Source organism: Protomyctophum bolini (assembly GCF_963924005.1).
Source record: "Protomyctophum bolini genome assembly, chromosome: 2".
NCBI lineage: Eukaryota > Metazoa > Chordata > Actinopteri > Myctophiformes > Myctophidae > Protomyctophum > Protomyctophum bolini.
Genome location: NC_137863.1, coordinates 16,503,289 through 16,554,228, shown reverse-complemented (window position 1 = coordinate 16,554,228; position 50,940 = coordinate 16,503,289). Strand labels below are relative to the sequence as shown.

The following is a 50,940-nucleotide window of genomic DNA, read 5'->3' as shown; positions in this document are numbered from 1 at the left end:
GCAGATCTAGGGTTGTTTTTAGCTAGATCTGCTACCTTTGCTATTTTGAATCCTGAGAAGTCACTATTTTGGACATACTGTATGAGGTCTACACAACAGATGTTGTGTAGACATGATTACAATGCATAATTGTTATTAAGATTTTCTACAAAATATAAAGAAAACCCATGATTTGATAAAGCTTCATCCTGGCGACAACAACCACCATTATTACACAGCAATACAACGTGTGTATGTGTGATCATATATTCAAACATTTCCCTAAAAACGCTGTACGCTGTTTGATGGAAACCGTGTGTGCAGCGTTTTCTATAGGCAGACATGAGGGGGGGGGGGGGAGTTGGGCACACGTCCCATTCTGTGAGATAATACAGATGTACAGCTCCACTGAGAATTAAGATGGAAAGGGTGACTGCGAGAGAGCACCATTAGGAATTCACTGCCTGTGTATGAGCACATTGTTGATGCAGAACTTTTGGACCTTCAGTCTAATGCAGGGGTCTTCAACAGGGGGTCCGGGACCCCTAGGGGGTCCTCAGAGTTACTACAGGAGGGACATCAAATATGTGTGTGATAGATTACATGCATTGACTTCATGAACCCTAGAATCTCTATTCTGAGAGGAACTATTAGCCCAAAAATAGCAGATCTACAAGCTCACAGTGCCTCACGCTGCAGCTATTAGGCTTAATCTTGTTTGGGTTTATACAGTTTCAGGCAATACAGTTAGAGATTCAATTGTTCAAGAGATTTTATTCGTTTTACATCTCATACAAGTACAGAAGAATTAGATTATTTGGTGTTGGTTCTTCAACAATGGAGCAACAGTAACAAAAGAAAGAATGAAAGAATACAACGAGAAAGTAAGCTGATTAGGTGAAGATATAGCCGGGCATGTGTACAGTAATCATAATCATAGCACACTTATTGCCACAGCTGTGGGAGATAGTCAAGGCTCAAGGCAAAATGTCAAAACATGCCTGTTCCCAAAAAGAAAAGTACTAAAGGCAATACCTGAGAATGATGTTCACATAAGCACAGCATACCTTTCCATAACTCGGTGTAAACAAAATTAAACTGCATGAACTATAAGAACCAAAGTCTGATCTGAAATATAGAACACCATTTGTGAGGATTACTGTTCAGAATACCGTATAAAGAACTGCCGTGTGACAACGATGGCTGATTCGTTTTTTTTAAGAAGCTATAAACGACCCTTCAGATGTATATATGGTGCAGCACTCGGAGGCAGAAGACCCATTCAGGGGGCAGCTGGTGGTAGGACATCTTGTTTCCATCTAGTCGGAGGATCCTCATCCGGGAGTAGGAGAGAGGACCCACCTCTCTGCAAAAACTGGTCACGTGGAACTCTATGGGGAAGACAGAGAGACACAACTTTCCATTATTACAAAACGTATTATTTACTAAAGTGAATTTCCTTCTTTTATAGACAGAATAACACAGACGGGATCGTGTTCCACATGGAACGTGGATCAAATGGATAATAAACTGTGATGCGTCTAACATAATAGAATGTCCGAGATATCATAGATTATTATTGTTTTTTGTAATATGATCAATTATTACATCATCATCATTCCAGCATTTATTGTAGACTAGCGGCTTGTGCCTAGCCAAAGCTGTAAATACTGAAACGGTGAACAGATCTGTTTTTGTGTCCACGTCTTTGCCGTAGCTGAAAGTTCTCGTGGGGATCTGTGTTTATTGCGACTGACGTCTCACATCACAAAGAGAATAGCTCACTTGTTCTCTGTAAAATCTGCATTTACTATTAGATGGCGTGCAGGTGCTGTGGTTAGAACATATACTGTAGGAAACGGCTCCCTCACTTCAATCCACCCGCCATGGTCTCAGCCAGCACTTTAGGGTTTTGGCAGCAACAGGAACCACAGTAGCTGTGTCAGGCTGATAGCTAGACGGTGAGGTGTGTGTTTATGAGGAAGTTTCCCGCAAACAGAACAGTCGGTCAGCACCAGTCCTCTCTGCTGGACCGCTGAGACTAATTGAAAAGCAAAAACACATTCTCTTGTGTTGTCCAGACAATCATGCTTAATGCAGTTCTGGATGTGCTTGGTTGGATATGCTCCACAGGCTGGCGCTAAAGCTTCATCTTAAGCAGTCTGAATCTTTGCTGTGCCTGATGATATGAATCCAAAGAAAGAGAGTGACGAAGAGCAGATTTACCGCTATACTTCGACGTACTCCCGTACAGAAAGAAGAAAGGCAGATTTTTGTCTGTAGCTGATTTCTAATTATTACTTTAGCTGACTTTATGTTTTTTAAATCAGACTTTTTTTAGCCAATGACATAGCTTAGGGAGGAGAAAGGCTGTAAGTATGTATGAAGTATACACTGGACTTGAAAGAGGAGAATCTGAAGAGGGAACAGAGTGTGCTTTGGCAACCTTGCAGATGTTTTTAGACTTCACTCTTCTTCACTAACCTACTTTCCCTCTCAGCATCCACCCATCATTTCCTCTACTCTCCTCTCCTCTGCTCTCCCCTTCTCTTTTTTCCACATCTCCCTCTTTCTCTTCTCTTCTCTGCATACTTGCCCCCCCCCCCCCTCCCCTCTCTCTCTCTCTCTCTCCCGTGACTTGCAGCCTATCCCAGCCCTGGGCTCCTCCTCTCAGCGTCCCAGGCTTGTAATGTCCACTTGTCCAGGAGGCAGCTGGTTGAGTTGCTAGCCTGGTGCTCCAGTCACATTTTCCACATTTCCTTGCCCCTCCTCCCTCTCATTGTAGGGTTTCAGGAGGTTTTGGCTCTCCCCTGATAGTCTGCCACATAACTCTGACTGATGTTGTGCATTGTCGCTCTAAGGCATCTGCTCCGCTTAATTGTAAAGCCTGTGTGTGTGCGTCCAATCCGTCCATGCACAGCACCCTCAACTGGGTTTTGTCTTTGGGGATTCTCAACTCACAAGTCGTCATGATGTCAGTGACGTGTGATTAGAGTAAAGTATGTGCAATTTGAGTGCATCCATGTGTGCGTGAGCGCGTGCAACCACTGGGATGCAAACGCAGGCGTGGTCTGGTGAAATTGTCCCGCAGGCGACGAGCAGGATTGTGGTCAGTGTTTTTTTCTGCACATGAGACCGCCACGGCGGGCGGTCCCCGTTGATCCAAGCGAAAACCCACCCACGTCACTCGCTTTTAAACTTTATATCTTTATATTTTCACTATTAGACGCATACAACGAAGTACATAAAGGGCTTAAGAGGTTCACCTCGTATTTCATTGGCCTCCAGGTAGAGATACTGCAGCGTGGTGGGCACCACAGGGACCGTGGAGAGCTTGTTATAGGAGAGGTCTAGCTCCACCAGGCTGGTGAGGTTGAAGAAGACCTGTGGCTTGACGCTGGGGCTCCGCAGGCCACAGCGACTCAGGCGCAGGTACTTGAGGCCCAGGAACCCGGCGAAGCTGTCCTCCCTCAGCTCGGTCAGGGAGTTGTTGGACAGATAGAGCTGCTGGACAGAGGGGGATAAGTGCCGAGGTACAGAGGAGAACCGGTTCCCACTGAGGTCCAATAGGTTCAAGCTGACCAGACCTGAGAGATGTTGAGAGGACAGAAGAGGTCAAAACAGAATGATGTTGAATACAAGATGTGAATCTTCCTGCATAGAAAGAGTCTATTTATTTTGACCCTATCGAAGTTTAGACTACCCACAAGAGGAAATTCCATTCCGCAGCATTGTCAGACAACATTATTCATACAACAGCACACAGTAAGAGTAATACAACCGCAATAACACTAGACGATGGCAGACGGCAGTAGACACTCAGGCCTCTTTGGGGGCGCCTGTTGTTTAAAGCAGCTATGACTGCTTTCCCAACGTGAGCCTTTTTTACCTCCTGTTATATACTAACGTTCACAGCAGTGGGGCATTGGCGTAAGGTTGTGATTGAGTGGTTGTGTGATTCTCTCTGTTACTATACGTTCCAACACACACTCGCATCCAAAATGGCCTGTGGGGACTTTTTGGGACAAAAACGTGCCCCTGTGTGGGTACACGCGGGATCATCTGATGATGTCCCGGTCACTTCCGCACTCCAGGAATGCGGAAGAGCTGTCCGTACTCATACCCAATACGTAAAAGGGTCAAATCCGTCCCAAGCTGTCACCCGTTTGATGGACGTTACCTGTGAAGTCTTCCTGTGTGATGGTCTGCAGACGGTTGCCCTGTAGCAGCAGCAGAGTGAGGTTGCGGAGGTTCCGGAAGGTTCCGGGGCCGATGGTGGAGATGTGGTTGTGTGCCAGTCTCAGCTGCCTGAGCCCCGCCGGCAGGCCACTCGGCACCGAGGTCAGGCGGTTGTGGTTGGCAAACAGGTAACGCAGCCTCGTCATGTTCTGCAAGACTGTCTGGTCCAGCTTGTTGCTCTGCAGCTGGTTGTGGTCCAGAATGAGCCAGCGTAGAGCCGTGATGTTGGCCAGGACGGACGAGGACAGAGACGAGATGTTGTTGCCCTGAAAACAAGATGAGCATAATAGAGTACCGAAGTCATGATGTAATTAGGGACTTAAAGCAACGACTGTTTTCAGGACGTTCCAAAAAATAAACAAATCACCCGCCGATTTTGTCAGGTACGGTCGGGTACTCTGTGCAATTTAGCATATTAATTTGATAAGGTCTGTGTTTAGACAAAAAAAATATATATTTTCTTACTCTTTGGATAAATTAGTAGGCAAATTTTTCACCATCCGTTGATGCTTCATATGATCCATAATGAATAAAATCGCTGGGGTGATTTGTTTATTTTTCGTAAACAGTTATTATATGACGCGATCTAAGATGTGCCTTATAACTGGGGGGCAGCTCCCTCTAGAGGCAGTGATGTCAGTTATTTGATTTTAGATATGATGATAGCAGAAAGACAAGTTGGATTAAAACCAGGACTGTTACGAGTATATAGCTGATACTCTGGTCAGTACCAGCATGCCCCTAATCGCTCAAGAACAGATTCTGTGCTGGTTCTTTTGCCGATGGGTTCCCTGCAGATTGGCATGCCCCAGACAGTGCAGTGTGTACTTTTCATACAGTAGGTATCGTTACCATAAGTATTGAGTTCTAGCGGGCCAGTAGTTTTCGTACGAACAGGTACTGAGTTCTTGCGGGCAGGTCGTGTTCGTACGAACAGGTACTGAGTTCTTGCGGGCAGGTCGTGTTCGTACGAACAGGTACTGAGTTCTAGCGGGCAGGTCGTGTTCGTACGAACAGGTACTGAGTTCTAGCGGGCCAGTAGTTTTCGTAAGAACAGGTACTGAGTTCTAGCGGGCCAGTAGTTTTCGTATGAACAGGTACTGAGTTCTAGCGGGCAGGTCGTGTTCGTACGAACAGGTACTGAGTTCTAGCGGGCCAGTAGTTTTCGTACCTGTAGGAATAAGTATTGCGTTCTAGCAGGCAGGTCGTCGGGTATCTCCCCCAGCGCTCTGTGGTCGCAGTAGACCGCCGTGGGCCACTGGATGGGACAGTCACACAGCAGGGGGCAGGCCAGGGGGTTGTTGGCTCGGTACCAGGCCGAGTCGATGGCGCGGCCCTGCAGGGTCAACACGCTGGGCTCACCCAGTATCCGGTTGATCCAGAGAGGAACTCCTCCGTAGTCCAGGTCTTCTATGGTGGTGGTGGCGGCCCAGGCGGGTGCCGACGCTGCGCACACACACAGGAACAACGCCAGCACAGCACGGCCAGCCAAGTCAGCCATGGAGACGGATGATGTAGTAGAGAGCTGTTGCCAACGTATACACACAGGAAATCAGAAGTTGGAGAAGATTTAAAACTCTCTCTAGTCGTCGCAGAACATTACAGACACAGTTCTTGTTCTGTTCCTGGCTTTTTACATGTGCTGCACAGAGTACAGACAAATATTTCCCATTCAAACCAAAGCCTCAAACAAAAACAGTGTGAGATGAGATGATACTGGTGGACGGGTAACTAGAGTAACCTTTCTGTGTATCATGCAGTCAGTTACATGGTATATGGTGAATGGGACCGAAAAACTGAAAGATATAAAGTATTGTGCACTGCTCCATTTTGTAAGCATCTGGGTATGAGGCAGAGGAATGCATTTTTCCTGCGTGCAACAGCTGCAGATGGTTACAATATCATCAACGAGAGGCATGTGAGCATGAGTGCACATGCTTCACACGCACACACACAGTCACAGTCACACACACACACACACACACACACACACACACACACACATCCAGTTATTGTATACAAGCCAGTGACAAAAGACTGCTTCATCAAGAACATTTACTTTGTCAGCAACATGCTAATAAAAAACATTTCAATTAATGCGCTACTTCTGTTATTAATGTGCTTCATGCTTAGACCTGTATGCTGACTAGATGATGATAGCTCAGAATAGAAACTTGCAATGACATTGTGACGTTTCAAGTGCTATAGAGACCATCAAGGAACACCAACACATCATCACACATTCTTTGCTTGCAACAGAGGATGCTCTGGCAATCAATATGCAATCAATCAAAACTCCTAAAACCCCCCCAGAGTTACATGAACACTCAGGATGTTGACGGGGTACAGTACTAACTACTATTTTGCCCAGATGCACACACTGTAATGTTTTCCATAAGCGTCACAGAGCTGTGTTGATGCAGGAGTTAAATGAAGGTGACGAGATGAGAATGAAGGAAACGTACCTGTTGATCTGGTGCTATTATATAGAGAGAACGGGTTCCTCGATGCTTTTCAAACTGTTCCGTGTGCTTCTGTCATGGAGGTGTAGCGGAGGTGAGTGTGTGTGCGTGTGTGTGTGCGTGCATTCGTGCGTGCGTGTGTATGTGTGTTTAACCACTGTCTGTTACATTCCTTCACTTTAACCCATTAAAATCCGGAAAGCATCTATGTCATTTTTGGAAATCTTTTAATATATATATTTTTAAAGTGAACATTTTTAACTTAAATCTTTGCTTCTGGGGGTCCGTGGAACAAAAATATTTTTAGATGAGCGTCCGCGGCCAAATGTATATCATTTTGGGGGTCCTTGACATGACAAAGTTTGAGAACCACTGACATAGCAACATACATTTTCTTCAGAAAACTGTTTTAGAAGACATTTGTTGAATCGGCCTCAGGTTTTAATTGGTTAAACGTTGCCACCCCAGACATACACTCCCTAATCGTCCTTCATTCACTCCTTCCATTATGGTCACAGCCTAAAGGTAACTCTTAAACTCACAACATTTGGTGGAAATGTGTTGCTATGGAAAAATAAAACGGAGGGGAGGGATGCTAAAGCCAGGCAGACAGGGAGAAGACACAGATACATACTCTACTGTTAGCCTTTGAATTAGGATGCAGTCAAGCTTTCAAGCTTTCAACATAAGTTTGTATAGAGTACAGTATGCTTTCATACATGCATGCTATCCACACATGTGTCTGTATGTGTGTGTGTGTGTGTCTGTCTGTCTGTGTGTGTCTGTATGTGTGTGTGTGTGTGTGTGTGTGTCTGTATGTGTGTGTCTGTATGTGTGTGCACATGTGAGCCACTTTCTATTTCAGTCTGTGAGTTCTGGCTACAGCAGACACAGACGCCAGAGAGTACCTGGGGAGCCAAAGAGACCACGATGTGTGTGTGTGGGGGGGAGGGGGGTGTACGTGCGTGTGTGTGTGTGTGTGTGTGTGTGTGTGTGTGTGTGTGTGTGTTAGCAAGTAAAAGTAATATCCCTTTTACAACAAAGCAATGACACAGGAAATACTGCGTGGGTGTGGAGGGGTCAAACATGGGTTATTCCCTAGCTTGTTCAATATGACCCTGCTTCGGGGTCAAAGGGCTTTCTCTATGCGGGTTTTGATCTAGGAACCTGATTGGTTCCAATCAGAGGTGCATGCCTAGCTGGTGAACACACACGGTTCAGTTCTGTCGAGCTGTACAGTAAGTGAGTTTATAAATTGAAATTATAAAGGAGAACTGGCAAGATTCTGCTGGGAGAACAGAGCCCCGTCCAGCATATTGAATCTCCAGTGTAAACAACTCTGAAAAGTCCATTTTCAGCAGCAGTGACGTATAGTTCTGGACATGGATACAAAATTGTTTTTTTTTTTACATAGATCAGGTGTTTACAATGATGGATGGTTGCAGTCAACGGTTGTGCGTGTGTATGTGCGTGTGTGTGCGTGTGTGTGTGTGTGTGTGTGTGTGTGTGTGTGTGTGTGTGTGTGTGTGTGTTTGTTTCAGTGTGTGCACACTCCATCCAACGTGGAAGGAGCGCCCTCTAGTACAACTGTGATGAATAACAATGTGTGTGAAATCCAGTCTTGTTTATAGTCACGTTCAGGAATGTCAGATGGGATTATAGGTTCCCTCTGACAACGAACCAGATCGACTTCCAGATTACAACTTGTGCTTGTCGAATAGGTCATTCATTCCTTGGGCTGTTTTCCAACCACACAAGACTATTTTAGTCACAGCTAAGACACTAGTAATTACTGATGAGGAAATCATAACAGCTGACCACGAATCGAACCTCAAACCTTTATTAATATACTTTTGATCGATTCACCAGAGGAAATAAAGTAAGTCATCATCATAGGTCTGTGTGTGTGTGTGTGTGTGTGTGTGTGTGTGTGTGTGTGTGTGTGTGTGTGTGTGTGTGTGTGCGCGCATAGAAGTGGCAATAGTGGTAATGCTGCATAAACACCCTGGTCCTTGGAGGGGATATTTGGGGAGCACAAGCCGCAGGAGTGTCTGTGTGCTCTGGTGAATGCCTGACAGCGATACCAACCAGCTGACCGCACATTGTCTCCACACAGCAGGGGGAACATTGTGTCTGAAAATATGACCTCTTGATATGGTGCTATAGTGGAATGACAACAAACGTCAACCATATCCACGATTGATGGTTGGTCGGGAAGACAATTAAGGACAAAATTATATCCCTATGTTTTTTTATTACGACCGTAGTTTGCAGTTTACTATCCTGCATCTCACGTCCGTCATCATGCCTCGTGACACGCTCCATATATGGCCAATACAGAATTAATTCCATAATATGTTGATCTGACCTCATCGAACCCTGTACACTCAAGACACACTGGCCAATACAGAAATAATTCCATTGGTTTTTTATTTTGACTCGAACGGGGGGTGGCTCCCGATCATAGACTGTAACGGTAGCCACGCCCCTCAGAACATACGCAACTTTATGGTAATCTTTTTTATAAATGGGACCATAATTTTCCAAAAAGAATATTATGACATGAGAAATGAGACTTTAAACTAGTGACTGGAAGCAGAAAGTATTGACCATGTTTATTAAGGTAATACAGTCTAGGTGAAGTTGGGCCCAAATACATGGACCTCTATGGAGATATGGGTTTTTTGGGCCCAATGACAGCGCCACAACAGGCCATTATATGAACTTTCAGGAACTTTTCAGGAAGCCCCCCTGATCACAACCAAAATGTATGTCATGTTACATTAATTTTCTTCAACTGCCTATTTCACAATAGTAGGATCATGACTTCTTGTTATTGTGGATAACTCATTTACCCAGTAATGACGTGGTGACACTCACTGTGCTCCATCCTGTGTGAGTGCCACCGCAAGCCTGATGATGGACTGCGAATCATAAACACAAGGAAATGGAAAACATTAACCTCCCATCCTCTGTTGGCTGTGATCCCTCCGATCCAGAATAACACCTTTCACTGCAAGGTTACATTAGCCAGGCACATGAATGAATAATACTTTCACTCATTCCACATGAAGTCAACATTGAATAATGCTTCCTAGTGTATACGCTGTATATGCTGTGAGCATTTATTTTGAAACGGTTCTGTTGTCGAACTTTGGAACTGTGGTCGCTGGTTTGATTGATTGATTAAATACTTTATTAGACAGAAATGTAAACGCATCAGGTAGGCTACAGTCAGACATTAAGGCTAAACATAGCATAAACATGCATAATACATGTCAACAAATACAAAACATGTACAAAGCAGAAAAGGGGGATAGCCAGCGGCAGGGAATGACACCTCCTTTCAATGGGAATTTACATTTACCTCCCCTTGTGGTGTTTTTTTCTCCCTCAGGCCGAGTATAGAAGGAAACCAGTGATACCGTTACACATCTTAAGTGTCAGGGCATTCCACATTTTGGTGGCAGAGTAGTGGAATGATAATTTTCACATGTTTGTTCTACATTTGGGTGGTACCAGATCGTGCTCTCTCTAGTGTTGTGGCTGTGGGTGTCACTCACTACGGGAGACGGGTACTGTATGAGGGTATTGAGGGCACATAATATGAGGTTTCCACCCGACAGCGACGCTATGCGTCCTGTTACCACGCAAGCTTGTGTACTTTCTACTATAGGTAGGCCTACTTTAAGTACATTTTGATAGCAATACTCGAGTGAAATTTGAATTCTGGACTTTCACTTGTAATTTCTATTGTCGTATTGATACGTTTACTTACGTAAAACATGTAGTACTTTTTCCACCCCTGCACTGGTTCCTGGTAAACCGATCATTTATTGATTGATTGATCACAATCACAATCAACTTTATTGTCACATCACAGGTTTACAAAACAATACAGTAGCTAGCTGCACACTGGAAGTGTAAGTGTTAATGTAGGCCTGTAAGGTATTCATCTGGCCCACCTACATCCTTAGTGAGCCATTACATCACACAGCTTTCTGCCATGCCAGCACTCTGACGTGAACTTCTTTGTGGTCTGACTTTATACTTACACATCTGCACAGTCATCTGAGAGATGCCCGATGAGAGAGAGGGATTAATAATGTTCTACATACACTATTTATTATTTTATTACTCTTTTATTAGGACTGTCCTTCTGTAATGTTAAGAGCATGCTGCATCAGTGAGGGGGGACATATTTAGATGTCAACAGATAAGATTCAGTAGTGTTCTGCAGTGGGCCAGCCATTTTCAATATTCTATTCTTTATGCGTGTGCCTTTAATTTAGACCTGCATCTTTACAAGTTTGTAGAAAAGCAGTCACCCTTTATACAGTTTATGGTGGCATTTAACTTCCTCAGTTCTGCTCGGTGCAAACTGCAAAGATGCATTTAATGGCTTCGGTGCTATTACTGTTTACTGCTTACAGTTTGTAACCATGTAGTCAAATAATCATATCCACATGTTTCCTGTGTAGTGTAGGCTATAATTCCCTGCACTGCCTATACATATCAGATGACTTTACCAGTATGGTCGTTGCTATTCCTGGTCAGACAGGCTAGAGGGCTCCATTTCACCATCTGCTGACGGCACACAGTAATTTGATACGTTTATCGGTGAGAGTGGCTCTCATAGTCTCATTTTCCAAACCTTTATGCAGAGCAACAAACGTACGGCAGAATACAAATACAACAATGATTGGTCATTAGTTGTTGTGAAACAAATGAACGATGTATGGTATACTTAAAGTACAGCCTGTGACTCAAAAGACAAAACATGCTAAACCTTTTTTCTAATCAGGGCCATACTCCGGACAGACCTGATCTTTCCCCATATACTAATAGTCCGGCAGCCGAGGTGGACGGGTGGGAAATTTGGTATATAGTCTTTTTTATTGGCCTAAAATATTGTCTATATACATACATTCATGAATCCATTTGCTGACCGGCTGAAAGTATTGGGCAATTTCTTTAAAGGGGTTTCTTGTGACCCTACCATTAACATCCTATGGCAAAAATGTCAAACTTTGTGACTAGGGTTTTCATGCTTCTGAATCCATTCCAAGCATTAGTTTTGCACAAAATACACTCCTTGGGTTAAAAACAACCATAGACATCATGACAAATGTGATGAGGTCAGCACATTTTGGGCACATTTGGGCAAGTGGCTATGGCTACTTTTAGCCCAAGGAGTGTATTTTGTGCAAAACTAATGTTTGGAGTTGGAATGGATTCAGAAAAATGAAAACCCTCTAGTTTGACATGTCACATGCTATACTTAAAAATTTGACATTTTTGACAGCCATAGTATGTTAATGGTAGGGTCACCAGAAACCCCTATAAAAACGATTGCCCAATACTAACAGCCGGTCAGCAAGTGGATTCATGAATGTATGTACAGTATATAGACAATATTTTAGGCCAATAAAAAAGACTATACCAAATTTCCCACTTTAAACAAAAGAAGCCTGTCGGCTGCCGGACTATAAGCTTAAAGGGGGAATGTCACGCCCCTCGGGAGATAATAACTAGATAAAGTGCCCCTCGGGGCACAGGTCTTCACCTGCCACCAGGAGGCCCACTTTTGTAAAACAATGTTTTTGATATTAGATTCTGTCCAAAAATCCCGCAAATCGTTACACAGTTTCTCTATAGTCATGTCTTTCTTTGTAATTTTCCACAGTATCTCTGTTCCTCAGCCAGATGCGCACATCTGCCATAAAGCCTGATTTTGTTGAGATTACATTTGTGATCACAAACATAAAAAATATGTAGTCACACGGTAAACATGCTCCCACTGCTTTCATCTGAATGAGAAGAAGATGAGACTCAGTCTGGCTTAATCACGAACACGTGTGTGCAACTGCGCATGTGTCGAATCCCTGTGTGGTGCTTGTTTACATGCACAACCTGGGACTGACCCTGAATTTGTGTGTTTATTTGTATGCTTTTCTGCATGCGTGTTATTATGCTCCATGAAGCAGCGCTGGTAGTGTACATGTCTTCAACTCACTTATAGTAGCATGCACCCACCTCCAGCTTAACGGTGTGTGTGTGTGTGTGTGTGTGTGTGTGTGTGTGTGTGTGTGTGTGTGTGCGTGCGTGCGTGCAGAACATCTGCTTTGTATTGCATGGATTCTACAGTCATTCTGTCCCTGGGTGCTCTGGGTCAGGTTACCTAGAGGAGGCTCTGTGTCCAGTGATATCTACAGCAAACTGGACTATACTAGAGCACCAACACGGACTATAGGAAAGTTGGGCAGTACTTTTCTTTCTCCAGAATCTTCGATCTTGTATTGGCTGTAACAAAGGTCTTTTATTGTCCTTTTATGATTTGTTTTTATGTGTTGCTGCAGGATGGGGGGGGGGCAATATCAGTGTTAGGAATGCTTGTAAAATGGACAAGCTGGTCAACAAAGCTAGCTGGACCCCCTGGACACCATGGTGGAGAGCTGCACATGCGGGCCAAACTCTCCATGAGTTCAACAGGCGGCCGGGACCCTTAGTTACTCCAGGGGGGCCGCCAATTATTTGTGTGACTCAGGATCCTTTTTTGTTTAACATTAAATACTTCAACCGTAGCATCCCTATTCTGAGGAGAACTTTAGGCCAAAAATAGACAATGTACAAGCTCACAATGCTCACTATTTTCAGCAAAGAGGTTTGGTGCAGAGGGAAACTAGAGCAGACCAAGTAAGACTACAATTCACTTCAATTCAATCTTTATTTCAGACTCAGGGGAATCCATATCACAGTAAAAAACACAACAATATAATAAATAAATAAATAATATAGAAAGAAATATACAATAAAAAGAGTTTCACCATGTTCAGTTTCAAACATACAGACAACTTCACCAATGGTTCCACAGACCACAGTCTGGAGGAGAACCTGACAGAACTACTTATCGGGTTAGTTATGACATCAACCAGTAAGACGCGCAAACGCGGGAAGCGAACGCAGCTGAGACCCTGCAGATCATGTCTGTCTGTGTGTCTGTCCCGCTGTTACTGTATATGTGGACCTGGCCCCTTTTGTGCCCATATATGGAGCTGAGTGATTTGTTTGTGATTGATGCAAGCTCCATATTTGGACGTATAGCAGGACAGACAGACACACACACACAGACAGACAGACAGACATGATCTGCTAGGTCTCATAGTAAGTGCTCAGTGCGTTCGCAATCACTGCGTTCGCAATGATGTAATTTACTGACTCAGATACTCTACACATAAATCTATACATAAGATTGCGTAGCACAGCAGACACTGACGAACAACTGGCTTGCACTGGAGCTTCTTGGAGCTCTCAGTAGCAGCCTCATACAGTCATTATAGGCCACTGTGAATCGTCTAATACTGGCTTGTTTGTAGCGACACCACAGGTGGGCGGTATACAGGGGTGTACAGAAGGATTTAAAAAGTGAAATCTTCGCCGGTACTGAGCACACATTACATTTTCGAAACAGCATGTTTCCTTGTGCATACAGCTTCCGACCTTAGAGTATATATTAATAGAGACGGCACCGGATTCCTCCTCCCATCCACTCGCTGCTCAAAAGCGCATGAGGCGATTTCACTCCTCCTTCCGGGTAGGAACAGAGTGCATTCTGGGATGGATTTCCCCAATAACATGAATGCGCTGGTCGTTGACCATCATTGCGCCGTTTGCGCGCGTTCACGTATGAAACATTCGTTCAGGTCATGTCATGGGCCCAATAACATGAACATGCGCAATGATAGTCAACGGACTCGAGCTGCAATGACCAATATGTCCACTATGTCCACTTCGCCTCAGGGTTTCCTCCGGGTGCCGTCTCTATTAATATATACTCTAGGCTTCCGACGCTGTCTATATATATCCTTGTCATCAGAGAGGTCATTTGAGATGAAGTGGCCCAAATATTTAATCTTACTGACTGCAGACACTAAGGACAGAGCCAGAGAGACAAAAGTCAAGAAAGGTTAATTGTCTGTCTTCCCTGCTTCAGACAATCATTATCTTGCTCTTTTTTGCATTATATTTAATATCAAAGTCAGCACCGTACTGGACAGAGACAGTGAGCACCCACTCTGGGAATGCTCCTTTTGGACCATTAATAATAAACTATTGCGACCATATGTCGCAGATTACTATGAACACCTGCAAAACCTGTCAGTCCGTCCATCACGCCACCATATATGGTCGTCAGTCCATCACACCTCGTGACACGTCACGCGACCTTATATGGCCGTCAGTTTGTCACGCCTCATGACACGTTGCGCGACCATATATGGCCGTCAGTCCGTCACACCTCGTGACATGCTCCATATATGGCCGTCTCCATATATGAAGATCATGACACTGACCTCATCAAACCCTAGATAGCCATACATGGAGAAAACTGGATCGTCACCTATAGATCTGCATATATGGAGCCGGCCAGCAACTCTACATCTGACCTCAAACCCTTAGATCTCTATGGAGCTGACCTGTTCTCACATTCCATATATTGATCCTTCCTCACCCACCCTTCCTGTTCGATGTCTCCCTTTTGACTGATACCTGTCCATTCAAACTCTAGACAGGCCCCAAAGTTATTAGTGCACTGCGCCCCGGCAGCCGGCGAAAACTAGAGTTCTCAACCGGCCCGAAAATTAAGGCCCAGCCCTACCTGACCCGTCTTCAAACCCTGTACACTCAAGACACGCTCCATATATGGCCAGACCTCATCAAACCCTGTACATTCAAGACACCCACTGCCACCCACTGCCACCCTTAGATCTCCATATGGAGCTGACCTGTTCTGACATTCCATATGTTGATCTGACCTCGTCAAACCCTGTACACTCAAGACACGCGTATGGCCAGTAGAAAATTCATTCCATATGTTGATTTGACCCCACTATGTATGTATGTATGTATGTATGTGAGCTTTAAACCAGTGCATGGACGTTTGAAAAATGTCATACAACTCGGCTGTAATGTGAAGTATACACCAAATATAACGTGGGTGGTACTGTACATACAGTATACCATGAATCAGTGTCAATGGGCTACACATGTCAGACCGGCAGTATGGTGATTTAAGTGTGTGTGTGTGTGTGTGTGTGTGTGTGTGTGTGTGAGAGAGAGTGTGTGTGAGAGCGTGCGCGCGTGAAGAAAAAAGAAGAAAGAGACCACTTTAACGTTAACGGCTTTCATGTTGTAGAAACAACATGAAAGCCTATATGAAACCCTATAATAAAATCTAATGTAAGCCTCCACAAATTGCTACTTAAACTGGTAATGTGTTAGTTAACCAACGTGTCCACAGCACCGTGTTCTAATTAAGCTCAAAAGGATAGGGATTTTTTTATTTTGATGTGTTTATAATACAGTATACGGTATATTTGTGTCCTGTCCATCAATGTAATATGAAAGGGAAACACTTATTTTGGAACGAGAAAAAAGAAACAGCTGGCAGCAGTTTCTTCGTGTCCCTCCCTCCCACTCTGTCAAGGCCATATGGATCTGAACAGGATCTTTCTTTCTCCAGTGACAGAACATCTGACTGCCATACATAGCAGAGAGGACCAACAGAGTCCTTCCTCCCTGCAAGCATAAGAGAACCTCGTCCAAATTAAGATTCCCTATCGGAAACGAACATGTTTAGAGAGGCTCACAGAAAGAGAGAGAGAGAGAGAGAGCCTTTGTGTGTAATTATATCTGTATACTGAACAAGCTTCTTGAGAATGAATCTCGGTTCTGTGAAAATGAACTGCTGGTCATTCCTGAGAGGATAGTTTGTGGCCTGAAGCAAAAGGTTTGAGAGGTAGGCCTGCCCTAGCTGAGCCTATATGATCTTCATGATCTCCTGCTTCAGCTCTGCTCTTGGCCCAGACTCCAGGGACACAGGGGAGGGGGGCATGTTACCCACAGTCCACTTGGGCCTCATGCTTTGAAGTGTTGCACAGCAGTGTTGCTGTGCAGCCCTAAATTAAAACTGCTGCATTTCTATCTCGAATGTCTCTCTCTCTCTGTCTCTTTCTCAATCTACCTAGATTTAAGCCTCTCTGACTCTGTCCCATCTCTCAGAAACAGGCCTTTGATGTTATCACTGAGAAGGAGGTCAAAGTCCTCGTTAAACCCATAAGGCTCCTGTGTCGGGTTAACTCCACAGAGAGCTCAGGCTGCAAACGTCATGGATGACAACAGCTTATGCAGCTGTGTTGGACATAGTCCAGTAAAAACAACAAAACCCAAACTAAAATGAAACAAACAAAACACAGAAAATGTGACTTGTGAATTTGTTCCCCTGGATCTGTAGAATATAGAGACCAAAAAAGACCACCAGGCTCCTATAGAAACACAGAGGAATGAAATGTATTTCCTGCCAGTGTGACAAACTGCTCAACCCCAGTATGAAATGTTTTTCTTTGTTTATCTGCCAGTGTGTCTTGCCTGGGATTCATGAGAGTGTCCAGTCCACCTTATTTCAATTAGACTCCTCACCGAAGCAAAAACAACACTCCTATTGTTCCTGTTTTCCAGATAAAGGATCAAGAAAACAAGTTTCTTGGCCAGAGCTTGAGGAGAGTTTGATACATCCTATTGAATTGAGAGATCTTATCTATTCAAACATAACTACTAGTCAATGCAAAGTTCGCTTTGGGCAAAATCCTTTCTCATTAGTGTGGAGAGCAGCTGAAGAAATGTGCAAGATTGATTTAAAATGAAAAAAAAACAGCTGGGGGCAAATCAATAGGATGTGAATTGTGGCCTGAAAATATGAATGTGCAGGCGGTCTAGTAATACAACACCTTAAAGACGTACCTTAAAGCAAAACATTGTTGACAAAATACAACATAGTTCAAGTCTCTGTGCACAATATAAATACGTGTTCCACTGCGCAATTCTACCTAGGTGTGGTCATCTGGTCTAGCGTCTCTTCCTTCCTATACTGTGGCTTTACGTATGATGGAAATCTCTTTTACCTTTTTATAGTCTGACAAAATTGGGCAGGCAAGCAAACCGCTGGTGATATTTACAGTAACAACCCCAGGGAAGTCCAGAGTCAGCCCACTGCTGCACCCAGCTGAAGCCTATAGATGTCGATAGCATCAGCCTCACTGTGTTCTGGGCACATTCAATGGATAACTCTGTGGTGCGGAGGGGAGATTAAATCTGTCCTGTATGCTAGCACAGTACTGTGGGCCAGGGTAGCTAACTGGGCCCCACATTAAATGATCTCTTTCCTTCGCTAGCCTTTATGGCGTACCGTCTGTAGGGCAGTGGTTCATATGTGTTTGCCTTTGGTGTGCTATTTCCAGCATCCAACATGTATGCTCAGCCCATTTCCTCTATGTTATTATGTGTGCGAGAGTGGCACATACATGTACAGTATGTGTTTTTCGCTAAAACCCACTGACGGCAGAACATACATAGTAAATGCTATGTGTGCATATTATATATAGATCCAGCTCCAAATGACAGCGTTTCTATGGCAATAGCACAAACTTTGGCATGCTACTAGTCCTATACATACTTACACCTAGCAACCCCATTCTAGCCTACTTAGGTCCATCTTACGGTGGACATGTTTGCCTGAAAATGTATCTTTGAAATGTTTCATAGTTTTAGAAATATAGTGCTTTCAAATTTGAGAAATTTACAATGGGGCTCAATGGCAGACAATGTCTGCCATTGAGCCCCATTGTAAATACAAAAAAAGCACTTTCAACTCCATTCACACTTTTTATTATTCAGCTGTGCAGACACATGCTGGAACTTTTTACTTTGAAATGTTTTGTAGTTTCTGAGTTATTTAACTTAAAAGCCCAATGCATTCTCCGTACGCGGTGCTATAAAAGAATATGCACATAAATTGTTCATCAATCAATGCAAAAGTTTGAACATATTATACATTATCACATACAAGTACTGTATCTTCAGCTAGATAACATTTACAATTGCTTCCCATTAACAAATAGAGCACAGATGTCTGATGTAATTTACGCATCCTACCAGGGTCACCCCCGCAAAAACCAAATGTTTTTGGACCACAACTCTTATATGATACGATTCTAAGCTGACCAAATGTTATTCTCCATAGAGAAATGACCCTGCAGGGGATGAGCGTGTGACGCCAGGATGCCGGTACTCGATGGGCTGGATGAGACAACATTCATAAATTGTGGTGCAGAGGCTGATCGATTGACTGTGGAAGCTAAATCAAAGACACAAGTTTGGGTTTAAAGATGATATGCAGAAAGAGGAGCTGCATGTTCCCTGGACTAAACAGACGTTATGAGAGGAGAGAGAGCAGCGACACATGGTTCCATTTAACCCTTTAAAACATCACAGGACACCAGAGGTGGAATGGATAGAACAGGATCCATTCCTCTATAACTCATGTCTGCCACAGACATTCTTAGTAAACTTGACCTTTGGCTCTGTACTTGATCTGCTCTTTTCCCCTCTACACCAAACGTATTTACCGAAAATATAGCCAATCTACAGCTTAATGCAAAGAAAAGATTCCTATCACACAAAAATGTGCCCAAAGGCATCCCGGTTGCCCTGTTGAAGACCCTTGAGAACATCTCAAGGCAGAGGGATCAATCTTGAATAGGGCATGAATCACTCTGAATACAGTGGGATGGCTTAATTATCTGTGTAATAAAATGTGTAGACAATGACATATCAAACCACAGTTAGTAACATTGTTCTTGCTTATTACACCATGGTTTCTCATACACACACAGCCATGTTCCCTGGAGTGAGTACACTTCTGTGATGTGATTGTGAACAGAAGACCATGTTCACTGTGAACTATCTTGTGTAATCTATGCACAAGTTCTTGCTCAGTACTGTTTGGTGTTTTAACCAGATGGCCCATAACTGGCCCATGATGGATTCTCCCAATCAAAAGTATACTCCATCCTCAACATGGTGTCTGGAAAACCACAGGAGTCTTTGAGAGTATTCCAGGAGACTGATAAGTCTCTCAAGACAGATGTGTAGTGTTGGCTCTCAGAAGGTCTGAAAATGAGTGCAAGGTCAATCGGATGTCCTGCCTCCTTAACACTTCCAATTCACATTTTCAGTTGCGTAATTAACTCCTTTACTCTGTAAACCAAAGTAGGTGAAGCCTAGCTACTAGCTTGTTGTATATTTTAAAGATGTTCTAACACGTCAACACTGTGTTTGTGAATATTTTTGCGGAATTACAGACTGTAGCATTCAAATGTTGTGGAAGAGATAGTCCGGCTTGAGAGACTAGGTGAGTGATAAACTTCACACACTATCTACATTCAAGTTATATAATACACTAATAGCTATTTTGATCCGAGTTTCATTGTTATCATCGATGATAATCAACACCATTCAACACCATTATGAGATTCTGGACCAAGTCATAAACAGTACAACAATAAAATGTGATTCTCGGGGTCCCAGACACGCAATCGTGTCTATAGGGTCACTTGTCTAGGACAGTGGAGTCGATTGTGGAAGTCTATTTGTGAATACAGGAATGCTTGAAAGCATCATATACATGCTGTTGCAAACCGTTTTATTCTGCTGTATCCTAATCCTCCATTCACAATGTCATGGAGTCCATACATACAATATTCACTTGTGCCCATTGTTGTGCCTCAGTTATTATCTGTTGATTTGTTATAACTTCCAGTTTTTTTTCTATAACTCATATACTGTACCGATCGATTCATTGATTGATATTGATTGATTGAATACTTTATTAACAAATTGCAAACAGTACAGCAGTTACAATTACACAAGACCACATTGTGGTCATGTAATGTGACCAATGCAGTTACCGCATACAGCATCTCTCTGTGTTAATAAACTGCAGAACTTGTCGAGTGATACTTTCCTTGGTGTCTCAGAGCTCGCTGCTTAATGCTTTACAGAGGAGAATACTTCACACTGAATCATCACTGAATCAAGACCAGCCTTAGGATTCAGCACACAGAGGGTCTGCTAAAACCACCACAGCACACAGAGGGTCTGCTAAAACCACCACAGCACTCAGAGGGTCTGCTAAAACCACCACGTACTGGGGCTGAGAGAGGAAACGGTGAGTGGAGAATTCTAAACATTGTGGAGCGACCGTTGGGGTTCAGCTGAGAGGGCAGACACATCTCAGGGTCTGCACAGATGGGAACAATCCTACACAGCCCACCCCACCTCACAGCACACGCTCTGCACAGTATAATACAGAGTTTCCATTTAACTCGTGGACCCTTGGGGGCCCAGTTTAAGACCTTCACAGAGTGTAAAATGAACACTCAAGACGAGGTGGGGGCTCCGGCCTGAATAGGGTGTGGGGGATGTGAATGGTGCGTGGGCCCTGCCTCCACGGACAGGATGGGGGTGCGAGGAGGGAGGTAGAAGGGAATGGAAAGTACAAAACCATGCGAGGGACACAGAGAGAGGGGCTGGGGAAACAAGGCAGGCATGGAGAGAGAGGGGTGGGGTGGGGAGGGGGATGGTTAGCCTTGGAGGGGAGGGATGGCTTTTTACAAAGTCTTTGGAAGAGTCCCTTTCAGTTCTTACCAGGATTCTAGAGAGTGGAGAAGAGGAGGGCCAATTCTCCCTGATCAGGTAGAGATGCCTGCGCGTGCATGCATGTATGTGTGTGTGTGTGTGTGTGTGTGTGTGTGTGTGTGTGTGTGAGCGTGCGTGCGCACGTGTGTGTGTGTGTGTGTGTGTGTGTGTGCATGTGTGCGTGTGCGTGTCACAGTTAAATATTTACAATATTTACTGTAAATATTTACAATATTTACAGTAACTTAAATGTTACTGTATGCTCTGTCAAACTGTATGCTCTGTTTTTTATAATCCCTCTTCTTTGGCTCATAGTTTGAAGTTCTGGCAGTCTGTGTGAAATGTTTTCAAAGGTGGCATTCATGGCTATAAGTGTTTGACTTTCTTATATGCTTCATGGCTTAGTTCCCCATAGGAATGTGCCTCACTGCAGTGAAAGATAGAAAATGTACCTGATGTTACTTATTAACTGTAGTGTATCTTGATTTTCTTTTTCTTTTCTTTTTTAATGACATTAGTAAAACATTAGTGACATTAGTAAAATGACTAATGTTTGTAAGTAAAACATGAATGACTTGCTGGGTAGAGTCAAATTGGGATGTTTACTTTCTGGCAACATTTTGTGGCTAAAGATGAATCAGATTAATCTACTCTTATCAGTGATTGTAGAACTACAGTAGTAGAACTATACAGTATGTGAGCAACAAACCAGTCTCCACATGCATACAGCTTTTTGGGGGAGGAAAATTAGGGTATTTCAAAACTTTGCTAAAATGTAATAATGCTCATTGAGTCCTAGAAATGTAAGTTCTGTTTTCTATTTATTTCGTTAATGGTCTGCAATAGTAAGAGTATTTGTGACGTCATGTCCATGTTGGAAACAAGTCCCTGCAGGATATCTTTTATGTTCTTTTTTTTAGCTTTACTGTCTTACTGCCCCACATGCTGTTTACATTTCCACCCCCCCCCCCCCTCTCTCTCTCTCTCCCCCCTCTCTCTCTCTGTGTGCTGTATAGATCATTGTGAATCCTGACCTGAGTGGGTGTGTGAGCAATGTGTGTGTTGTGGTGTGTTTTCCTGCTGGCGGCCCTGCTGCCCTGCTCTCTGGCCCAGAGACATGACCCCTTCGGCTGGCTCAGATCAAGGAACCAGGGACATCAGTCGGACCTCACCGGAGGGGAGTGCCCCCCGGAGTGCGACTGCCCCCCTACCTTCCCCGTGGCCATGTACTGCGACGGACGCGGGCTCACGGCCATGCCGTCCATCCCCGCCCGCATGAAGTACCTGTACCTGCAGAACAACGCCATAACGGCCGTGCCAGACTCGTCCCTGGTCAACGCCACTAATCTGGTCTGGCTCATGTTGCACTACAACCAGCTGACGTCTGACAACGTTGGCAAGAAGGTAGTTGCCGTTGGTCCCGCTCACATCTGGTCCCACTCGGCAACAATCAGTGGGGTTTCTGGGGACTTCAGAGCATGACACAATGTGGCGCTTGAGTCTGGATCTGATCTTCAGATGGCTGGCGGTGGGCTTAAGTCTAATTCGTGCCACTTGTCGGTTTTTCAAGTGAAAATATATCATTATGCTTGAGGCTACACAGACAGACACAAGGCCACAATTACATAACAGCTTGATTGTTGCATCTCAGGCATGTGCAGGGGGGGGGGGGGGGGGGGGGGCTTTTGGGGCCATGCCCTTTTGCCTCAAAGTACCCCTTTCCCCCTCCAAAAATATGGCAGGCTGTAAATAAATAAGGGCCATGGATGATCCGTGACCCGTATCAATATTATACATTTTAATGTTTACATTGTAATGACAACATATTGCTTATTTTACTCCAATGTCCAATGTCATGGGTCAAGTTATCTTGCGCTATTAGCATAAGACATCCAATGTAGGGCCCACTACATTTCTGGTGTGAAATGGCACGAGGGGCGGACCCCTCAAAAAGACCACCCCCACAAAATTCGGCGCACGCTGTGCATGCACACACACACACACACACACACACACACACACACACACACACACACAAACACACACACACACACACACACACACACGTGCCCTTTTCTTGAGTTTGGTGCCCTTCCCCCTTCAGTGCTCTCTGCACGGTCCTGTTGCATCTGTATGTATGTGCTATAGAACAGGACAATACATATGTTTGCTGTTGCAATACTACAATGTAGATTAAATGAAAGGTCCTGCCTTGAAAAAGCAAATGTACTTTGTTACATTTCACCACTGGAACAGGGTTACGCACAGTTACGTTACTGTATGAGTGTGCAATCTAGTAACGGCACAGAGAAGTGTTTCTAAGCTGTGTACATTCAGCTTGTATATTATTGTGCATTCAGCTTGTGTATTTTTATTGTGCATGCAAGGCCTTCGCAAAGATGCAATCACTGGACCGGCTGTATCTGCAGCACAACAACCTGACCCGCATTCCTCCCGGTCTCCCTCGCTCCCTACGAGACCTGAGGCTCAACCACAACAGCATCAACAAGGTTTGTCATACAGCCATAAAACTGTCCCTGTCGGGTGGAAACCTCATACTGTATAACCTGTGTACCAATGGAATTATCGAACCAATGTAGTTATTATTATTTAGTCACCAGCTCTTGTTAATACTTTTCATTAGTTCAATATTTATTTAAAATAAAACACACTGACAGACTTAACCACTTTTACTTTCACTTTAAAAATGTCAAAAGTAGCAAAAATAGCAGATCTACAAGCGCACAATGTGACAGTAAGCCGGTGTGTTGTGAGCTTGTAGATCGGGAATGTTTGCTAATTTTCATAGAACATTGTAGGGAAAAAAAAGAAATCATAAAAAGTTGAATCATGGACACTTTCTGCCAGAGAGGGAAGAATTATTACTCAAGGTCAAGGTCAAGGTAAACTTTATTGTCCACAAGGGAAATTTGTCTTGGGCTTTCACCCCAGCTACAGCCACACATAAAACATCAATGACAAACAAAAATACATTACAGAGGAAGACACAACATTACACAATTGCACACATGATGTGGATAATCTAGCCTCACACAGTTACTGCTGTTTCAGAGCCTCGTTCAACATCTTAGTTGATGCTGGTACAAATGATTTTTTAAATCTGATGTACTTCCACTTTGGTTCTTTGTATCTTCTCCCAGAGGGCAGAAGTACAAACTCGCCATTTGTACTTCTGCCCTCTGGGAGAAGATACAAAGAACCAACTGCCATTATTACTGCTACAAGGTTGGCTTTATACCTGGCAGCAGTCGGATTCCTCACGATATTAAACTTTTTAATGTTTCCCTCGGTTGCCTAGATAACACCTGCGGACCTAGAGGGGATGGACAACCTCACCATCCTGTATCTCCATGACAACGCTGTGGAGGATGTGGGCACATCGCTGAAGGATCTGAAGTCACTCACCTTGTTGGATATCAGCAACAACAAGCTAAAGAAGGTATAGTGTACGCGCACACGCGTACAATGGAACTAAATGGAGTCTGGAGTCCATTTAGTTCCATTTGTACAAACATTCAATTATATGTTACATGATTTCAGGGTGCTTTAGCTAAATGTTTACTGAACCGTATGGTAATTTGGGAGTTTTGTGCCAGTCTGAGTCCTTTGCCCTACCAGCCCTGCGCCACATCCAGACGCTTATCGCCAGTGATGGAACTCACTCATTCATACTGCAATGTAGATATACTCTGTTACAAGTAGAAGTCAAAGTCAAAGTCGTACACGTTAGTCACACACGTTAGTCACACACGTTACCGCTGTGAAATTTGTTCTCCGCATTTGACCCATCTCTTGGAGCGGTGAGCCGCAGCGTGCACCGCGCTCGGGAATCATTAGTTGATTTGACCCCCATTGATGCTGAGTGCCAAGCAGGGAGGGATTGGGTCCCATTCTTACAGTCTCTGGTATGACCCGGCCGGGGATCGAACCTCCGACCTCCCAGTTTCAGGGCGGACCCACAAGGCCACTGTCTGGTGGTCCTGTATTCCAAATGTACTTGAGTAAAAATACAAAAGTATCTGCCTCAAAATATACATAAAGTAGGCCTACCAAAAGTAAAAGTACTCATTGTGCAGAATGTCCCATTTCACAATGTTAAAACGTATAAACAATCTTTTAAAAATAGTCGATCTACAACCTTGTAGATCTGCGAAATATTCTATACGACTGAAGTGGTCAGTGTGTTTTGTAACAATAATCAAAATCTACAAAGTAACTATTACTTTTCATATAATTGTAGTGGAGTAAAAGTACAATATTTTCCTCCGAGATGTAGTCGGGTAGAATTAAAAGTGCTGTGAAATAAAAGAAATACCTGAAAATGTTACTTACAGTAGCCTACCTGTGGTGTAGTAACTTTACACCACTGTTATCGCTTATGTCTGGAGAAACATCAAACGCAACACAAACGAGTGCTTGAACAGATTTATGAGCAATGAGGTGCAGTTGAGAGCTGATATCAAGGTGATATACCTCACTAAGTATAAAACCCCTCAAACCTCCAAAGCCTTGGAGGAGGTTTCATGGGATGCCATCAATCTTCAACAACTGTTTGCAAACTTCTCTAGATCAAGGAAAGGGCCCACTTAAAAAAAAGCCCAAAAGCGTGGCCTAATGCCTAGTGCCTACACACTCTGACCAAAGTGCTCAGATCAGTGTAGATCATAGATCGTTTTTTTTCAAATAGCCAAAGTATAGAAAGTGTTAAAAAATATATATATGTATGCAAAGTAACTAGTAGTAACTAAAGTTTTCAAATAATTGTAGTGGAGTGAAAGTACAATATTTGCCTAGGCGATGTAGTGGAGTAGAAATAAAAGTACTGAAAATTGGAAGTACTCCAGTAAAGGAAGAAAAAATACCTTGACCTAAGTAGCCTACAATACTTGAGTACATGTACTTACTTTACACCAGTGGTTCTCAACCAGTGGCCCGGGGACGAACAGTGGTCCTTGAGGGTGTTCCAGGTGGTCCCCACTCCCCAGCTAAATGATGGAGAGTGGGTAACCAAATGGACCCTTATTAGATCTTTAACTCTTGAGAGGGTAAAATGAAACCAAATGGGTCCATTTGGTTTCATTCTACGCTCCCAAGAGTTAACTTATTGTTAAACATCTGCATTACTTAATTTACAAGATGTTTGCCTGTTATCTCTCCTAATGGTACCAACATAAATACAGCATGGAATTGTGGACAAAATCTTATCCAACGATAACAAAATATTCTTTAGTTTGGGGTCAGAGAGGCTAAATGTCATCAAATGGTGGTCCGTGGCTCCAACATCGAATAGATAATGGGCCTTGATGTGAAAATGGTTGGAAACTCCTGCTTTACACGACTGGTTCTCTAGCATAATATTATATCCTCCATCCATGATGTGTTGATTGATTCCAGGTCCCCACGGCTCTGCCCGAGCAGCTCCACCAGCTGTACCTGGAGTCCAACGCCATCGACTCGCTGCCAGACGGCTTCCTGGGCCACTTCACCCAGCTGCAGTACATCAGGATGGCACACAACCAGCTGACGGACAAGGGCATCCCTCCCAACACCTTCAACGTGACCGGCCTGGTGGAGCTGGACCTCAGCTTCAACAAGCTGGAGCGCATCCCACCGGTCAGCACCACGCTGCAGCACCTCTATCTGCAGGCCAATCAGATCAAAGGTAAAAATGTTTGTACAATCTCCAAAGTTACAAATGGATTCATTCAAAATGTGTGTGTTTCTTCAAAATGTGATCAAACTTTCAAGAAAATCTAATTGATTCCAAATGTGGAACAAACACATTTTTGTTTGACCAGTGATCCTGAGGGACTTCCAATAGTTAAATATGTAGGCCGGAAAGACATCTTATTCCAAAGCAATTGCAACAGTCTCTCTTTACCTCGTTTTCAACTCAGGTACTGTTACAACTGCAAACAAGTCACAGCTTTGTGTCAATGAATAAAATGTTATTTTAATCAATCTGTATGGTAGAGTATGTTAATACAATATAACTAGGCTAGTACATCTCTACAGTGGTTGGAGGTGATCTCTCTACTCTCCCATTGAGACATTTAGACGCTGGTGTCTGGGAGGACACCTACTGGTTGATAAGTAGTATAGGCATCCCTATCCCTACAGGATAGGTGGGCACCAAGGAAGAGCGGGCACCTCACGGTTAAATTGGCTATTTCTTAAAAATATATATTTGGAAATAGTTTTTAAGTAAAGTAAACGTTATTAGAACATGCTTAAACATTCGACAATTAAGGTATAATATTTCTACAATTGCTATACACAAAAACCTATATATCCAGTCATTTTGGGGCATAAACTTTAAGTCTTTAAAATTAAGTCTGATAATGATGTACCGTGCATGTTCACATCATGCATACTTTACATTACTTTTTCTAATACCGGTATATATATATTTAAACATTTTGGACAAAATAGAACATTTTGTGCCCAGATGTCCCTAGTGCCCCCCACCTACCTGTATCCGGCTACTGCCTTAAGGCGAGATAATTAAAAGCTAAAATGCAATAACTCTCCTGGCCAAACAGGGATATTTTTTTGCCTCGCCTGAGGCTCGGGAGTAATAGATGTTTGGTCAGCCACCCAGGAAGGACAATAAACGTTTATGAATTTCAGTCTAAAAACAAGTCCCTCCTGTCTCTTTGCATGATTGCCGCAGAGTTCACTCTGGGCAGCTTCTGCAGCGTTGTGGACGTGACCAACTTCTCCAAGCTGAGGACTCTGCGGCTGGACGGGAACGAGCTTGGCCCCCAGGACGTCCCCACAGAGTCCGTCATGTGCTTACGTCTGGCAAACAACATCGAGTTGTAACTCACTGCCTCTCACACTTCACTTCATGGTGGCCTGACTGGCTGACTCACACCTTTCGATCTAGCATACAACATTGATGCATGCTAGATGTATACAAAGGGTGCGATGCATCTTGCCCCAATGCATTTCCAATGGAAGTCACATGGTTTGACACAACATTTGTGTTGTACGGCTTTCGGCTGTGTTTCGACTGCCCCCCCTCCCCCTCATACAACACAAATGTTGTGTCAAACCATGTGACTCCCATTGGAAATGCATTGCGAGCTTGCATCAGCTATACATCTCATACAACAAGCATACATCAATCTGTTGCGAAGGTGTGAGTCAGGCCTAACACTGCTGTCCATAAACCAGTGATGGAAGTGAAGTACTCAAATGTTTTTACTTAAGTAAAAGCATCAATACCACAATGGAAAAGTAGAAAGTTCGGGATTCCAAATTTACTTCAGTAAAAGTACAAAGGTATAGGCATTAAATAATACTTAAAGTAACAAAAGCACACATTATGCACAATGTTCCAATTCACAAGTTTTCAAAATGCACAAAATATATTTTTTAAATAGCAGATCTACAAGCTCACAACACGTCACGATTTGTAGATTGTCTATTTTCAAATAACCGAAGTATATAAAGTGATAAAATAAATGTAGTGGGGTAAAAGTAAATATTTGGATCTGAGAGGTAGTGGAGTAAAAGAAAGAAAGTACTCCAGTGAAGTAAAAAACTAAATACTTCAAAATTGTACTGTAAACATGTACTGTGAACTGTCATCTGGAGCACAGCAGTGGCTGTAGACAAACAGCAGGGGGCAGCAGTTCCATATTGTCAACATTGCTGTTCTATCTATTGCATTACCCACTACAGTAGAAAAGTTCAACTAAATACTCTTTTCTTTGAACTAGTACTGTAGTTTTTAGCCTGCCATTATCAGATGTCACACATTCTAGGGACGTTTTGTGTGGAAAACATAACAGTAACATCTTTAATGTCCCTAATAAGAACGAACAACTTAAGTTTTATCAATGAGATAGTATATAAGGTACTATAAGCTATTTGTTATGTTTTGTTTGTGTTTGTGTGTGTGTGTGTGTGTGTGTGTGTGTGGGCTTGATCCAACTTCCATACTCTTGTGAAGATCATCATGTAATGTATACTGTGTTTTCCATATTCTCCCTTTCTGTGTGTGTGTGTGTGTGTGTGTGTGTGTGTGTGTGTGTGTGTGTGTGTGTGTGTGTGTGTGTGTGTGTGTGTGGGCTTGATCCAACTTCCATACTCTTGTGAAGATCATCATGTAATGTATACTGTGTTTTCCATATTCTCCCTTTCTGTGTGTGTGTGTGTGTGTGTGTGTGTGTGTGTGTGTGTGTGTGTGTGTGTGTGTGTGTGTGTGTGTGTGTGTGTGTGTGTGTGTGTGTGTGTGTGTGTCTTTCCTCAACCTCCCCCATTTCTCTCATTTCGTCTGACCTGACTGCTGCGTTGACCTTGACAAAAGAACATAGGCTACTTTTGATTTGCTATTTCGGTCATAGTCGTGCAAATGCATTGTACCGTATAACGATGTATTCCTGATAACTGCATTCTATCCATAGTTACCCTATCTGCAACATGAAACACTTTTCCTCATTTCATCTCTGCACAAAGTCCAGAAACATTTTCTGTGTGAAACAATGCTGTAAGTAGGCTATTTATTTCTCAGTCTTAGCCAAATCACATCAAGCAACATCTACACGTGTAAGAGGACTTTGATGTAAGTTGCCGTTGAGAAAGAAAACAAAAAGTTAGTCTTGTAGGAGGTGAAAGACTCCTCTATATTCTTCACATCTATTATAGAGGGGTTTTTTTTGGTGCAATGATTTATGCATGGCATGGATTGATATCCATCTTGACAAATTGACAAAGGTTTTGTGTGTCTAAAAGCCTGTTTTGCAATAGAAATATTAAACCTTTTTCTTTTCCTTTTTTTTTTTACAAAGACGGACGTTTTGTTCCATTTTGTTTTCAGCTCTCATATCGTCTCCGTCAGGTGGAAACCTCATATCTCCAAAACAGTTACTTTTCAGGATTAAAATAAATATATCAAAAGTAGCAGATCTACAAGCTCAGAACACCCCACGTTTTGAGCCGCGTTTCGAGCTTCTGGATCTGCTACTTTTAATGTTTTTGTGTGACGTATGATCAATTAGGGCGTTAATTGACCAAAAGAAAAACACAATTACCGTAGTTACCGTAGTAAAGTAAGTAAAGGACTCTCGGGGAGTGACTGGGATTTTACTATGGGGGGTTGGGATGGTCTAAGGCTAGATAGGAGACACATGGGGCCACAGAGTCACAACCTGTACACACTGAGGAATGCATGCACCTCTGCTCAGGAGAGAGCCATAAGCTGTGGGGGAGGTATTGGGGAGCAAGCGACAGTAATGCTTTTGTTAGATGCACTGGTATTTAATTCATTTAATTGTAGCCTCGATACCCAGGCTTTAATTTAATTGTAACGTCGATCAACTAGCGTTTTAGTAAAAGTCCACGAAACTCACTATAAGTCTTCTTAAACACACACACGCATGCACTGACACACACCCACGCACTGACACACACACACACACACACACACACACACACAGGCCTCGTCTGTGGCCTGATATATCGTGGCCCTCTGAAAAAGGTGATAGATCACTCTTATATTATATAATAGTGTGTAGTGTGCACATTCAATGACGAATGCTGCTTGCTACAAAGGGTTTGTTTAATTACAGTATGTCTCGCATTTAGGGGAGGCTAAAGGTGGGCCACCAAGATACCTGTACGTATGAAAGTTATCTCTTCAACCACATGACCTATTCATGGTCATGGGGGGGGGGGGGGGGCTGGTCAAACAAGTATATAAGGTTGTTAAATGGTTCTAGTTTGATGAGTGTCCTTCATCCCTAGAGTTTAGACTTTATCTATGGTAAATTCTTCAAGGCGACCTCTGTGTGTTCTGAGTGGGGGTGGGCTTCCTATATGTTCCTACGTCGGTCGTGACCCTCTTAGTGATAAGTTGTTGATTAACAGGTTCAGAAGAGAAGAGACAGTCCAATATGAGATGATTTTCACATTTTATCAGTGGGTGTGTCTGTGTGGCTCTGAGGAGTGTGTGGTCATACAGCATGAGCAGACAGTCATTAGCTTACAGCAAACATAGATGAGTACTTTTAGCACTTATGTGGCGGTCAAACGTCAGTGACCACACTGACTCATTAAATGGAGGTCAGCTTGCTACTCAACATCTTGTATCCTTTCATATACCATGAGTATCTGCTGTGTTTTAACCCTTATTTCAGCCGTTCTCAACCTGTGGGTCGGGTCCGCAGATGTCATGTCAGTAAAGAAGGAATTTATAAGACCCTTTTCATACCTAGAAAATGAAATGAAAAAAGACTGAATAAAAAAATATATATATCTTTGTAAGAAGTAACTGGTCAAACCTTGGCCAAATTGTCAAATAATATAAGAAAGAGGCAAACATTGTGAAAATAGCTGAGCTCACAACGACTCGCAACGCAAGCCATAGATCAGCTAGTTCCACAATATTTATCCGAAGAAGAACCGAGTCAAACTAAATGCAATGCCTCATGTGCTTGTCAGGGAGAGGCGTCCCAAAGCCACATTTGGGGGGTCACCGGTCACGTCCCAAAATTGAGAACCACTGCATTATTCGACGGGAAGTTAAAAGAGAAATACTTTTGTTTACCAAATACTGGGACAGTTGCAAACTGAGTGAGATTACATAGACACACTGATGAATGAGTTGTGTGCACTCGTGTGTGTGCTCATCACAATCTATACTTCTAAGTACTAGAACTGAACATTACCTCTCTGTCATTCTCTACTGCTGACACATGCATGCATTCGTTACATCTCGGCTTGATTATGCTAGTTGAGCGTGGTGTATCATGCACCAAAAATAGCCGATCTCCAAGCTCACAGTGAGCATTGAGATAGCTTTTTTTGGTATTTTCTTCCAAAAGTGCACTTTGTCAGCCCCTGCCCCTCTAACATTCTCAGCACGACCCTGACCTCCTCCGTCATCATATCCCCCTCCCGCTCCCTCAGGTCTGGTGGAGACACCAACCGTCCTACTCCTGGCAGTCCCCAGGACCAAGCATCATCATATGCCTCCTCCCTTTGGAATGCACTCCCCAACCACATCAAAGACCCCCACCCTCCCATCTTTCAAAACCATCTTCAAAATCCACCTCTTCAAAATTGCTTTCGCCCCTCACCCCCTTGCTTTGACTGTTTATACTCTTAGACATAACTTCTTGTTTTGGGTTTGTGACGTCTATTTTATTTTGTGTCATGACGTAAAAGGGTGTGTTCTTGTGTTTATTTTAGATTTGTTACACTTTACCACATTGTGATCGCCCATCCCCTCATCGGAGAGAACACTTGATGGACTAACCTGTTTGAGAATCTGTTGTGTCAGTGATGTGTAAAGTAAAGTACAAGTTATTGTACAATGTTGAGATATTTTTACTGGAGTATTTCCAGTTTTCAATACTTTTACTTCTACTCGACTAAATTACTTTTTACTTACTTACTTACTTTTTGAATTTACAAATTTACATTGAAGATTTTGATTATTATCACAAAACACATTAACCACCTATTCCGGCTGATCTACAAGCTCACAATGCTTCGCATCTGCTATTTTCAAAAGATTGTTTTATACATTTGAAAACTTGTGAAAAGGAACATTCTGAATAATGAGTACTTTTTGTACTTAATTAACCTCTTAAACCCCAGGGGGGGAAATAAAAAACATCAGAGTTGGAACCGGAGACCATTTGGGTCTCCATTTAGCCGCTGAGAGCTGTTCATGAGGTGGGCAGCCGCTGCCCCCGCCGGCGAGGTTTTAAGTATATTTTGATGCCAAGACTTTTGTACTGATGTTCTTTCAGTCCAGTTTTGAAAGAAACCATGCAGTGTTTCACATAATATTGTGATGGATGGTGTCAGGGCATTCCACATTTTGGTGGCAGAGCTAGTAGAATTGTTCTAATTTTGGGTATTATTACCAGATCATGGTCGCTCCCTCTAGTATTGTGGCTGTGAGTGTCACTCTCTTTGGAGAAGTAGTTAGACTGGTATGAGGGTATTGAAGGCAATGTCTCTGACTATCTAAATACCAACCGCGTCCCCATTTAGGCTTTTTTATGCCTTTATTGATAGGTAGACAGTAGTGTGACAGGAAATGGGGGGGGGGGGATGACACGCAGCAAACGTCATCGGGACTCGAACCCACGACACACTGTCAGGCTTGATTACCAGCCTAAGTGCCAACCACCATTTTTTTTTGCTTAACCCTGACTTCTACCCTGTCCCTGAGCCACCCTAAACATAGCAAAGTATACGTGGGTAGGAATCAGGTGGGTCATTAAGACAGGGAAGTAGTCGTATCAGTTTGTCAGTTTTTCGCATTTGTTTGTCACCTGTCATGGTCAGCGTTTACCTAAGGGTCAGTGTAATGTCTTTAATGCGTCATTGAAGACAGACAGGTTGTGTGTTCTGTGAGGTTGCGTGTGTGTGTGTGTGTGTGTGTGTGTGTGTGTGTGTGTGTGTGTGTGTGTGTGTGTGTGTGTGTGTGTGCGTGTGCATGTGTGTGTGCGTGTGCGTGTGTACGTGCACAGCAAGTGTATTTGATCTAGCCGACCAGCTTAACTGTGTGCCTCCAGATAAAGCACTTCATTCTAAAAAGAATGTTGTGTCCAGAGACTATTATACTGTACACAATCGTCACATTACAGCATTCTACACACACACACACACACACAGCGAACACTGTGTGTGAGTGTGTATGTTTTCTTTTTTGTAATCATCCCTGGTTATGAATCATGATAAGAGCAGAACTATTGTGTCACATTCCTGTGGGCGTCAGAGCCGGCCTACTGAGCCGCTGAGTATAGCGGGTTGCAAGAGGATTTTCAACCTTTTTCGACATGTCTGTGTCACCAGAAGAAGGCCGTGGTCATTATGAGCACATGCTGTCATTAGAGCTTGTGCAGATGAGCACCTTTTGTGATCATGGTGTGGTCACGACCGCGAAATGAGAGCCATACGGTTACCTTTTATTTTTAACAACGTGAACCTCTTGAGCATCATCACTATTCTGGAGATATAAGTATAACACTCACCGAAAACAGCGTGAATTTTAATCTTGTGTACCTGTACTGTACACAAGACTTAACAATAAAGAACCAACTTGAATAGGGGCACGGTGGCACAGTTGGTAGTGCTAGGTCCTGGGTTCGATTCCCGCTCGGGGCACTGTGGGTGCTGGTGGCGTGTTTCCTCCTCTGCGTCATCAGTGCCCATACCCGAAGGCGGGGTTGGCGAAAGGGCCTTTCTGTGTGGAGTTTGCATGTTCTCCCCGTGTCCCCTAGGGTAGATACCCTCACAAAAACATGCAGTAATCCTGGTCTCTAAACTGCCTCCCCCTGGCCAGCCGGGGCGCCTGATGGAGGGGAAAGGAACTGGTTGGAATAACGTGTTCCTTCCACGCACTACGTCCAACCAGGGAAACTCCCCCCTGTCAGGTGTAAAGGAGCAACTTGGACACTCAGGCATGAAGGGAGCATGAGTTAAGTCCGTTGCTCTCCCCAGGTTGGCGGAGGGTGTGTAGAGCCCAGGATCACAGTAGATGATTGGCACAGGGGTGAAAAATGGGTTAAAAAATCGTGGGATAAAAAATATATTTAAAAAAAAAGAACCAACTTGAACCAACATCAGCTAATAACTGTTCTTTCACCAGACAAGTTTACTAAAGTGCATAATTATCACTTATAGCTGCAGAGATGGAGAGGCTTATCTGACTCAAATTCGTCCGCCGTTTACACTGCATTGTGCTGCTGTTAGCCACAATTATAGCTCTGAAGGAGCAGTTTATGATTCCCACAGGGCAGGTGAATAATTCCTTCTTATTGGTAGGCTACTTTCCCTCACCAGCAGAGCAGCAATGTCTGGTCATTTCAACCATGACCTATCACTCCAACAAAACAATATCCCATGGAGACATTAGACACACAAATGTCCATCCTGTAGAAACACAAAGAAGACACATGCACACACACGCTCACCCCTGCATGTACGATGATTTGATATACCCTTCATTATAGCAATCATTCTTGACACTTGGTTACTGCTACCTGCATATCGTCTCTGTCGGGTGGAAACCTCATACGTCCAAAACTATTACTTTTCAGGATTCAAATTCCAAAGCATCAAAAGTAGCAGATATAAAAGATTAAAACGAGGTGCTTCACACCACGTGTCAAGCTTGTGGACTTGCTAATTTGATGCAAGAAAAAAGGAAAAAAATACACAAACAAAAAGTTAATTAATATATGAGGTTTATGCGACAGCAACTATATGTTGGCCCTTGTGCAGACTGACCCGACCGGCGACCCTCAGACAGACCCCCTTGCACTCTCTTTATCTACTGTAACACTCTCTAACGATCCATGGTTTATATAGTAGTTTAGTAGATGCTTGAGAAGAGAACTATTGTACATTACTTTTGACTCATAACTTGACATGTGTTCCAAAAGGGAAAGCGTCATGCATGGCCTGAACAAACTGTACACTTTGATATAGCCAACTTTGATCAGTAGTCAGCTCCCACACACTAGCTAGTCCTCCTTAAGGTGCAGACAGAATGTTATGTTCCCTCTCTCTCTGTCACACTCGCTCGCTCACTCACACACACGCGCGCACACACACACACACACACACACACACACACACACACACACAGGGGCAGTGGAACAGACATGGGGGTGGGGAATCCCACCATGTATCCCCACTGGGGATAGTGATACATGGTGGCTCAGGTGATTGAGGACACAGGTTCGAGTCCGTCCTATATCCTGTCTCGCATGTCTCTCCTCTCTCTGCTAGGTCTCCGCGACCTCGACTATCTAAAATGAATAATAAGAATTATTATAAGAATTAGAGTAAGAAGAATTAGAAGAAGAAATTAAGAATTGTGATGTGTATTAAGCACAAATTTGGCTGGGGACCCCCTGGAACCGCCCAAGGACCCCTGGGGGTTCCCGAACCCCACTTTGAGAACCACTGTAACCTACATTTTTGGAAAGTCGATAATATTATTGACAGACAGTCAGGAAGCGGGCACATGAGCTATACACACACCCATTATTACCAAGTTCATCTAAATGCAAGTAGCTAGGGGGTTGGCTTGAAAGACACAGTCATTCATGTGTCTCTTGGGGAGAGACTTTAAATAGACCTACCTGAGCAACTTAATGCTGTCACAACTAACTAAGTCAACATGAAGAAATACAGCTGGAGCCCGAGGAATTTTAAGGACCTTATTATCAACAATCCTGCTGTTGTGGTAAGACAAACACCTGTTTTTGTCTTTGTGTAGTGTCTTTAATTGAGTCATTGATACTGTAGTTAACTTTAACATACTTTTACTTTTACTATTGATAGCCTATAGAGCTGGCTACTAAATGATAATTATGGCTGCAGGGCAGGCAGCAAATGGTACTTCGAGGGAGTTCTGTTCAAGTTAATTCAATTGTATGTCATCCTATAGCCTATACGATTTTTATCTATTTTATCGATTTTAACATTTTAGATCTCTGATTGATAATGTAAAATTCGATAAAATACATCTACAAGAGTCTAAATCTTAGGCTAAAATGTCATGAGTTCATGCGCGTTTTGCGCACGCTCATATAGCCTAATTTATTCCATAAATAAAAAAATGTGTATAGCCTACCGGTAGACTTGGCAAAAACGTTAGGCCTATGTTAAATCTAAAGTAGACCCAGATCTCTTAAAGCTGCAATCTGGAATTATTATTATGAATACAAATTTGTACTTTTAACTTATGTTTATGTCAGAATATGTTAATACAATATAAATAGGCCATGCTGTGTGCCAGTGATTGGAGATGGTTTCCCTCCTCTGCTAATGTAGATACTGCTGTCGAGTAGGACACCTACTGGTGGACTAGTGGTATTACAGTAGGCTACCTCAAGTTGTAATTATATCTCCCTTGGGTAAGTGGGGATTTTTTTTATGCAGTGGTGTAAAGTAACTAAGTACATGTACTCAAGTACTGTACTTATAAGTACAATGTTTACATATTTTGCAATACTTTTACTTTTACTCCACTCAGAACCTGCAGTTAGGCACAACAGTTACTAGTTACTTTGCAGATTTGGATTATTATTACAAAACGTACATTAAACACTTTATATACTTTGGCTATTTAAAGATTCTAGGTCTGCTATTTTCAAAAGATTTCTATATATTTTGAAAGCTTGTGAAATGGGTCAGGGACATGCTGTCAAGCCACACTTGTGGTATTAGTACTTTTACTTAAGTAAAACGTGTGTACTTCTTCCAATACTGTTCAAATGAGTGGCAGAAGGTTGGGGTAGTAGGAGGACATAAAACATATAGATTGCAGCTTTAACCTAAAAGTGTTTTAAGTCTGTGGTATGAGATATCAAGGTTCTTGTCATGTTATCTCTGCCAGCAGTGCAAGGTTGAAGAAGCACACACACACACACACAACCGGGTTATAGTGTGGCCCATGGCTAATGTACACACAGTCCAGACATGTCTAAAGTCCAGCATGGTTGCCAAGTGGCACGGCATCAAATCCATACATTGAAGTGTCTGTGAGTTTTGAAATGAAGCTGGGCAGGTAGGCTATTCATTCCTCAGTAGAAGAACTGCTCGTTGTTTCAGTCTCAAGATGTGAAAGAATGGCTTTTTGTGTTCATTTATTTAAATCGTGGTAGAACCGCCTTTGCACCGGGTTACATTTGGCTGCACTTTACATTTGACTGTAAATAATGATAGCAATGCAGTGCATGCATGTGATAAAAGGCTGGATTGTTTTAGTTTTGTTGTAGCCTACTTTTGAAGAAAAAAAAGTTTGGACACAGATCATAACATGTCTTGTACAGTATAGGCTACATGCTGCCCCCATAGCGCACGTGCACGCAACATTTTTGTGTTTTTTTTATCTATTTTTTTTACCTAAATCTAACAAAATCAATGGCCAATGAAGGGCCTCAAACCCAGTACTGTGCGGCCCAATTTGTCTCGAAGGGCCCCTGAGACAAGGCATTATTATAAACCAGCATCCTTAGCCTTTCCCTCCATTGTCTGATGCATTTATTTCAGACACATGTACGCACAATGCCAAAACAATGTCATTACATCACATGCACCTCACTTTATGATGAATTGAACAAGGTGGACCCTCTTGTAAACAAGTCTAGTTCTTTATGATTGGCTGCCTTGTTTCTAGGCAACCACTCACTTTTTGCTCTAGCGGACCTCTCAGCCATGGGATATACTGTTAAGCAGCAGCTGGTAATTCATTGATGTCATCAATTCTTGTTTCTCTGATGGTGGAACATTAGCCTACTTGTCAGTGGGTAAATTGTGTACAAATTGTGTACAAAGTGTAAATTGTATACAATTTTCAATACTTTTACTTCTACTCCACTGCATCTCAGAGACAAATGTTGTACTTTTTACTCAACTATAATTATTTGAAAACTTTAGTTACTAGTTACTTTTGATTATTACAACACATGCATTAAACACTTCAGCCCTATGCATACTTAGGCTATTTGAAAATAGCCGATCTACAATCTCACATGTGGAAAAGCGACGTGTTATGAGCTTGTAGATCTGCTATTTTCAAAGCATTTTTATACATTTGGAAACTTGTGAAATGGGACATTCTGCTATAAATGAGTATTTTCAGTACTTGAATTTGAATGTGAATACTTTTGTACTTTTAATGAATACGGGACCTTTATTTGTAGTATTTGAGTATTTCTACATTGTGGTATTCATGGTACTTTTACTTAAGTACAATATGTGAGTTGGCCTAATTCTTCCATCACTGATAATTGTCTAACCACCATCAGATGTGTTACTGGGGGTGTGGCTTGCTCAGCATTCTACTCTAGTGCCGGTGTGTGCTACTGTTCCTGACTGTTGATCTTGGAAGAAGCATCATGAAACCTAAACTAAATAATGGAGAAATGCACAAGCACAAGGGGTCAGAAGAGTATGTGACTCTCTTCCCGTTCCCTCAGGACTCGATCCACTTCGACGATAAGGTCCAGGATGACGATAAACAGCGTGAAAACTGGACCAATAAAAGGGAGTACATTCTCTCCATGATTGGCTATGCTGTTGGCCTTGGCAACGTTTGGCGCTTCCCCTACCTGGCCTATAAGAATGGCGGGGGTGAGTAAATGATCTTACACACAGTACTTCCCAAACATGTTCATTTCAAGGACCCCCGGTCAATTTGATGTGAATGATTAGGCCACAGATGACCCCCATAACTCTGAGTGTACAAATGTAATGGGTTCATTTGGTTCCAATTGAGTGTACAACTACTGTACTGTACAAGTTTAAGTGTACAAATGGAATCAAATGGACCTGTTCCATTTTTACACTGCAGCAGAGTTGCAATTCTGTTCCTGATAAATCAACAATTTTGCTGTTCCCCCAAGGACCCCTGGGCTGGGGGGAGAGAATCACTAGTCTAACACAGAGGTTCTCAGACATTTTCATGTCAAGGAGGACCGGGAGGACCCCCAAATGGATACGTATTTGGATACCCCATTTGAAAAGAGTTTGTGCAAGAGGGGAAAAAAAGAAAAGAAAATGGCAGAACTACATAATGATGATGATGATAAACACTAGATGAGTTTCTAGACTGGCTATTTTTTAATATCAAACCAAAAACAACTGTTCCTAATTGTCTAAAAGTTTTGTTTTAACGGTAAATATACTGAACTTGTCTCTTTCTTTTCTGCCCAAAACCCATTACCCCAAATGTGACCACGCAGGTGCCTTTCTCATCCCCTATGTTGTGATGCTGGTGGTGGCTGGAATCCCCCTGTTTTTCCTGGAGAGCGCCATTGGACAGTTCTGCAGTCAAGGACCCATCAACGTGTGGAGAGCAGTGCCAATACTCCAAGGTGGGCGTGCCTGTGCACATAATGTTCTGCTGAAGAAAAATATCAAACAGCACTTTTTACAACAACTTTTTATGAATAGGCTTAGCGAGTATGCACTTGACCTTTTTTTTCAGCCAGGATTTATTTAACCTGTCGTCTTAGAGAAGAAACCAAACAATCTGTGACAATCGGTCCCATTTAATCAACCTTTCAACACACGTCTCAATTATGTGCTCACACTCAAACTTCAAGAGCTGACTTTGCCGACTATACCTCTAAACGATGTATTGAATGTTGGGTCTTTGAGATTATTTTCAACCTCAGTGTGGCGTATATAGGCCTTTGATATTCTCTGCACGTTTTATGTACGCTTACTCATACAGTAATGGACTCCTATCTCTTTTTCCCCCTCCTCTGCTCCAGGTGTTGGAGTTGCCATGGTGCTGGTGTCCACGATAGTGAGCATTTATTACAACGTGATCATCGCCTACAGTCTGTACTACATGTTTGCTTCATTTCAGTCTACTCTGCCGTGGAGCCAGTGCTTCAGCTGGGCTGATGCTTCCTGTGGTACCACACCTATAGGTACGATTCCATGCACTCTGTGGTACCGCACTCTGTGGTACCGCACCTATAAGTACGATTCCATGCACTCTGACTGTGGTACCGCACTCTGTGGTACCACACTCTGTGGTACCACACCTATAAGTACGATTCCATGCACTCTGACTGTGGTACCGCACTCTGTGGTACCGCACTCTGTGGTACCACACCTATAAGTACGATTCCATGCACTCTGTGGTACCGCACCTATAAGTACGATTCCATGCACTCTGTGGTACCGCACCTATAAGTACGATTCCATGCACTCTGTGGTACCACACCTATAAGTACGATTCCATGCACTCTGTGGTACCGCACCTATAAGTACGATTCCATGCACTCTGTGGTACCGCACCTATAAGTACGATTCCATACACTCTTCCAATCATTTTAAGCCATTAAGACCTGAGGCCGATTCTACAAATGCCTTCTAAATCAGTATACTGCCCTACAAAGCCAAAGTTCCCCGGTAGGACGTGGCGTGTGGAGGTTTCTCCGGTAGGACGTGGCGTGCGGAGGTTTCTCCCGGTAGGACGTGGCGTGTGGAGGTTTCTCCCGGTAGGACGTGGCGCGTGGAGGTTTCTCCGGTAGGACGTGGCGTGTGGAGGTTTCTCCAGTAGGACGTGGCGCGTGGAGGTTTCTCCGGTAGGACGTGGCGTGTGGAGGTTTCTCCCGGTAGGACGTGGCGCGTGGAGGTTTCTCCGGTAGGACGTGGCGCGTGGAGGTTTCTCCGGTAGGACGTGGCGTGTGGAGGTTTCTCCGGTAGGACGTGGCGTGTGGAGGTTTCTCCGGTAGGACGTGGCGTGTGGAGGTTTCTCCCGGTAGGACGTGGCGCGTGGAGGTTTCTCCGGTAGGACGTGGTGCGTGGAGGTTTCTCTGGTAGGACGTGGCGCGTGGAGGTTTCTCTGGTAGGACGTGGCGTGTGGAGGTTTCTCCGGTAGGACGTGGCGTGTGGAGGTTTCTCCGGTAGGACGTGGCGCGCGGAGGTTTCTCCGGTAGGACGTGGCGTGTGGAGGTTTCTCTGGTAGGACGTGGCGCGCGGAGGTTTCTCCGGTAGGACGTGGTGCGTGGAGGTTTCTCCGGTAGGACGTGGCGCGTGGAGGTTTCTCTGGTAGGACATGCGTGGAAGGAACACGTTATTACGCCAACCAGTTCCTTTCCCCTCCATCAAGCGCCCCAGCTGATCAGGGGGATGTAGTACAATATATATACAGATCAGGATTGCAACAACAAACAATATATTCTGCAGAAATTATGGCTTCACAAGGACATTCTAAAAACATACAAACCTCCGCAATGAGACAGCTTTTGGTAAATGTTTCACACTTGATCATAAACTTCGCTATTGGTCCCTTTCATTTCTAGAGATCTGCAATATAACAGGTCTGCCAGTGACCAACCTGACTATGGAAAATGACACATGTCCAGCGGAGAACATTTTCACCATCCCAGTTCAGAGCCCCAGCGAGCAATATTGGGAGTAAGAAAAACGCATCCAGAAAATAATTCTAGGAATATATGCACTGAGTAACTGTTAATGTATTGATTGATTGATTGATTGAATAGACAAGGTACAGTAAGACATTAAAGCTAAAAGGACAACACGAAAAAGTCCTGGGGATGTCCCATGTATTCAATTAATCAACGTGGTCTACAAAATTAACAATAATAATGCATATCATCAACAAATACAAATGTACAAAAAGAAATGGGAAAATTACATTTACCTCCCCTTTAGTCTCTGAGTTGTTGTTTTTTAGGCAACAAAACTCTGGGAGTATACAAATGTGTACACACCCAGAGTTGACTGAACACACTCTCTCTCTCTCTCTCTCTCTCTCTCTCTCTCTCTCTCTCTCTGTCTCTCCCCAGTCGCGTGGCACTGCAACGGTCCAGTGGTCTTGATGACACTGGACCGGTAGTGTGGCACCTGGCTCTCTGTCTGCTGCTGGGCTGGATCATGATCGCAGCGGCCCTCTACAAAGGCATCAAGTCATCGGGCAAAGTACAGTATATCTGCTTTCTCTACCCGTGCGGCTTCCTATGTTATTCCTTATGTCAAACATTATGTCCTATGTCCAGGTTGAACTTCAAAAATAAAAACACAATGTTTCAGCTATATATAATGTATATGTTTTGCATTTCATAGTAAAAGTACTGGAGAAGCAAGCTGTTGTGTGGACTTGTAACTTATTTTGTCCTTAATTACCCAGAGCGAAGATTTATGTATATAAGATGTTTGGTAACTAGCAACATCTGGCAATTTTTCTTTAATGAAATTTAATTGGACTACTTTCTCTCTGAGATGCTTGTGAAATCAGGCAAAGTCCCCAGACATAGAGATCTGTATGCAAACTCATGATTTCTTGTCTTGTCTGTCTGTCTGTCTGTCTTTCACACCACAGATATTTAGAGCACTGTTTTCAGTGCCAACAACCTCCACTGAAAGTGTTTCAGTGTTCAGCTAAAGCTGGTTAGCCTATGCATACTTTACATAAACGGCAATGAAATATTTAAAATACACAAATATTTCTTGAAGTAATCCATACATTTTGCTACAAATCAACAATAATACATTTAAAAATATATAAAATAATCCCATGTTGTGGTAGTTTGCCAGGAAGTGGACCACAAATTCTTAACCCATTAAAACCGGGAAAGCATCTGTCATTTCAGATTTTAGCGTTGGCTATTAAACAAAAATGTAAAAATGTCAACTGACAAATGACAACTACTGATTCAGAAGGCATTCATAGAATCGGCCTCAGGAGTTTGGAACCTCTGTCCTTGCTGAGTGAACAATGTGTATGCATGTGCTTCCCCTCTCCACCAGGTGGTGTACTTCACAGCCATATTCCCTTATGTAGTGCTGTTCATCCTGCTGGTGAGAGGTGTGACACTGGAGGGCGCCAGAGATGGGATCGAGTACTACATTGGTTCTCAGTCCAACATGACTAAACTTGGTGAAGCAGAGGTAATATAATAGACCAGTGGTTCTCAAATGTTTTCATGTCAAGGACTGAAGGACCCCCAAATTGATATGTATTTGGCTGCGGTTCCCCCATCTGAAAAATATTTTGTTCCAGGGACCTCGTCCAGAAGCAATGTTTTGAGTTAGAAATGTTTACAAAGTTTAGCAATTTTGTTTGCAATTGTTTTTCTCAATTAAAAAAAAAAATCTACAAGCTCAAACGCTACGTTAACTAATTTTGCTGCGAACCAGCTGGTACCCCCTACCGATGATATATATTCATTATATTCATTCAGCTTGTTGAACAATAGCCTACTTGGTCAAAAGCTGTCACCAGAAAACTGTTTTTTGCTCTGTACTTTAGGTGTGGAAAGACGCAGCGACCCAGATCTTCTATTCCCTGTCTGTTGCGTGGGGTGGAGTCACCGCCTTGTCCTCCTACAATAAGTTCCATAACAACGTGTTCCAGGACACTATCGTTGTCACACTCACTAACTGTGGTAAGTAGTAAAGTACTATGCACTATTAAGACCTGAGGCTGATTCTACAAATAGATATAGAATATTGAATGCTTAATTTGCATATTTAAATTTAAAATTTCAGAAAACTTGTAATATAAAATCATTGTCTTCATGTAAGTAATCAACTGGCGATGTTTCATGGTGATAACTATTTCTTATCCCATTCATCTATCATACGTGAAAATAACAAAATGTGTGATAAATATGAAAAAGCTACCCCTGTGGAAGGTTATCATATATTAATTTATTTATATTGATCCTATAAACAATTGAATATAGATATGGCTTTGCACACTCATTTAATAATCATAGCACAATTTTGGAGCTTCTGGCTCATGGACTACAAGTGGCAGAAAACACTCATACTGTAGTCTACGTACAGTTTTTTACCAGATAAGAAACGGGAGATTTGACCTCAGTTAGTCAATATAATGCATTTCCACATGGCAGCTCACCACTGCACCGCTCACAGCCGTCGATGTGACGTGTTCTGAGCTTGTAGATCTGATATGTTTTAAATCGGTTACGTTTGTCTGTGTTTTATAAACATTGAACCAATTAAGTATTAACAATAGCTTGTGACTAAATAACTAGTACATTGGATCCATTGGTCATTTTCTTTGCCATTTTCTGAAAAGTAACAGTTTTGAACGTTTAAGGTAGAACAGCGACGATCTAATCCCTGATGGTTTTTGTTTCATCTGCACCAAAGGAACCAGTGTGTTTGCTGGCTTTGCCATCTTTTCCATTTTGGGCCACATGGCTCACGTCTCTGGGAAGAAGGTTTCTGAGGTTGCACAAGCAGGTGAGAGAGAACACTCTAGATGCAAAAAGAAAAATATAGATTTTCTTCTTTGTGATCATTTTTTTTAATCAAATACTATTTTTTTAATCGAATAAACAGGAAGTTTAATTAACCGCTACACCCAATTCAGTTTGACAATGTTCTCCTTTCTACCTGTATTTGTGTGCAGGATTTGGTCTGGCATTCATTGCATATCCAGAAGCTTTGGTGAAGTTGCCCGTATCTCCCCTATGGTCCATTCTATTCTTCTTCATGCTGGTGACTCTTGGTCTGGACTCCCAGTTTGCCGGGATTGGTGAGTTTGAGTTTCAGATTTGCCCATGACTGCCAGTGGATATTATTCAGCCATCAGACATAAATGTTTATTAAATTAAATGTATTATACAACAAAAATGGAATTGATTGATTTGTTGAAGATAATTTTAAACCCAAGAAAGCCTATGGCTTGTTTCCATTGGAGTACTTTATTTGCACTCAATTCACCGAAGCAGATCGAAACAGTTGATCTACATGCTCACAATGTGTGTGTCGACACATGGGATGCATTGTCAGTGACATCATGGCCATCCCCTGAAACCCCAAATGACAGACCTGCTTCCTATCATTAGAGACCATCAGCACCTGCCTGGTAGATGCCAACCCAGGGTTCTTCAAGTCTAAGCGACCCCTGATAACTGTGGTAACCTGTATCCTTCTCTTCTTCCTCGGTCTGCCGTGCGTCACAAGGGTACGTCGGCTTCCTATTGTAAGTGTCACTTAATATCACCTCATAATATTGTCATTTTACCTAATACCATCTGTGTGTTGTGTGCCGTGTGCAGGCAGGAATATACTGGGTGACTCTCATGGACACTTTTGTTGCTAGCTGGGTTCTGCTAATTGCTGGTTTCTTGGAGGTCGTCGGCTTATTCTACATATATGGTACTAAAAACGGAGTGTGTGTGTGTGTGTGTGTGTGTGTGTGTGTGTGTGTGTGTGTGTGTGTGTGTGTGTGTGTGTGTGTGTGTGTGTGTGTGTGTGTGTGTGTGTGTGTGTGTGTGTGTGTGTGTGTGTGTGTGTGTGTGTGTGTGTGTGTGTGTGTGTGTTATTTTTAGATTGGTTCAATACCGATACGGCAATTTTTGGTTTCCACCCAGCAGACGATATATTATATTATAGACAGTATGTGAATATTTGTGTGTCTATGCTATGCTGTCCAGGTGGTAACCGTTTGATTGAAGACATAGAGATGATGATTGGGAAGAAGAGCTTCTGGTTCTGGCTGTGGTGGAGAGCTTGCTGGTTTTTCATCACCCCCTGCATCATCTTGGTGAGTACAGTACAGTACAGTCTCAAACACATCACCCCTGCATCATCTTGGTGAGTACAGTACAGTCTCAAACACATCACCCCCTGCATCATCTTGGTGAGTACAGTACAGTCTCAAACACATCACCCCCTGCATCATCTTGGTGAGTACAGTACAGTCTCAAACACATCACCCCCTGCACCATCTTGGTGAGTACAGTACAGTACAGTCTCAAACACATCACCCCCTGCATCATCTTGGTGAGTACAGTACAGTCTCAAACACATCACCCCCTGCACCATCTTGGTGAGTACAGTACAGTCTCAAACACATCACCCCCTGCACCATCTTGATGAGTACAGTACAGTCTCAAACACATCACCCCCTGCACCATCTTGGTGAGTACAGTACAGTACAGTCTCAAACACATCACCCCCTGCATCATCTTGGTGAGTACAGTACAGTCTCAAACACATCACCCCCTGCATCATCTTGGTGAGTACAGTACAGTACAGTCTCAAACACATCACCCCTGCACCATCTTGGTGAGTACAGTACAGTCTCAAACACATCACCCCCTGCATCATCTTGGTGAGTACAGTACAGTCTCAAACACATCACCCCTGCATCATCTTGGTGAGTACAGTACAGTCTCAAACACATCACCCCTGCACCATCTTGGTGAGTACAGTACAGTCTCAAACACATCACCCCCTGCATCATCTTGGTGAGTACAGTACAGTCTCAAACACATCACCCCTGCATCATCTTGGTGAGTACAGTACAGTACAGTCTCAAACACATCACCCCCTGCACCATCTTAGTCAGAACAGTCTCAAATACTGTCCCTTTATTTATCACTTTGTACATATATTATAGCACAACACTGACAAATAACTTTGTTAGCCTCATAGCATATAGCCATAGTCATTTTTTAAAGGTTTTCAGGAAAGAAGAAATGAAAAGTCACTATCTGCCTAAGTCATCCAGTTTTAGACAATCATGATAAAACAAATGTGTTTGCCTAAGTATATCTGCCTTAGGTATATCTGCCTAATTATATCTGCCTTAGGTATATCTGCCTTAGGTATATCTGCCTAAAGTATATCTGCCTAAGTATATCTGCCTTAGGTATATCTGCCTAAGTATATCTGCCTTAGGTATATCTGCCTAAGTATATCTGCCTTAGGTATATCTGCCTAAGTATATCTGCCTTAGGTATATCTGCCTAAGTATATCTGCCTTAGGTATATCTGCCTAAGTATATCTGCCTTAGGTATATCTGCCTAAGTATATCTGCCTTAGGTATATCTGCCTAAGTATATCTGCCTTAGGTATATCTGCCTTAGGTATATCTGCCTTAAGTATATCTGCCTATCTGTCAAATTAGGCAGAAAGTGATGTAACACACATTCTGATTGGCTGTGCACGTATATCGGCTATTTTTGCCGTTGTTCCCTCCCAGAATAGGGATGCTGGGCGTGCAAGTGGAGTTTAGACTGTGTAAAGGGAACACTGCCATGGTCTTTGTTCTGTGCTCAGGTGATCCTGATTTGGTCTCTGTCACCGTTTGTTGCTCCTACCTACGGAGACGTGGAGTTCCCGGCCTGGGGCCTGGCGCTGGGCTGGTGCATGGCTGCATTCTGCATCATCTGGATCCCTGGCATCGCTGTGTGTAAACTGGTTAGAGCAGAGGGCAGCCTGTGGAAGGTGAGTCTGTGATTGTTCGGTTGGATATTCAACAGTGGTATGTGCTACAATGGTTTTCGAACCTTTTCATGTGAAGTAGGCCTACCTCCATTCGTACGTCTCTAAATGTTCTGAAGAATTGAAAATGGTGGACCCTATTGTAAACAAGTGTAATGCTTTATGGTGTCATCCACAGTTAACAGTTTTTGTATTGAGTTGTGCTTGAAATGTACCTATTCTGCATACTGTTTTATTAATACTACAATCAATCATTCGAATATATTTTGTGGCAAGATTTGTGCTCTTACAATTTTTCAAAATACGGTAATATATATTTTCTTCTACTGTAAGCTTGCTTGTGAGCTTGTAGATCAGCTATTTTCAAATAGCCAATGTAAAGAGGTTGAACAGATTTTGACTAATCTTGCTGGCGATCCCATCATGAAACACCATCACAGCCCATATGGGGATGATCTTTACGTCATTTCCAAGACGTCTTCATCTTCACCAGTTGAAATAATATAGCTTATTCTGGGCCAGATCTGACTCTCTGATACAACCAGACGTCCGTCTTAGTGGGCAGAATTTATGTTCGTTGAAATCAGGTAATATTCTGGGACAGATCTGACTAGTCTTGGTTTGACTTGATCTGGCCCCAATAGAGACGTCACTAATTCGTCCAGGTCCTGACCGTGCTTGCTGGGAACTGTATCATGGGGAGGAAAAAAGGAATATCTAAAATTTGACTTGAATTGGTTCCTCCCCTTAACCTGTGTCCTCTCCTCTTCCCTCAGCGTCTGAAGTCTTTGAGCTCTCCGTCTAAGGACTGGCATCCCTTACTGGACGTCCATCGCGGTGAACGATACGCTGAGCACAGTCATCACGGGATGAGCACGTTCAGTCCACCGCAACCTAACGCAGCAGTCATCGCTAACACAAATCTATGATGTGTGTGTGCTGGCGCGCGTGTGTGTGTGTGTGCGTGTGTGTGTGTGTAGTTGAACATGTGAAAGAAAATATTTTATACAAGTTTTTATACGTTGTCTTTTGTGTCCTTCACATTTTGATTTATGATTAAATAAATCTATTTTTAGATCTGAGTGTAGATTAACATTTTGATTTGTATTGTTTACAAGCAATGTGATATCGACACCAAAATGGAATCAGAGCACTTTATTTTATCAGTAATAATGTATCCTATAACCTTGTTTATAATTCCAATATCTTTATAGTTTACACAGCCAAAGGGTGTATGACACTGCACTTTGTTGCTGCCTATGATATCATGGTGGTGATGAAAATTGTTGCTATGGATTTGAATACCATTTTAATTACCTTTTTAACCTTTCTGAATTACCGTATGCTGCTTCTGGAAGTGTCTGTGTACGTATGTAAGATGATGTTCTACTGCAATAAACAACTTCTTTGTAGCCTACTGTTTGGATTTCTCTCTACTTTGTGTTCATATCATTCTCCTTTGGCCACTTGTAGGCCAGTGGTTCTGAGCTTGTAGGTCTGATATTTTCACTGGTTTGGGTCCAAGGCAAACATCTGATTACTCTTTTGGGCCCTGAGCTAAAATGTTTGAAAACCACTGCTGTGGCCTATAAATGAAGTTTCATACTGGTTCAATCCCAGTGTGTGACCATTATGGTGTTAAACAGCAAATGTATTCAAATATGGAAAGTATCTAGTTAGAAATGCATGCATAAAACATATTAAAGCAGGGGTCTTCGACGCACAGGGACCCCGGCCCCCACTTATGAGGATATATTATTCACATCTGTTCCACTTCTTGGAGCTGGAGACCGAACGAAATTACATCTTATATGTAAAATAATGATGCCTGTTTGCTCTGATGGTTGGTTACAGCAGTGATACTCAACCTCAGGCCCGCGGGCCACATCAGGCCCGCGGGACCATTATGACTGGCCCAACAATGAAAATCTAAAAAAAAGAAGAAAAAAAAATCTGGAAAATGAAATAAAAATAAATAAATCTGAATGAAGTTATCTTTAATTACATTATTATAAGTAATACTATTAGAGTTGTACTATTACTCGAACGAAAATAAAAGCTTGGGGGGGGGGGGGGAGATGCAATGCAAATGAAAGACATATACTGTGTATCCCTATTCCCTGACATAATTTTATAGCTAAACGGACAGAATTCTATTTTATTTGAATGATGAAACCCAGCTGCCATTAATAGTTGGAAATGGAAATTGCGGAAATGGAAATTGCGGAAATTGCGGAAATTGCGGAAATGGAAATTGCGGAAAATGCGGAAATGCAAATTGCGGAAATTGCGGAAATGGTAATTGCGGAAATTGCGGAAATGGTGGAAATGGAAATTGAGGAAATTGCGGAAATGGAAATTGCGGAAATTGTGGAAATGGAAATTGCGGAAATTGCGGAAATTGCTCTTCACTTATAGCTATGTATTTTCAGGTAGATTGTTTTATTTTACTCAGTCAGCCATATCACTACTCATTTTTTTTCATGAAAAAGGTCATAGCTGGGTAATCTATTTTCAGGCAAATTGTGTTTATTGTATTTTATTTTACTCAGCCATAACAATTTATTTTCTGTTAACCAACTTGCTGGCTGGCAGGCAGGCAGACAGCTACTCATAGACAGGCAGACAGACAGACAGCTACTCATGGAGAATTGGACAGGCAGGCAGTCAGACAGCTACTCATAGACAGGCAGACAGACAGCTACTCATGGAGAATTGGACAGGCAGGCAGACAGCTACTCATGGACAATTGGACAGGCAGGAAGGCAGACAGCTACTCATAGACAATTGGGCAGGCAGGCAGACAGCTACTCATAGACAGACAGACAGCTACTCATGGACAATTGGACAGGCAGGAAGGCAGACAGCTACTCATAGACAGGCAGACAGACAGCTACTCATGGACAATTAGGCAGGCAGGCAGACAGCTACTCATAGACAGGCAGACAGACAGCTACTCATGGACAATTAGGCAGG

General features: G+C 42.9%; 3 protein-coding genes across 4 annotated transcripts; 2 read left to right on the top strand and 1 right to left on the bottom strand.

Moving 5' to 3' along the window:
* Positions 1 to 782: 782 nt before the first annotated feature.
* On the bottom strand, positions 783 to 6,857 carry LOC308322140 (lumican). Its single transcript, XM_080773334.1, has 5 exons — positions 6,684 to 6,857; positions 5,390 to 5,743; positions 4,160 to 4,484; positions 3,246 to 3,566; positions 783 to 1,370 (listed from the first exon to the last, which is right to left on the bottom strand). The coding sequence occupies exons 2-5, from the start codon at positions 5,717 to 5,719 to the stop codon at positions 1,219 to 1,221; spliced, it is 1,128 nt and encodes a 375-aa protein (XP_080629460.1). The 5' UTR covers positions 5,720 to 5,743; positions 6,684 to 6,857; the 3' UTR covers positions 783 to 1,218.
* Positions 6,858 to 19,797: 12,940 nt separating this feature from the next.
* Positions 19,798 to 30,032, top strand: fmoda (fibromodulin a). Of its 2 annotated transcripts, XM_080780301.1 has the most exons (7): positions 19,798 to 19,926; positions 20,576 to 20,742; positions 22,229 to 22,616; positions 23,600 to 23,722; positions 24,532 to 24,672; positions 26,628 to 26,895; positions 27,907 to 30,032. In XM_080780301.1, exons 3-7 carry the CDS (start codon positions 22,266 to 22,268, stop codon positions 28,056 to 28,058), a joined length of 1,035 nt encoding a protein of 344 aa, XP_080636427.1. In that variant the 5' UTR covers positions 19,798 to 19,926; positions 20,576 to 20,742; positions 22,229 to 22,265; the 3' UTR covers positions 28,059 to 30,032. The 2 variants fall into 2 exon arrangements, with proteins under 2 accessions (XP_080636427.1, XP_080636426.1); XM_080780300.1 differs by lacking the exons at positions 19,798 to 19,926; positions 20,576 to 20,742 and adding an exon at positions 21,157 to 21,269.
* Positions 30,033 to 36,387: 6,355 nt separating this feature from the next.
* On the top strand, positions 36,388 to 49,346 carry slc6a14 (solute carrier family 6 member 14; the record flags this gene model as incomplete). The annotated part of the gene is made up of 15 exons (XM_080780989.1): positions 36,388 to 36,453; positions 39,194 to 39,347; positions 39,959 to 40,090; positions 40,493 to 40,654; positions 42,038 to 42,152; positions 42,545 to 42,677; positions 43,506 to 43,646; positions 44,008 to 44,143; positions 44,877 to 44,969; positions 45,139 to 45,264; positions 45,578 to 45,696; positions 45,791 to 45,890; positions 46,169 to 46,278; positions 47,800 to 47,967; positions 48,741 to 49,346. 15 exons carry the CDS (start codon positions 36,388 to 36,390, stop codon positions 48,891 to 48,893), a joined length of 1,908 nt encoding a protein of 635 aa, XP_080637115.1. The 3' UTR covers positions 48,894 to 49,346.
* Positions 49,347 to 50,940: the final 1,594 nt, after the last annotated feature.

Bases quoted from the DNA above. Each gene is read 5' to 3' on its own strand.
- LOC308322140 (XM_080773334.1), bottom strand. From the start codon at position 5,719: ATGGCTGACTTGGCTGGCCGTGCTGTGCTGGCGTTGTTCCTGTGTGTG. The intron at 4,485-5,389 runs GTACGAAAACTA...TCTTGTTTTCAG, and splicing joins CGCAATACTTATTCCTACAG to GGCAACAACATCTCGTCTCT. The intron at 3,567-4,159 runs GTAACGTCCATC...AACATCTCTCAG, and splicing joins CACACAGGAAGACTTCACAG to GTCTGGTCAGCTTGAACCTA.
- fmoda (XM_080780301.1), top strand. From the start codon at position 22,266: ATGTGTGTGTTGTGGTGTGTTTTCCTGCTGGCGGCCCTGCTGCCCTGC. The intron at 22,617-23,599 runs GTAGTTGCCGTT...TGTGCATGCAAG, and splicing joins CTGACAACGTTGGCAAGAAG to GCCTTCGCAAAGATGCAATC. The intron at 26,896-27,906 runs GTAAAAATGTTT...TGATTGCCGCAG, and splicing joins GCAGGCCAATCAGATCAAAG to AGTTCACTCTGGGCAGCTTC.